Below are 72,089 nucleotides of genomic sequence, written 5' to 3' on the forward strand. Positions count from 1 at the left end.
AACTTCCGAAAGCTATATATTCAACTTCGGTCGTTGATAAAGCAACAAAATTTTGTTTTTTGCTAAACTAAGATACTATTGAGTTACCAATAAAGTGACAAGTGCCACTGGTGCTTTTTCTATCAAGTTTGCATCCGGCAAAGTCGGCATCCGAGTAACTAAGTAAATCAAATGCAACATCTCTAGGATAAAACAGTCACAAATTTTGAGTGCCAACAAGATATCTAAAAATTCTTTTAATAGCACTGAGATATGATTCCTTAGGATTTGATTGATATCTAGCACACATACAAACACTAAATATAATATCCAGTTTACTTGCAGTTAAATAAAGAAGTGAGCCGATCATACCTCGATATTTTGTTTGATCAATGGACCTACCTTTTTCATCCTTGTCTAGCTTAATGGATGTACTCATAGGTGTTCCAACTATTTTTGAGTCATACATACCAAACTTTTTTGAGTAGTTCTTTTGTGTACTTAGCTTGGTTGATAAAAATTCATTCTTTACATTGTTTGATTTGAAGCCCAAGGAAATATTTTAGCTCTCCCATCATGCTCATCTCAAACTAACCTTGCATACACTTAGCAAATTCCTTACACAAGGTTTCATTAGTAGCACCAAATATAATGTCATCCACATATATTTGCACGATAAGTAAATAATCATTTTTAGTTTTAACAAAAAGTGTTGTGTCAATCGTTCCTCTAGAAAAATTATTTTCAATCAAAAATTTACTTAATCGTTCATACCATGCACGAGGTGCTTGTTTCAAACTATACAAAGGTTTTGATAGTTTAAAAACATGATTTGGAAAAGCATGATCTTCAAAGCCTGGGGCTTGTTTAACATAAACTTCCTCATTTATAAAACCATTAAGAAAGGCACTTTTTACATCCATTTGATAAATTTTGAAATCTCTAAAACATGCAAATGCAAGTAACATGCCAATGGCTTCTAATCTAGCAACCGGAGCAAAGGTTTCATCGAAATCAATACCTTCTTCTTGATTGTATCCTTGTGCAACAAGTCCAGCCTTGTTTCTTATAATTGTGCCGGATTCATCAACCTTGTTTCGAAAGATCCATTTGGTACCGATAATGGTATGATCTTTAGGTTTTGGCATAAGTTCCCACACTTTGTTTCTCTCAAATTGGTTAAGCTTTTCATGCATAACTATCATCCAATGTTCATCGAATTCAGCTTCTTGAAAGTTTTTAGGCTCAATCTGTGAGAGAAAAGCCAAATTATTACAAATGTTTCTAAGTGAAGAGCGAGTTTCAATACCTTTTGTAGGGTCAACTAGGTTTAAATCCTTAGGGTGATTATGAACAAACTTCCATTCTCTTAGCAAATCATCATTGTTTCCTCCTTCTTCTTGAGGTGGGAGAATAGGTTATTCAATCTCTTTGTTCAACTTACATGGTTGGTTCTCTTCTTTGTAGATACGTGAATCTTCCACATTTGGTTCTAAATCTATATTATCACTAACAATTTACTTTTGAACAGAGATGTTAGTTTCATCAAATGCCACATGTATAGATTCTTCCACAACAAGAGTTTTTTTTATTAAAAACACGATAAGCTTTGCTAGTTAAGGAATAGCCAATAAAAATTGCTTCTTCAGATTTTGAATCAAATTTACCTAAGTTATCCTTACCATTATTATGCACAAAACATTTACAACCAAAAACATACAAATGACTAATGTTAGGCTTTCTATCATGCCAAAGTTCATAAGGAGTCTTTTTTAGAATAGGTCTAATTAATGCACGATTTAAAATATAACATGCGGTGTGAACGGCTTCGGCCCAAAAATATTTAGGAAGATTATTTTCGCAAAGCATTGTTCTACTCATCTCTTCTAAAGCTCTATTCTTCCTTTCTACTACACCATTTTGTTGAGGGGTTCTAGGTGCTGAAAAATTATGTCCAATACCATGCTCATTACAAAACAATTCAAATTTCTCATTTTCAAGTTCTCTACCATGGTTGGTTCGAATATTAGTAATAATAAAGCCTTTTTCATTTTGAATTCTACGACAGAGTTTTGTGAAAGAAGAAAATGTTTCATCTTTGTGTGCTAAAAACATAACCCATGTAAATCTTGAATAATCATCAACAATAGCAAGACAATAATGTTTACCACCTAGATTAGATGTCCTAGAGGGACCAAATAAATCCATATGCAATAGTTGTAAATGTCTAGTTGTGGAAATATGAGATTTTGATTTAAATGATGTTTTAGTTTGTTTTCCTTGTTGACAAGCACTACAAAGATGATCTTTTTCAAATTTAATTTTCGAAAGTCCAATGACCAAATCCTTTCTCAAAAGTTTAGCAATTAAATCCATATGAACATGACCAAGTCTTCTATGCCATAACCAACTATTTTCATTATTAACATATAAACATTTAACATCACTAGCATAGAGATCATTAAGATGAAAAACATAAACATTATCGTGGCGATTATCAACGAATAAAGCTTATGATTATTTGTGCTTTCAATTGTGCAATGTGATTTATCAAAAATAACTCGATTACCTTTATCACATAATTGACCAATACTAAGTAGGTTATGCTTAAGTCCATCGACAAGTAAAACATTTTCAATAGAAGGGTTAGGAGAAATACCGATGCTACCAATATTGTTGATTTTTTCTTTCTTATTGTCTCCAAAAGTAACAAATCCTCCATATTTGGATGATATTTAGTAAAGAAGGATTTATCTCTGGTCATGTGTCTAGAACATCCACTATTAAGGTACCATTTTCCTTCTTTAGCTTTGGACTTAAAGCAAACCTATAAGATGACAATCAAGTGTTTGTTTTTGGTACCCATAGTTTCTTGGGTCCTTCTTGGTTAATTTTGTTAGATCCCTTAATAATCCAAATTTTTTTAATTCCCATGTTCATATTCTTTTTGAATGGACAATAAGATATATAATGGCCTTTCTTTCTACAATAATGACAAGTAATATGAGGGTGTGTCATGAGAGGTGCCTTTTCAAAAATTATATTGAGATTCTTTTGTTTCTTAATAGGGTCATATCCAATACCCGCTTTATCAAAAAACATCTTTGATTTCCAAGAAGCATGTTGAGATTATCTCTATCTTTTATAAAATTTTCAAGTATTTTTGTTAAATCATCAATATTATTTTTTAAAGTAGTTTTCTCATTAGAGATAGTATCAAAATCATATTTCAAAATAATTTTTTCTTTCTTTAATTCTTCTACATTAATAGATAAAGATGCAACAGATTTCTTCAACACATTATTTTTGGCACAAACTTTTCTAAATTCATTTGATAGTTCATGGAATGCACTTTCAAGTTCTTCATAAAGAGTAGTTACCTCATCTTGAGTAGAGTCTTCATCTTCAAGAGTCATGAGACATAAATTGGCTACTTCATTTTCAATTTCATCACTTGAGCTTTCATCTTCACTTTCTCCCCAAGCTGCTACCATGGCCTTTTTGTTTCTTTTGTAGTCTTTTCCATGATTCTTCAATTTTGGACAATCTATCTTCATATGTCCAGGTTTTTTTTACTCATAGCAAATTATATGCTCTTTCTTGTTATCTTTGTTGTACTCTTTCTTAAAAGGTCTTCTTCCTCCATAATTGTTTTTCTTGAAGTGCTTTTTGAGATTTCTACTAAATATGGCATAGCTTTCATCCTCACTGGAGTTTTCATGTTCTTTTTCATTTGATGAAGCTTTGAATGCAATTCCACTTTCCTTTTTGTTTTCAACATCCTCATGTCCTTTCATGGTGATCTCATGAGTCATAAGGGAACCCATAAGCTCATCTAATCCAAGTGTGGAGAGATCTTTGGCTTTTATAATGGCGGTGACCTTTGTTTTCCAATTCTTTGGTAAACACCTAAGAATTTTTCTTACCAACTCACTGTTAGTATAAGTTTTGCCAAGAGATTTCAAAGAGTTTACAATTTCAGTAAATCTAGTAAACATACTTGAAATAGATTCATCAGAGTTCATTTTAAACAATTCAAGACTATGAAGCATATCAATACGAGATTCCTTTACTTGGTTCGTACCTTCATAAGTTACTTCAAGTTTGTCCTAAATTTCTTTTGTCGAATCACAACTTGAAATTCTATTATACTTCTTCGAGCCTAATCCACAAACAAGGGTGAGTTTGGCTTTAGCATTGGCTTGCAATAATTTGTGATCCCTCTCATCACATTCATCTTCAGTTTTAGGTACACTAATATTGTCTACTAATTTGGTAGGAATTTTTGGACCTTTGGTGACAATAATCCGCATGGCATAATCAGCGGCTTGTAGGTATAGGGTCATCTTATCCTTCCAATGACTATAGTTGTTTCCGTCAAACAATGGTGGCCTAATTGTGGCTTGTCCTTTAGCTAAGGTTGCCATGGATCGAAACTCCTAGATTGTTAAATCTAAAACAAGAGTCTGGACTTTGATACCAATTGTTACCCAAAAGACAACTTAAGAGGATGGTGAATTAGGTTTTTACAATTAAAATTAATAATACCCTAATAAAAATTATGACTAGCACAATAGATAAATATAATCAATGAAATGAAAATAATTAAAACAAATGTCTTAACAACTATGTCAGTTAATGATTTTAGCACAGTAAAAATATGAAATATAGCTATAGCAATTTAAAATAAAGAGATAAGGGAGAGAGAGGCAAACAAATTTATAGTGGTTCAGTATCAACTTGACCTACGTCCACTCCTCAAGCTTCACTTGAGAATTTCCACTATCTTCTAGCTTCACAGGGATGCTAGCAACCTCTTTACAAATGGAGCAATCCTCCACGGATTTTACACAAACTTCACAAGCCTAAACCCTTACAAATCTTAGGTGATTCACAATCACTCTCAAGATTTCAAGAACACAGTGTTTGCAACACTTTTACAAGATGAAATGAAAAAATGCTTTCGAAGAAAGCTTACAATAAATATCTCTCAAAGATAGACATATAAAATGAAGCTTTGATTTTTCTATAAATCTCACACAGGAAAGATGGGCTTAAGGCTATAAGGCTCAGTGTATAATTTCTGAGAATAGATGTGAGTGGTTATAGATCAAAGAATATTTTCAGGTTTTTTTGTAACTTGTTTACATTAGAGGCTTTGGTATATATAATGAAATTATAGTCGTTTATAGCCGTTGTATTCATTTGAATTTATAGTCGTTTATAGCAGTTGTAGTCATTTGAATTTATAGTCGTTGTACTTCCATCATTACCAATTTAAATATCTTCCACTCCATCATTACTAATTTGAATATCTTTCACTTGAACCTTTTGAACCTTTTGACCTTTTAAACCTTTATAGCCATTTATAGCCGTTATACTTCCATCATTACTAATTTGAATATCTTCTGCTTGAAACTTTTGGCCTGCTGCTGTGTTGGGCTATTTGAACCTTTGCTTTGGGCTGTTTGAACTCCTGATTTAATCAAATATTAAATACATTCTAACAACATTTAGGATAAAGGTTTAGGTGAGAAATGATGGGACAAAATAAATTTTGATTCTATTTTTCTCTTTCAAATAAATCATCAAAATAAATTTTGGATTCTATTTTTCTCTTTCAAATAAATTAAAACATAATTAAATAAATCATCAAAATAAATAAGTCTAACACATTTGATGGTGTAGAGAAATATGCTTTTGCAGTGGGATAACTATTGTGGTGACTTTGTTTTCTGGTACCTTGTTTCGTCCCCCTTTTTTTTTCTTTGTTGTTGATTGTTTTGGTATACAATGTTGTACTCCTTAAAAGAGTATCCTGAGAATTACAAGCAGATCACTCAAATGTGTGTAGATTGTTTTTTGACGTGGCAAACAAGACTTTGGGAAGATAGGCAGTTGTCAAATCCGGTGAAGTTTGTTCCTAGGTACGAGGAGCAGAGGGCAAAAATATCAAAGCTAAGGTGCCTGAACATGAGGGTTAACAGAGGTAACAAATCCTGTAGAAGTGTTAGGATAAAAGAGTTTGAGTGTTTTTTAAAAAATGGAAGAAGTAGTAAGCAACTAGTATCGGACTCCTCTTGTGTATTAGAGGTCAAGAACAACGGCAATCAGTGGATATATGCGTAGTTACCGTGGTCGTACACTTATTAGGACGGTGTATGTTCGCAGACGGTATGTGTAGAATATTTCTTGATACATTTAAAAAAATAAGAGATGAGTAAGGAAGTTACAATTGTATAATGAATAATTAAGGGACGTTACATTTGACAACAGATGTGTAGCGAGATTGCTGAATGGGATTGAATTGGGGAATAAAAGATGTGATCATCAATCAGACAAAATCGTGGTTGAGGGCATAAAATTAATTAGGAATGTTCAATTGGGACAAGACACAAAAGAGGAAGATGTGGTGCATCACGTTCTTTTGTTCATTATAAGTGATAATAGTCCATCAGATTCTATCCCCACACCTGACTAGATATTTATTGGTGTTGGTGAGGGTAATCCTAAGACCTAGATTGTTGATCCTGATCAGTCCGATAGGTTTCGTATGCTGAAGAAAATGAGATTCAAGCTTGTCGGTGGCAAGGACAAAGAGTATGTTCGACACGGCATAGAGGTTGTGGATCTGTTTTGTCCAGTGGATGTTCGGACGGACTACAAGGATATGTTGTTGGGAAATGTGGGGAGTATTTTAGTGGTTGCTACTGTTAGCAGAAAAGAATGCAAAATTACTTTAAGGAGTCAAATGTATTTTAAAATTGTTTAGAATTGTTTTTTTATAAGCAATTTTATTTGTAATGTTTAGGTGGTTGGAGGTTGACGATATAAAAATTAGTGTTGTTGAAGGTGTTTCAGCAAGTGATTTCAGTTGTATTGAACTTGCGTTGCCTAATTTATTTTCTCAGTTGAGGTTGAGATACAAACAAAAGAATATTAAAGTTAATAAAATATTAATAAAATATTTCTCCTTTTGCGTGCCCAATGCAAGTGGGTTAGTCAGAGTAAATGTGTATGATCAGAGGTTAGGTCGTAATGATAGTGTCGTATATTCACTGCTAGCAACTCACATTGCTTTATATGAGAGGCAGATTGAGCGTGAATATATTGCAATATTTGAGAGGGTCAAACATGCTCTTCTAAGGGATTTAGAGATGTTTTCAAACCGGTGTAATTGGATGGGTCTAGGGTACATGAGAAACTATTTTTATCTTCGAGTTGATGCCTCTATGCTAGCTCTTTTGAGTTTTTAGTGTAGAGCTCCCACATGCCGGTGTTCTCAATTGTCGCATGGTACATTAGCAAATATGAGTTTGTTCGATATTTGGGCAGATTGAGATAGAGATAGAGATATGGTACTGTCATGCCAATCCATGTGTGAATGAGAGATGTAGAAAATCAAGTCGGGTTTCGGACCTGGGTTTGGGTGCCCATAGTGGCATGACCCTTTAAGTGACCCTGTCAGTTTGAGAATAACCCACAATCTCATCTCCTGGGGAGATATAGTTATGGGTGGTTACATCTCGCTCTTTATAATCACTCATACGTATTACGTATTAGATTATGGGTTTTAACCGAATAATTTTCCACAAAAAAAAAATCTCTCTCTAGCTCTCTACCATGGGAGAATAACTACACATTTGTACTGTGAATAGTGTGTGTAGTTCTCTAATAGTTTTACCCCACTATTGGGAATTGTTTGAGTTCATCAATGGAGGCACTACAAAAAAATCAAGATTTAGTAGCAGCCAAAATTGTCGCTAAAAGCAGGAAAAAGCGTCGCTAAAAACTAGAACACCTTGGCCCGTGGTTGCAATAGCGGCAGCCAAACCGCCGCAATAGCCCCGTCAACAAATCCTTATACTGACGTTTTCCGTAAACGCTAGTATAGTTATCTTTATTGCGACGGTTGATGTAGTGACAGTTATAAATGTTGCTATATCTTGAATTTACCAATTACTTGCTAACTTTATAGCGACGGGTCTACTGCCACTATATCCTTCACTTTTGCGACATTTTGTGAACCACTGCTAGATTTTGACACTATTCCATCAGTTTTACAGTGTCGCTATAGCCATAGAATTCATTTTGAATTTTATTTACAGCGACGGTTATTAACCGCGGTTGTAGGCTATTTTTTTTTTTGGGGGGGGGGAGGGGGGAGGTGAATAAGTCATAAATAAAATGACAAAAAACTACAAGATACAAGGGGTATACCCTAGAAACTAACCAACTATACAAAAACACATAAACGAAAACACAAAAAAAGACAATGTAGACAGCGAAAACCATCATGTTCACACACCGCATAAGCAAAGAGCAAATAAGAGCAAGAACAAGGCAAACAAGACAAAAAAAAAAAAAAAAACCTAAGAGCAACATAACCTGGTTATACTGAAAAGATCCAAACAACAAGAGAAACTAGAAACAAAACTCAAAAGGCCATATTACAGAGACAATTTGATTAAAAAATGATCAAAACAGACACCATAACCCCTAAGACAGCAGACAATAGCAAACTGTGGGCAAACTGTTGACAGTAAACACCAGCCATAGCACCATGCACCAGTAGCAATGACACCAGGCATCAAAGCAAACAACAGCAACCAACAAAAAAGCCAACAACCTATTCACATTATATATCTATAACAACACTATTTTATTCTAATGACTCAATACTCAATAATTGTAAAAGGTAAAAGTGTCTACATTTTCATAATCCCAAAATATCCAAAACAACTTAATTAAAAGGTTCATTACATAAACCTGTAATACAAAAAAGATCCAATGTTTCTAGCAAACTAATAGCCCACACCATAATCCAAAAGATAAACTTGACACATAACAATAGTACTCAAAAGTATTACTCATGACGCCATTTTATAAAGACCTCCATGAAAAATGTTCAAATCGAGAAATGACGTCCATTGTTTGATACTTTCATATTGTCTTATTTCCTGCAATAAAAATAATTGAATGAGCATAAGTATCATTTTCAATTTTAAAATCTATAAAGAAAATTATACGATCCAAACGAACTGTAAATCCTACGAGTTGTAAAGTTCTATGGTTATGGTGTAACATTAAGAATTGGTGCAAAGACAAGAGTATTGAGGTTAAATAAGTATTTTAAAAAATAAAATCATTGACATTAGCAAAATTAGTTAGTTGACCTAAGGTTAAGTAAAAGAAAGGTATTCCACTACAAGAAGTTGGGTCTTGAATGACGAAATTCTTTTGTCTCCAAAGAGCTAATTTCGTCACTATAGATATTTGTGAGGAAATGTTTTCGTCACCGGTTTCGTCATTGAATGTTTGTCACTAAAAACCACTGTGACGAAAACTAATTTCGTCACCAATGAAATTACTTCAGTGACGAAATTTTTTGTCACCAATAAAACAACATTTTGTCGCCAAAAATTTTCATTTTCGTCACCAAATAGTTATTCAATAACATATTTATAACTTTAGTTGACGAATAAATTTGTCACACATGTTGATCGTTGATGAGGAAATAATTTCGTCACAGTAAGATGTAAAGGTGAGGAAATTCTTCGTCTCCAAAAGTCATACATGGGTGACGAAATATATTTCGTCACAAATATGTATATATATATATATATGTATACGTGACGAAATTTTTAGTCACCAAACAACAAAATCAATGAAAACTCTCATATATATGCTACAATAAATTGTCACAAAAAATATTTATTAGCGACGAATAATCACTTTGTCATAATAACAAGTACAAATGACCAAAAAATTCGTCACTAAACTTGTTCTATATTTTATATTTCAATTTAAATTATTATTTCACAAATATCCCTGCTCATATCCAAATAGCCTTTGAAATGTACTAAGAAATCAACTAGCTATTATACACCACTCTACAAAAAAAATTCACCAAACAATTTATATTATAAATCAAAATATATCCATCAAACAAATTTAATAATAATCCATTAAGTATAAGAAAAAAACCATCATAGCAAATCCCAAAATGAACTAAGACCATCTCCAATGGCATTTTCTATAATATCATTGCTATTGTTATAATTTGGCAATGAATAGTAATAAATCGCCAAATTATTACAATGGTGTTCCAATTGTCACATGCTATTTTCGCAATTCTAAACCAACTTTCCCTCCAAATCAACACTCGATGTTAATTTGCAACTAGAACTAAGTATCAGTTTTTTTGGGGGGGGGGGAATTTCAACACTTGATCTTCCTTTGCAAGTATGCTTCTAGATGTCACCAAAAACCAATCTGCAAAGAAAATAAATAAGAAAAACATTAACATATTATCAATTACATCTAAACTCATATATAAATAATTTTATTTTACAAACCAATTAAGTAGAAATGCATATAACAATCCCAAATTTCAAAGAGTTGAGGTGATCATTGATGATAAGCAACACGAATAATAGAAGATGCCAAAAGATTATAGGAATACCATTGTACCAATGATGTGTACTGATCCATCACTATAACCAAACTTTATAAACAAGGCTGTGGCAATCTATTATTCCAGTAAGAAAAACAAAGAACAAGTTTTCATATAGGCTGCAAAGCAAGACCAGCACGAAATTTCCTGACCATGTCCACTTGAGAATTGAAGTCCAAATTGACCTATAAAAGCCAAAAATGTGTCCAACATTTCCCATTCAGACACAACTTATAGATTTGTAAGAAAAAAAAATGCTAGTGACTTCAAAAGTCCTGATTTGAGATGACTGGAACACCAAAAATGTATAGTTTCTCACACCTGAACAGTGCATGTCTGAAACATCATGTCAAGTCCAAGAGTGCCAACTTTGGGCATGTAAGTCCTCATAATCTTATATCTTCCCTAAGCCAAAATACTATGTCAGTACACAGATAGTTGATCTTGTATTCATATATCGATGTAACACTATGTTGGTTTTTCTTCTTTTCTTTTTGTGTGTGTGTGTGGATAATTCTGTTGTTGATGTTTGGCGTTTCTACAAATTCACATATTTGATCCATGAAACTTATTAATAATATGAACATTGTTTTAATGTTTTCTCATAATCTAATCTTCTCCTTTTTTTTTTCTTTTTTCCCCCCTTAATGTGCAAATTAATTTAGGTTTGATTTTTCTTTTCAAGCTCAAACCCTACTCATATATGTAATTGAGTTGATTTGAGTTGAGCTCAAGTTTTTCAAGCACTACGCAAGCTGAGCTTGGGCTCAATTTTTTGAGCTCAACTCAAGCTTGAGCTCGACTAATTTCAATTAGCCAAACTCGAACACCCCAAAACTTGGCTCGACTTGTTTGCAACCCCAAAAGCAAGTAAGCTGAAGGAGTCATACAAAACTAGAACAGGAACCTTGATGGGTTAGGCTTAAATCCGGGCTGTGCATGCTGACAGGTATCTAAATTCCTTTTTAGTCCTAACTGATTCAAAATCTATGACAAAGTAATCAATTGTACCAGTGAGTTAAGTCTTTGCAGCCATATGTCCTACAGGTCATAAGCCATGCTCAACTGGTGGTAGTGGGGTAGGAAACTAATCTGCAGCACAAACAACTAGCTCTAATTTGGAGGATACCATAAAGCTGGTCCAAGTAACCAAGCTCGAAAAATTCATCACATCTTGCTTATATATAATAAGTACATCTTCCTAAAATTCCCCCCACAACCTATGATTTAATACATGTCATCAAGCATGTGTTCTTCCTTCAATTTCCTTCAACTCACATGTGATCCTCAAATATGATAAGCTTGGCCTTCCATAACATCATGTGTGATTCATGATACCATCTAGCATAGCTAATAGTTCTTGGTCATCATAACATAGACTTGAGATCAAATCCCACCTTCGTCAGAACCACATAAAAACTAAAAGCCATGATATATCACATACATTCATTTTCTCATAAATCATAATTGAAGAATTACTAACATATTGTATATCAGCCACATGTGTTCATCTATATGCTAAAGTTATGATTTCAGACAAACATGATAAAGATGTGAATTAACCTCAGCACAAGTTTGATGTAGAGTTTCAAGAGGTGCACCACTAAGCTCAAATTAGCCTCCTGGTTTCAATGATATGCTTTTCTTTGCTTGCATGATAGTACTATGAAGTCTGTAAAGTTGCTCTCCAGAAATACACCAAAAACAAAAGGTAAAACTTGATGCATGTTACTTTTATGAAAAAAATTCAGAAAGAACAAGAATGAAATTTTTTTATTGCTTTTGAACCAAAAAAATAGAGCATCATTGTCCATACAGAAGTAATACATGAACCAGAAAACGGTTAAAAACTTTCCAAGTATTTAGATAAATTTTTTTATTTTTTATTGGAAAAACAAGATAGAAGAGTGTCTACCTGTTTGAGTCCAATAATGTTGTCACCCTCCATTAGTTTATCCTTGTCAAATGTCTCAGAAATACCATTGAGCAACTCTGCTATCTGTTTGTACGTCATAGGCCTTAAAGTTTCACTCTCAAAGCCGAATTTTTCATGTTCTGTACCTATTCTGCAGAATCCACACCATGAAGTTCACAATTCTGAACAAGATAGAGAAAAATATTCAATAACCAGTAATTGGATTCCGAAATTATTTTGTGACACCAGAAAATGGAATTGGAATCTGTAAACAAGTCCAGAATAAACATTAATTGATGTGGACAATGGAATTCAATATATAGTCAATTGCAATATTGGAGCTTCATGTCCAGGCAACCAAAATACCTCCTAGGTTCATTTCATTTTTATTAAAGTTATTAGCCAACTATGTGATCTGGTAAGTTAGAAGTTAATCAAAAATAAATAAAAATAAAAAATAAAAAATCAAAGTATCTTCAAGTGCAATATATAACAAGAGACGCGAACAAAAGAAATTACTAACAATTAACAATAGACTACTTAAATTAGTACTGAAAAAAATCACTGTAAACAAATTAATCCCTCACAACAAGTGCTGTGTAGTTGAGTCATTAACACATGATATTTTGTTATATAATTTTTTTAAAAAAAAGAACAGAGAAGGAGGGGGGGTGTGGGGGGGAATGCTATCAACTGAAAGGTGTAAGCAAAGATCAATGCCTATATTTTTATGATGCCTCCTACGATACCCTACCTAATTATTATTTGGGATTTTAGGTTGACTGCTGTGGACTACAACAGCTCTCCTTCTTTATATTAGATGCACAATTTTTAGCTGAAATACAAGCAAATCAGCTATGTAGTGTTATTGTGACATGTAGACAATATGTGTGTAAACAATATCACATCTACAATAGTAAATATCAAGGTCCAACTGTAACCAAGCAACCTGCTAGAGTTATAAAAACAAAAGTAGCTGCACAGTATTGTAATCACAACAAGAAGCAATGGCGATTATTTTTTAAACCAAATTTATTAAACTAATGGAAGTGATCAAAATGACAAAAGCATCAATAAAGGTAAGGTGAAGGAAGAAAACAAGCTAGGAGCATATGGGTGCTTGAATTTCCTCCCAAACAAAATTCCTTCATTCTGTGTTCATATCTAAGGATAAGAAATACTGCTTTGACTTCTACACCATTAATTAATCATCAAAATTTTGAACACAACATAAAAGCAAGAGACATGGAATGCAAGCAAATAAACTACTCTCTGTTATGCAGTAAGTTGCCCCATGAAGCATAATTAAAAAATTAAATTAGGAAGGCATTTAATTTTTCATTGTGACCTGATCCCCTATAAGTTTATCAGTAGCCATTGAATTTTCCATTGTGACCTGACCCCTTAGGGTGACAACTTTGCCAAAAAGTTCAAAAAAGCCATTGTCAAATGCAAGACCAAGATTGACTCAACCATTGCAAAAGTTAAAACTTTCATGTTTTCAATTTTCGTCTAGTTTTGCTCTTCGATGTGAAGCTGAATTTTGGTACATTGAAGAATTTATTGAGTTCTCTAGTGGAGCAGTTGCAGAAGCTTTTTGGCTACGTAAAGGAGTTCATGAAATTGATGAGTGAAGCTGTGAAGCTAATTGGATATGGGTTTAAGTACAATTCATGTGATGATGACAAAACATTTTTGGAAGAGTTAATTAGTCTTATATCTGGGATTTTGGGTATAGAGAAGAAAAGCCATCCACATGAATTCTATTTCAATCTTGAGAAATTGGTGAAAGAAAAAATTAACAGTTTATTAAAGAAAAATTTCAAAAGTTTGGCTAAGGATCCACAAAGAAGAGGCTTCTTTGTTGATTTATGTCTTATTGCTTTGTTAGTTCTCTTGAATTAAGTGTATCCTGGCCTTCAAAAAAAGAAAGAAAAAAAAAAAAGGTCTACTATAATGCTTTGAATCTAATTTGTGCTTTTTATATCTCTACCTAGAGCAGCCCTAGCAAGAACATGGGCCGGCTTTACACCCAGTCTCATGAACTTAGTAATTTAATTTAATTTTTTTTTTTTTGGGTAGAAAAGGTTCTTCATAGAAGAAAAGTTAACATTTAACAGAGTATTTTGTATTTTAATACCCCTAGCACCATCAAACAATTGATAAGAGAAATACAATTCAGCATAATGAAGAATATTATGAGCTCAATGTCTCTGTTAAATTCTTCTTTGGTTAAATAGGTGAATAGCACTTTAACATCTTCAAGAAAACCAAATAAATTATAATCAATCTATTTTTTCATGATGAGATAATTGCAAGAATAATTGAATTTTGGTGCCATTTACTTAAATTACCATTGAAATATTAGTGTAAAGATAATTATTGTAGAGAATTCTAATATACTTGGCAATAGAATCTTAAACTTCACCCTCAGTGATTTGTATTTATGGACAAAAAGAATGACTATCAACAAAAATTACAGAACCTACAAACCAGTTAAATCTTGAATTAAAACATGACTATCAACAAAAATTACAGTACATGGAATTCATTGACCACTGCTCAATGAATAGCAAAAACAGTCATATTGACCACTGCTGAAGGTATGAACCTTCGAATTAAAACATGGAATTCATTATTCATAGCAATCACTGTAAATCTTGTAGGATTTTGGATAAATGACTATCGACAAAAATTACAGAACCTACAAACCAATTAAATCTTGAACGCACAGTTCAATTGAATTCATAGGTTAGGGTTCCAATGAGGTTCTTCCATTGTTGTTTCAAATATTACCCATAATGAAGTGTGTATTTACTTCTTTTTTAAGATGTTCAAAGTTTGTAATTCTTATGAAAATTAATGAGTGCAGATGTTCAATAAGCCAGGGAAATTAGCAACAAAGATAGAAAAAGAGAGAAAATGAGTGTAAGATAGAGAGATGACCCATACCTAAAACTAGAAAAATAGAGAAATAATTGAATACTACTCGAAGCGACGCGGACAGCGCTGTCGATTGCTCGGAGAAGAACGAGGGAAACATCGGTAGCGGCACTGAAGGAGGAGAACGAGGTGAATGAGGAAAAGGGGCGTTGTGTTTTGCGAGAGAGGGATGGGAGGAAAACTGATGAACAAAAAAAACAAAAAAACGAAAGAAAAAAATGGGTTTGAGAGGGGGGGGTGTTGGGGGGGGGGGTTGCGCGAAATTAGCAGTCTACTTTTTTTTTTTTTATTACCATTTCAATTTGTCAAAATTTTTCCTCTAAAATCAGTGACAAAATAATTTTCTCACTAAAAGGTCTCAAAATATTAAAAATTATTAGTGATGAAAATATATTTCTCACCAAATGATCTTAAAATATTTAAAATTAAGTTTCTCAAAAAAAAATATATATAAAATTATTTGTGACAAAAATATATTCCTCACTAATAAATATATAATTGGTGACAAAAAATTTTATCACCAAAAGTCTCAAAATTTTGGCGCTACTAAAAAAAATTAGCAGGAAAACCTTCGGTGACGAAATTTAATTTTTCCTCACCTAGAAAGAAGTATTTATTGACGAAAATAAATTGTCACCTATTATTTTTATTTTTTTATTATATGTGACAAAATTTTGTAATTCCTCACGGATTATTCTTATTTAGTGACGAAATTTATTTTCTTCCCTACTTTTCGTCACAATAGATTACTTTTGTTGTAGTGTTCGTGGGGCAGGTAGAACATATGTTTCTTTGCATGTTCCTTACAAGTTTATTTTATTCACTTTGGTTGATTCTGTACCTCAATCTAGGTTGTGCAAGGCAAAAGGAAAGTCCTTAAAATTTGAAGTTCCACACTTAATGGAAGAAATGTTTTTGGTGGATGGAAGACTTGGAACCCCCAGAATTTGTATTGCTAGATGAGCCTATAGGAGTGCCAATCAACCGAGCCATTGGATTTAAGAATGAGGCATGATGTAATAATTAAAAGTATATTGGACAGTGGACGTACAGAGGATTCAAGGACAGAGTATTCCATGTTGTAGAATTTATCTATTTAGTTTTAGTTGAGTAAACAAAGGATCCTGGTCCATAATAATTGATGGTTGATCTGATATATATAACAGCAAGCAATTGCTCTTACTTTAATTTTCCAAAACTAAGAAGTAAAACATAAATATATTACCAAACTAGAGAATTCAGCAGTAAGCTTTCAGCAGGAAAATACTATTCTTCTTAGTCTGTCATTTGTGCCTTCTTTCTACTAAAATGGAGAGGGAGTAGAGTTCAAGACATGAACATGCTTTTGAAGGTGGTGAGTGTGGAACTTGTTGCCAATTCTGTTTTTCTATATGTGTGTGTGTAAAGGTATTTGTTTTCTCTTTTTGTCCAAAAAAAAAAATTGAATTGGTTCAACTCATGTTCTCGGAGTATGTTGCCTCTGTGATTGTTTTTAGGCAAATAATTTAGGCAAGTTCAATTCGGTATTTAGAAACTTATTTTTAACTCTAAAAACTCAATCTCTAAAAATAGTGTGCAATGTACTAGCAAGGGAATTAGTTTCAGCAAAATGGTTCTTAAAAAAGCAAAAATAAAAATAAAAATTTCAGCATAGTTACCAGTTTTTCGTGGAAATTTCTGAATGAAGACATTCTGTTTGCATTCATTTTTAGTAAAATGCAGCAAGTAGCAACATAAAATATGTTATTGATACACAAGAATTAAAATAAAATAGTTGGCTCTTAGAGGTTTGTGGTTTTAGACGTCAAATGGTTCCAAAGTATGATATAGATCTTATTCTTGTTTGTGTTTCAAATCATCCACCTACCTGAAATTTAAAAACATCTGAGTATAAATTCTTTAACAACATAAATGCTGGTTTATTGTTAATAATCACTCTTGTCAGTTATACAAGACTGACTTTCTGTTAGTTTGAGGTGAATGTGAAGTCAACTTGCCAATATTAGCAAAATTTTGTTCGATTGCCCAATTCTTTATTCACTGGTTTGTTTGGTATTTTTACGGATGCCAATAAGGGAAGCAAAGTAGAGAAGTCAACCTATCAAATCCCAATTTTGTCTAAACTAACTAACAATTTATTGGTAAAGAAGTCATTAATAGTGCTTCTAAATTTGGGTCAATGTATGTGTATTATAATGATGACTTACCCCGATTAGAAGGTTGCATTTCATGACTCCCAAAAGAGGATCTTTGATATGTTTGTAGAGAAGCTTGGTCCGGAATGCCACTAGATCCATCTGTCACCTAATTTATACAATACAATTTACACAAGTATGCATAAATTTAGAAAAGGATAACATATGATAAATACATCATATAAAAGAATATGTTATATGTAGTTATACCTGCAAACCACTAGAACTATGTCTCTGACTCATCAAAAATGGTACTTGCTCTTTTAAAGAGTTTATTACAGCATCTTGAGCTTGCAATTGAATACCTTGAGTTTGCAACTGATCACCTTGAGTTTTTAGTTGTTCCTTCAACTCAATTATAGTGTCTTTGTCTCTTATTCTCTCTTCATCAGAAACCATTCTTAAGTGGTCAAAACTATTACACATGAAGCCATGCTTGGAAGGAGTAGGCCCAAATCCTAAACCTCGAACACGACCATGATGCTCTTTACCCATCACTTGAGAATAAATATCATTTGGTGACCAAGATATACGGCCACTAACATTTCCTTCAGAGCTACTTGGTTGTGAGCTCATCAAAGCTTCTAGTTTTTCCTATAGATAAATTGGGGGGGGGGGGAATAAGAAGACAAAGTGATTGTTTGCCACAAACACATTAGAATTTTGAAAATGTAACTTATTAAATGGGCATACAATTTTTGCAGCTGCTGCTTCATTGACTGGTGTCCCATCCTTCCTTTTGTGAAGCGGTATATATAATTTTGCTCGATCTAGTGCAATCTTATCTTTTTGCTCCTATGTAACAATCATATCGTTTCAAAATGAATTTATAATACAATGTGCTAACCAAATTCAAAATATAAAACAAGGAATGAAGTTCGAAATACCATATCATATGCATGTTGTGGATAAGTTTTAGATCCTGCTGTATGTGCATGTGTTTGCTCTCACCGGCTTTCCTTATTGGTTGTACTAAGTTCCTTCAGTCATAAATGCATAACAATATGTTTTAAAAAAATGATATAATGACATTGTATTATTTGATATAAAACATACATCTATGCATACCTGTCCTTTCTTTGAAAACCAATATGCGACAAGGTCAGCATAGTGGTCACGGTTAACTGTTAAAGGCGCAGTAGCTACTATCTGTGATGCTGTCTTTGTCTCATCATAGTACTTTGCTTTTAAACTACATTTCCAATTTCTCCATTTCTCTCCCATTGACTTCAATGTTCGATGCCGAATCATATCCCTTCTCTCATCTTGAGGAATGGCAAGCTTGGACTACAATTGTATGCTTTTTCATGTTATGAACATTCTTAAAATTATCAATACAATGATATAAACTAAATTTGCGCATTTCTTTGCCTAATTCTCATATTTTTATTTTTACTTCAACTATATTAGCATGGAAGATTGTCTTTTTCACATGCATATGATCTCTCTTATAGTAGAATTATCACAAAATACTTGTAGTTAGAAAATTACCTCAATAATATTCTAACAATCTTCTTTATACTAATCTGACACTTCATGCCAATTCTTGTACTTAATTGGGCATAAGTGTGGCTTCCTAGCAATGGTGCCTATGAAGCGACTGAACATACCACCCTCTGTAGAAATAGCCTGCAAATCCTTGTTAAAGGTGAGCATAATGCGTTCTTCTGGAGTCAAATTCCACACTTCAACCATACGTGTAATTCCCCGCGTGTTTCGCTTGGTCAATGCATCTATTGCAACACAACAACGAAATATATCATGGAAGTGAAGGTTGACTTGTAATTTGTACCTCAACTAAAAATCTAATAATACCTGTACGTTGCATTTCTTCTTCCCTTAACCACTCCTCATCTAAATCATCTTCAAACTGAGGGTTAAGCTCTGATTCTTGAGGTTGAGGGTGTGGAACATGTGATGGAGCATGTGAGGAGGGATGTGACCAACTAGGTTGTGAAGGGCCATTTGATCAACTAGGCTGTGAAGAGGCATTTGAACGACTAGGTTGTGAAGTTCTATTTGGCCTGTCCAGCTGTGGAGAGCCAATTGAGTGACTAGGTTGTGAAGTTCCACTTGGTGTATTCAGCTGTGAAAGGTTATTTGGCTGGCTAGGCTGTGAAGAGTTATTTGACTGGCTAGGTTGTGAAGAGCCATTTGATCGCTTGTTCTGGGACTCATTCTCAAGATTGCAAGTTCTAAATCATTTCTTTGCCATATCTGCTAGATAAACAATAGACGTAATTAATCAAACATAAAGATATTAATCAAATTAAATGAGCATTTATCATACAGTTTAGTAGTTAAATGTTAAAACCAAGTTTCATTGCTGAAATAAAAATTGTGTCAGCAGTGCACTGTGGTCTAAACAGTTTTCAAAACCAAAAGCGCTTCTCACTTAATGTTTTCTTTGGCACGGTTCTGTGTATTTTGCAAATTAGGTGGGTACTGTTCTTCTCGGTTGTGCCTTCTTCTATGACATATTTTGGGTGTTCGTTTCTAAGAAGTTGTTCCATGAAAGTGTGATGATTATGGTAAGTAATCCTCTCAATATTGCCTACACTATGCTACAGCATGATTAACTGGTTCAGAATAATATCACTTTTGAGTCTTTAACAGAAATTTGGAACTTTATAGGTAGCTCGTGCTGATAAAAGCGGAGAGGATGGTATTCCAATGCTACTAATTGTCAGCACATCCACCAATTCATTAGAAAGAATAAATAATACATTGGCAGATCAACAGAAAATGACACATGCCAATGACATATTGCAAACTTTTGATAAAAGGAAAGTGGTTGATAGTGTGTCATCAAAGCCCTATGCAAAATAAATAAATAATATATATATATATATAATAATTGAATCGTGAAACATCCATTATATAGAGTGGAAATCTATCCAGAATATTTTGCCATTACCAGAATTAAATAAACACTGTGAACCTAAATCTGAAAGAATGACATAGTACTAAATGTACTTGAGGCCTTTCCAAGTAATTATTTTATATTACCACAAAACTGTTCACAAATAATGATTGAATTGTGATATATTACCACTCTTAACAAAATAAAAGCTTAATAATTTGATTCAATTGTACATCCTAAAGCTCCACAGATCACTGCCCCAACAAACAACAACAACAAAATCAGCCACCAATCACACAAGCATTGACAAAAGCAAGCATAAAAAAAAGAGCAACCTCCATAACAGATCACGCACAGCCATCAGCAGACAAATTACACACCATAAATCACAAAACACATCAGATCACCCACAGCCAATTGGCTACATTCCAATGAAATTAGCAAAACAGGGCTAGACTTAGCTCCCCTTCCTAATACAATAGCATAACATGACACAATAATACTACTACATTCAGATAGGTGCGGACATACATGACTATACTCACCTCTGTTAGACGGGTGCGGACTTCTTTCTTCTCAAGATATGATATACCTACATTCACAAACTAAAAGTTAAAACCAGAGAGAGCATAAAAACAATATTGTCAAGATGCTGATTTTCCAGTCCAAGTTTTTAATAGCTATATTTAACAACAAACATTAAAATAATATAAAAAAACCATCAGTTATCTATTAGAAGAAATATAGATGTCCTCATTAATAATCCATAGAATATACTTCAATGGCAACTAGACAAGTGTCCTGACAAACCCACACAAATTTGAGATCGGATACAAAGTAGCAAATTGATGCAAACACAATCATAAAGAAGAAAACAGATAATTTACCTGGTTTGGCTTACGCTTACATCCACAAGGGGTATGTGATTTAAAAAAAAAAAAAAATGCAAGACATGGGTTGCCATACATATATGAAACTAAAAAATTTGAAATTTATATTCAAAACCAAATAATGTTTCAAAGATTAACATGAGAATAAAAAAATTAAAATCAAACTAGTTGAACTCAACAACTAGACATCCTCATCTAAATCATCTTCATTGATCAGTTGGTTATCAAGTGGAAGTGGTATATTGATTGTCGTTACATCTGTATCATTTCTAGCCCAATTGAGGTTTTCATTCGCATCTACATGAGTGTCTTCAACTATCATATTGTACGGCTCGTTATCATAGTAAGTGTCAACATCACCATCACACAATTCACTAGTACCAACATCAAACACATCCCTCGCTTTTGTTTTAACAATAACCAACCAATTTTCATTCCTTACATCTCCCACATAATAAACATGTGAAGCTTCATATGACAAGACAAATGGTTCATCATTTAACTGTTCTCTAGTATGTATCAAATGCGAAAAATTTACAAGGTTAAACCCATATTCATCTATCTTGTAGCCTTTGCCTGTGTTCACATCAGCCCAATTGCATTTGAATAATACATATTTCAACTTGTCAAAATAATTGAGCTCAATGATATCAAATAAAAGACCATAATACATGGTGCCTCCTTTGGTGGCCACACAAACCCCACTATTCTGAGTTTTCTTCGCTACCTCATAATTTTTAATTTGGAACTTAAAACCATTAACAACATATCGTTTGAATCGTCTAGCTAGAGTGTTTAGGCCTTGAGCAAGCCACTTGATTTCATCAGTAAGTTGTTGCTTTCTTGTGTCATCCATAGCTACAACCTGATATATTATAGGACCCATTAAAATGATTACATTAATCTCTACGCTAAAAATTGTATATGGTAATAGTATTATTTAATAGCTACATACTTACATATGATTTAAACCACTCACAAAACTTTTCCATATGCATCTTATTAAGAACTTCATCAGTTAGACGACACGGACGACTTTGTCTCTTTATATGCTCCTTGTGTTCTCTGTATATACAAACCTAACTTGTGTTACTATTGCAAGTATTAAAATGGGAAACTCAAAATTATTTATACATCATAACTCATAAATATTTCTTATATCTGATATGGTTGAATTTGATCATTGTTAAATAGCACATAACGATGTGCTTGTATCCATGACTTTTGATCAAGTTCGATATTCATTATTGCCCCTGTAGAATCTTCAACATTTCTTAAGGGTTGATTGAATATGGTTTCAACAGATTCCAAATATCACGAACAAAATATGAAGCACTCTTCAGCTATGTATCCTTCTGCAATAGAGCCCTCTGGATGAGCTTTGTTACGAACATAAGATTTTAGTCGTTGGAGATACCTACATGAAAAATAATATAATTATAGATCGACTAGATTGAGATGTCAATGTGATGTAGGTTAAAAACACAAATAGATACAAGTTGTCACGCCTAACCTCTCAATGGGATACATCCATCTATAGTGAACTGGGCCAGCAATTTTAGCCTCAATGGCCAAATGGACGACTAAATGCACCATAACAGTAAAAAATGATGGAGGGAAGATTCTCTCCAAATTGCATAAAGTCAATACAATTCGAGATGCAAGTCGGTCAAGCTCTTCCACTTGCAAGACTTTGGAACATATTTCCCTAAAGAAACAAGATAACTCAATTAGAGGTGAAGCGACTTGTTTTGGTAATGCTCCTCGTAATGCGATAGGAAAAAGTTGCTGCATCAAAATATGACCATCATGACTCTTCAAACCTATAATCTTACGTTGTCGAAGTTGGATACAACGTGAAATATTTGAAGCATAACCATCTGGGACTTTTACCCCTTTCAAAACTTTCAAGAAGTCATCTTTCTCTTTTAAAATCATTGAGAAGCAAGCTGGAGGCAAATATGTCTTATTGGAACTGATCTTTTGTGGGTGAAGTTCACGTCTTATACCCATCTCTTGTAAGTCAAGACGTGCCTTCAAGTTATCCTTTGTCTTCCCATCTAAATTCAACAATGTTCCATATACATTATCAATCACATTTTTCTCTATATGCATCACATCAAGATTGTGACGCAATTTTTGATTTGCCCAATACGACAATGTAAAAAATATACTTCTTTTCTTCCATGGTTGTATCTCATCACCATCCGCTTGTTTCTTTCTTTTTTTGTTTTTTTCATTTGCCTTTGTCTTCCCAAATTTGTAATCAAGGTCTTCTATTTGCATCATGATCTCAAAGCCAGATAGCGTATCGAGAGCTGGTTCTATTTCTTGTTTACCATCAAATGATGCTCTATCTTTACGAAATCTATCATCTTTATCCAAGAAATGCCTATGACCCATAAAACAATATTTTCCTCCATGTTTTAACCATCGAGAATGAGTCTCATAATTACAAGAAGGACATGCAAGAGCACCCTTGGTATTCCAACCAGACAAATCACCATATGCGGGAAAGTCATTTATAGTCCACATTAGAGCTGCATGTATTTGGAAGTTCTCTTTGGAAGATATATCATAAGTTTGTACTCCAACATCCCATAATTCCTTCAATTCTTCAACTAAAGGCTGCATGTACACATCTATGTCATTCGAAGGGGAGCTCGGACCAGGAATAAGCAATGATAGGATGAAAGAAGACCTTTTCATGCACATCCATGGAGGCAAATTATATGGGACCAATATGATTGGCCATATACTATAACTAGTACTCATATTCCCATAAGGGTTAAATCCAACTGCTGCCAACCGCAACCTGACATTGCGAGAGTCAAAGGAAAAATCTACATATCGAGAGTCGAATGTTTTCCAAGCCATAGAATCGGCAGGATGCCTTATTATGCCATCATTTGTACGGCCTTCAGCATTCCATTTCATAGAAGCAGCTGTTTTTTAAGACATGAACAACCTCTGTAATCGAGGTTTCAAGGGAAACCACCGTAAAACCTTTGCAGCCTTTTTCTTTCTCTTTTTAGATGAAGTACTCATATTTTGCTGCAAATCATTCTCATTTGTTACCCACCTTGAAGCACCACAATGACACACTTCATCATTTGCATATTCCTTCCAAGATAACATACAATCATTAGGACAAGCATGAATCTTTTCATAACCAAGACCCAAATCCTTAATAATCTTCTTGGCATCATAAGAGGCTTTCGGCAAATTTGCATCTGAAGGAAGCATATCTTTCAAAATTTGAAGCAACATTGTGAATGAGTGGTTGCTCCATCCATTAAGACATTTCAAGTGATACAGATGCACAATTACTGACAACTTGTTAAAATTCTTGCACCCTTCATGCAAAGGCTTTTCAGCATCTTTCAGTAAGTCATAAAATTTTTGTGCATCTTCATTAGGATCTTTTTGAGGTCATTGCACGCTTGGACCTTGATCAGATGGTTCTGGTAAATTACTTTCTTCTGTATATTCATCCATATTTTGGGTGTGCATGGGAAACACGTCCCGCAACATGTCACGTATATCACCATACTCGGGTCCTATTTCTTCAACATGGCTTTGACTAGTTCTACTTGAAGTCGTTGCAGACATAATTTCCCCGTGATGATACCAACAATTATAACCCGGACTAATTCCATAGGATACCAAGTGATCATGTACAACTTCTAGGGTCAACATGTATGAATTCACACATCTCATACATGGACATGGAATTGTTCCATCATTAGATACATTGTGAGAAGCAAACTCCAAAAATTCTTTAATCCTTTGCATATAATCTCTTGACAATCTACTCTTCTTCATCCAACTCTTATCCATTGATAATTAACTAAATTGAAATACCATGAAACAAAATAAAAAGTTAAATATATTATATAAAGAGTTATCCATACTAACATAAAAAAGCATTACACAATTTAGTGTAGGTACACATAATTGAATTATTTGTATATGACTTTTCCTGTATATACTTTCCTAAAATTGAACTATTTTATATTGATACGTTTCAGATTCATTTGAAATCAATATCTGCAAATTTATAGGATTAGTTGATCTAAGTTTTTTTTTTTTTATGTTTTTTGTTTTTGTTTTTGTTTTCACAGTTCTCATCTAATGAGTAAACAAAACTTTTTTTCTATGAGTTCAGGGTTTTTGATTTACTGTGTTTTTGTACTTTTTGTTCATAAAATTCAATGACATGCTTTCCAACTAGAGTAAACAGTTTTATATTTTAGCACATTATCTTATTTGAGTCACAATCATCTTACTTGGGTCACATCACTTCTTATTTGAGTCACATCACCTCTCTACCACATCACTTCAAACCCAACCCATATTTCATATTTTTTCATGAAAAGTCAAAAATTATACTAATCTAGCATTTCCCAAACAACCCCTAAGTCTTGTCTCCCATGGAAGTGGTTCTAAACCCTCTGCACAATTCACAACATTGCAACATATATACACAACACTTTGTTAGGGTTCATCCTGTTCACTTGCCTTTTCTCATACTAACCTCTCCCAATTACGAAACTCATAACATAAGTTAAGGTAGGTATAAAGCAAATGGACTTTACTTGTACACTACATTAGTGCTCATCCTTATTCGTTAATTATATTCTGGTGTGTAATTGGCTGTTAGTTTTGATAATAAGATTTGTAGCTTCGTTGTGTAATTAATAAGGCAAACTAGTTATGTTGTCTTAGGAATGCTTGGCAACAGCTTGGGGACATGAACCGAGAGGTGGCTGCGGAGCAATATATAACCCTTTTGTCAAGGAGCATTCCTGGGTGGATGGGGGATGACACAAAAGTAGTATTTTCCTTCAGCGTCTATTGTTTCTCTACTTTTGAATAATTTTTACATTGAAAATTGGTAATTGTATTTCTTGAATAACTCTTGCCACAGGATGGAAAACAGATTTTCTCAAATGGAAGATCATATTTTTGATCGGCAAAACAAAAGTTTTATTGATGACTAAAGGCACAATACATGCGATAATTACATCAACAAAGCTGGGGGAATGCAAAAGCATCATAACTAACCTCTACGATCCCAACTAGGTTGGCACCACAAAGGGAGCACAATCATATGCAACCATAAACCAAAGATTGGTGAGAAACCAATCAAAAGAAAAAGCAGCAAAAGGCAAATTAATAGCAGAAGAGTAATAGCAGCAACAAAGTAATAGCAGCAGAGTAATGTATGGAAGCGCAAGCATATCTGTATATCTGTATGGCAGTCCAAGCATATCAGTATGGTAGGCCAATCAACAAACTAGAACCTGAACCAACAACCCCACAGAGCCAGCAACCTATTAGTTAACAACAGAGCAAACCTAATGTACAAGAGCCTAATAAAATAGAACCTAATGTACAGTAGCCAGGATAGATCTTGAACTTGGAGAAAAATAAAGCTGAAGGCCTTGTATTACAAATCAAAGCAAATCAACATAACATTCCACTGATGAGCAGTCCAAGCATATCTGTATGACTTGTTGTACCCAAGATGAGTAATGAAGGAATAGGAGCAAGATATTAGGGGAATTGTTTTGACTTATTTTAGTAGGTGGACATATTTATCGAGAGAAGTACCCATTTGTAACAAGTCCTGTTCCATAAAAACTAAACTCCAACTAAGTTAGAAGCAGAGAGAATTAGAATGTTTAAACTGCTTAGCCTGTCAATGTCATTCTCTTGGGTTTTGAGATTTTGAGAAGTATGATTTTCAAGATGTATGCAATCAATTTACATGATTATCTTAGTCCATGTCATGTTGCTGTTGATCATATAGTCAGTGATTTCATTCATATTTATTCTAAATTGTTCAAACTGAACCTGGAAAGACCCTTGTGACACCAAGGGTCAATTGTTACCGTTAAGAGTGGGACTCTAACTGACTTGCAACTTGTCTTTTGTTACCGTTAAGAGTGGAAAGACCCTTGTGACAACCATATTTATTCTAAATTGTTGTTCTATCTCAGTGTTCTGGACTCAATTATATTGTGTTGGCTAATGTAAATGCTGATATTAGCAGTAGCTCTGCAATTATTTTCTTGCTAAGAGGGGGGAGTACATCCTCAGTGAGATTCATCTAGATGTTTGTCTTTATTGCAAGTTAAGCTGTGGTATCATTGTTTGTGTCCCTGTTGTGTTTTATTCTTCTTTTGTTTTCCTCCAATCTGTATTTTGCTATTCTTTTATTCTAGTTCATGTTTTCATTTCTTGTAAAATATAAAAATAACTTTGTGAGACAATAGCATCTAGAGAATTCTTGCCTAAGATAGCTTTATGAAAGTAACCATTTCCACTAAATTCTTACCTATTTAGCAAATTAAATAGAATCTAGAGTGATCTTTTATAGAGACAATAGATGCATCCTGCTGAAGCCATCCCTATCATTGAACTGAACCAAACTTCCCGGTGACTTGTGGTCTGGGAAGAATGTCTCAGTTTCTGTATTGCCATGATAACATAATAGTTTTACTAGACCATGGGCATGAAATATAAATTCTGAAAAAGATCGTTTCATATGCTCCTTTAGCTCTAATAGGACTCTCATCAAGAAACTCTTTTCTGGACTAGATTCTGCAATTTTATTATTTCTTTGTACATGTAACAATTACATTACACAGAGTTGAAAAGGACTGCCTCTCTTTCATGTTTTCAGAATCAAAACAATGATAAGTTTGAAAATTCTCATTGTTGATAATTCATTCTCAAAACAATGAGCAGTCTAAGCATCATGCCTCACAGAGATCACAAAATAAACTGAGCCACTCTAAACTATACTGAGTTATGACCATAGTATCTACAGGGGCACCCTCATAGTATCTGCACACACTAATAAAACCCCAACACCTAGTCATATCAGTCCACCACTGAGTCTGACAGTCCAACAGGACAGAATCTAAACCTGAACCTACAAGACCAGCAACAAGCCCAAGCTGACGAACAGATACACACGTAGCAGAACCCACCGTAGGCTAGGCTCAAGCATCAACAGAACAAGCTGAGACCAAAGCAGCACAGCAAACCAGGGCCAAGACTCAACTCCTATGTCTAATACAATATTAGACCTGCTGCAAGTTAAAGACTATATCATTAACAGAGAAGTCCACTTTGGCTGGGGAAGATTTGACCCACAAAGCTATTCTTACTTTGACCAGCTCACATAGATCTTCAAAATTTGGCTGCGACCTATTAAACACACAGTCGTTTCTATGCTTCCATATGGACCAAAGGACAACCAAAGGTACAACCTTCCATAGTTGTTTCTAAATCTTTTTCATCTTACAGATAGAAGATCATATACTAATCTACCTTCCAATTTACATAAGCAAACTGGTACAAAAAATGAAAGGTAAAAATAAATTTCGCTTTTTAGATACTAGTTTGACAAGTGGTAATGGCCTAATGGGTTTAAGATTGGTTTTTGTCTGTTGTTTTAGTTTAATTTATCTGTTACTTTTTTCTCTTACCTTTCATGCAGTTTGTCGGAAGAACTGAAGCCTTGTTGTGATGAAGAATGCAGGATGATTAGTGTTGAGCTTTCAAACATCACAAACAAAGTATGTACATGGATTCATTTGTTATTGTAATTTTGCTGGATAGTATTAGATATGTTCACAAATCATGATTGGTGTTAAGCCTTATGTTCTTTGACATATGCATGTTGATGATGAACATATTTTGTATGGTATTAGTCAAAAGATTATTTGCATTGCAAATTGTCCATGTACTATCGATCTCTTCTTGAAATGCTTATTACAATTCCTCCAGGGAAACAGCATAAGATAAATTAGACCATTCATGCTATAGGTTTGGACTGGTAGTTCTCTTCATGTAATTTCATTTACATTTTTTTGTTATCGTAATTCGTAGTTCACTGCCAATGAATTGCCTTCAATAGGTATTCGAATCTTCTTGCATGGAATGCTACATTACATAACATCCTTACCAATATGGATATGCATTTGGATGTCTACTTTTAGTGAGACACAAAAAAAATTTGTCATCATTATTGCCTTTTGGCTTTTTGTTGATCAGTTTGAAATGGCAAGAATGCAGTAGCTCAAAACAGTATCTCTGTTTTCTTTATTTCTAGAAACCTTTTACTGGGTTAAGGTATCTGTATTTCTTCTCACGTTTTATATTTTCATGTTTCATTATCAGTGTTCTGTTGCTCAATTGCAGTAGTTCATTTCTAGGGCTGTAAACTAATGGCTATTTAGTTTGTTAAAAATTCAATTGAGATTTCATCGTTATGTAAGCAATATATTCAGAAATTTGTTAATTTTTTAGGCTTCATTCGATAAGTTTGTGTCAGAAAATTATTCAAAAAATTAAACTATTCGAACTTGGGGTGATTAAAACTTGTTTGAGATTGATTTGAAAAATAAACGAAAGAAGCTTAAGTACATTTTTGTACTCGTTAAATTTTGAAACTAATATTAAACAATATTTTATACAACCTGGGCAATTATAACCTTAAGCATTTCAGGCAATAACTAGTATATGGAAAAGTGATTGGTTACTCATTGATCTTTTTTTTATCAAGAGATAAGAGATTATTTATAAATTACAAATACGAACAGAATTATATCAAAATTCATAATCAAGGCAACAAAAATTACAAACTGTGCATTAAATTCATAGGCAACAATTTTCTCAACACACACACACACACACACACACACACACACACACACAAAAGGAGAGAGAGAGACACAAAAACAGAACAAATCAATAAACAAAAATATAGGCACTATTACTCCATTGTGGCATTTTATCAAACACCTACCATACATAATGAATCCTCAAGCATGAGATTTTATTGTGTAGCATCAACAACAATCCATTCACTTCACTAATTATATTGGTTAAAATATTAATATCATAGATGATAAAAAATTAGAATACCGAACATGTTAATCAATCTATTTTCTAAATTATTTTCCCATATCAAAATCAGTCAACATGTTCATGATATCCTTCAAAGTAGAGAAGTTTTGGAGATATTAGAAGCAATGAATGGAAGGGCAAGTCTCAGCTTAAGAATGAATTTCATTGACCCAAACTTGACCAAAGACAGTAAGGGAAAAAGAGAAACAGAGACAGTAGAAGAAAGAGAGAAGGGTAGAGAGATAAACCGAGAGACAAGAAGAAAGAGATGGCTAGAGAAGAGAAACACAGAGAGCAAACTGACCTTGAAATCACAGTGATGCTATAGCTTGATGTCGTCAATACGCTGCCAGGGAGATGAACTCTAATACTTCGCCAAAGCAGTGTTGTAGACTAGGGCACAAATTGTGAGTTGAACGGTTTTTTTTTTTTTGGATTGAATTTCTGATATGTTATTCACCCAAACACACACACAAAAAAAAAAAAGAATCCGCGCGAAATCAGAGTTGAATTTGGCGGGCCTTTATTTTGCTGGGCTTTTAGTAACGGTTGAGTACAAACTGTCACTATAAAAAAATATATGGCAGCGTTTTATGAAAAAAATGCTACTAAAAATTTAATTTTTAGTTGTGGTCAATAACCACTACAATAGCCCATCTATAGCAGCATTTTTAAGGCCGCTGCAATAAAAACCGTTGTTAAAACTTGATTTTTTTGTAGTGAGACACGTGATTCACCCACATAATCATTGAATTCGGTTTGAGTGTAAAAGGTATGCCCCAATCCATTTATTTATTTCCGTGATGTATTTCTTATTTTTCCTACAATATTACTAAATGATTATATTTCATTTTAAAGAATTAATCGAATATTCTTTTCGATGTTGTTAATATATACTTCTTGCTTATTGTAGATAATGATCGTGGTTGTGGTTTTATTTACAAGACAATCAATAACTTTGTGGATTACATGCATGATGGTCGTCTTTTGAGTTTATAAACAGTTGCGTTGAAAATGGAACAATTTTAAATTTTTGGTGGTTGTTTTGAAAAATGACACATGGATTTGTAAATTGTTAGTGGATTATTTATTGTAGTTAATTTTGAATTTTTTGTGGTTGTTTTGAAAAATGACACATGGATTTGTAAATTGTTAGTGGATTATTTTTTGTAGTTAATTTTGAATTTGTTGTAGTTGTTTAGAAAAATGACGCATAGATTTGTAAATTGTTGGTGGATTTAATCTTGAATTTGTTGTGGTTGTTTTGAAAAATTACTGACGTATTGCATGGATTATTGTTGTTGGTTAATTTTGATATTTGTTTTCAATAGTTGGTGCAATGTTTGAAATAAATTTCAATTAAAGAATTATTATGTGTGTATAGATATTGTTTGAAGTATGTATCCAACACAAAATCAAAAAGCAAAAAAAATATATTCTCAAACTTTTAAAAATCAATTTTAATTGCCTCAAAAAACAAAAAATCTTGTCACCTCATAATTTGATAATTCCGCCCTTTAAAGTTTATTATTTGGTTTCTAGTAGGGTGATTTTATAATTTTGATAACAGACTTTTAGAGACAAATTTTAATTACCTCAAAAATTAATACTTTTTGTCAGTACATAATTTTATCTTTAAAAATCTATTTATAATGACGGATTTAAAAATTTATCACTAAAAATCAATTTTAGACTTTCCCATACGGCCTATTCTGAACAAAGCGCACGATGAGTGAAATTGGTTTATTAAGAGATTGTTTGGGATGACCTAAATAAATATATTTTTTATCTTTTTATGAAAAGATGTATAGAAAAATATAGAGATGATGTGATGAAAAAAAATAAAAAAATAAATTATTTTTAAATTATCAAATTTGACCTAAAATTTTTACTCACAAATATACTTTTAAGAACGAAATAAATTTATTCTTAAAAAACTTATTTGTTGTAAAGAGAGAGAATGATGGAGAAAGAAAGTGGCACAATGATGAAAAGGGTGTTGGTGGCTACAAAGGGAGTGAGGCAAAAGGAAATCGGTCAACGGTTGCAGGTGAGGGTAGCTGTGGTTGATGGTAGTGTAATCAGGATCGGCTTGGGATTTGGAAAATGTTTTGAAAAATGTTTGGAATTTTTTTGGGATGACCTTCACAATTTTAAAATGATTTTGGCCTTTTATATATATATGTAGAATTTGTTTATATAGGTGTGAAGTGCACATTATAAATGATTCAGATTTATGAAGATTTTATAAGAGCGAGGGTCTCAATCATTACTCCTGAGATTTATAGAGTTTTAGACATGTTTTAAAAGTGGAGTCTTTTTATATATATTTTTTTATAAAAAAATTATAGATAAAATAATAAGTTATCAATAATTTTTATTATTATTTAGTAACTACAAAAAGTTTCTTTATACATATAATTATTAAAATCTATTTTCATATATTAAGATACGAAAAAATCATTATAAAGACTCAAAAAAGATAAAATAGCGTCTTGTTGTTTTATAATTCAGCAACAATCAAGACAAACAACATAATTCACTGATATCTAATAACGAAATGATTATATTATTATAATATGATATTTGATAATACAATCATAATTCACACAAATCATAATCCACTAATTATTTAATAACAAAACACAAATTATTAGAAAAAAAAATGGGAGAAAAAACTAAGGCAAAATTATTTAATTAAATAGGGCAAACAAAATTAAGATTATTTAATTAAATAGGGCAAACAAAATTAAGAAAAAGAAATTAGGATAAAATTATTCAATTATAATATAATAAAGAGAGATGGCAAAAAAATTAAGATAAAGTTATTTATTCTATTAAAATCTTGACATTAAACTTTATTTGTACTCATTATATCATACATATTTATTTGGACTAAGTTTTTAATTGGATCTAACAATGATTATATATATATATATATATTTTTTTAATTTGCCCAATAGATTTTTTTAAGTAACTTTTTAGACTGGCCTCAAACAATAAAAGAAATATTAGATTTTAAACTTTTAATATAATATAAAATTAATAAATTTGAAACCTTATTTTGAATTAAAATTTAAAAGTTCTAAACGCAGACATAGAGGCACTTTGAAAAGAGGTTAAAAAAGTCAATTTTTTTACTTTTTAACTTTTTTTAGTTAAAAAAATCAACTTTTTTACTTAAAAGAATCCAATCTTTTGCTAAAAAAGTCATCAAAAAAATCAAAAAATTAAAAAATTAACTTTTTACTAACTAAAACACCATACGGTAGCCTTAGCTCAGACTCCGCCTTTGGAGTGTAATATGAGAGAAGTGGGAAAGGCGTCAAGTTGTAAGGGGTGGCTAGACGGAAATTGAGAGCGGTGAGAAAGGAATGGATGGGTGTAGTGAGAATTTTTATGATTTTATTGTATTCAAAGACAAAATCATAACAGTTCTGAAAAAGAAGATAAAATCATAACAAACTAAGATTTGCTGAGCATGGAAAAAGAAATTTATATTTTATTTTGTGTGCATTTAAAAGTTTCAAAAAGCAATAGCATATAAGTTCCTACAATTTTCTAGCAGATAGATACAATCTTGAGTGGCCAATTCAATTAGACTAGTAAACCAATAGTTAAAAAAATTCAAATAATTGTAGCATTTTATATAAGATATGTATCTTAAATGATATATAATTGTTCTGAAATTTGAAATTAATACCTTAACGATACTTATTACGATGATTACAATATTAACTTAAACACCGACTCAAATTTAAATTTGAGCAAAAATCACTCAAAACATTTTCAAATTTTCAAAATTTTTTACATAAATTTTTAGTCAAATGGAAGTTTATGGTTGAATAGTTTCATATGGAAGGAAGTTTTTGCTAAAATTTTTAATTTAAATATAAACAAAAATTAAAGTAAAAAATAAAAAACAACCATCAATGTTACCCCAAATGTTGAATATTTGTAATAAAAAAGAAATTTTTTAATTTAGTAGATATGTTGAAAAATAGGGATTTAACATCCCTCTCCAACTTTTAGTAATAAAAGAGGTCCATAATATGTTTTTTTTGTAACATAATGTCCCTTGCCCACGCCTATGTATCACACTCACCCTTTCTCTCTCTCTACTCTGCGTCTTCCCCGTTGCTTACTCCGACGACCTCCAAATCCTTCTAAACATCAAAGCCTCCCTCCAAAACTCCAACACCAATATATTTAATTCATGGGAAACTAACAATCCTATATGCAATTTCACTGCAATTTCATGTAATCCAAATGGCTCTGTCTATTGGAGATAATTTCGGCACATAATTAATTTAAGCAAATAATTAATAATAAAAAATTTAACAGAATTAAACTTATAGTACTTCTACAAATTGTATATGAACAAGTTTGTAATTGAGGCCAGTGTTTGAACACTATATCTTTAAGACATAATTTCATCATCTCCAATGGTGCTTGAGAATAATGGACGTTCTGTCTACATGATACAACAATTACCACAAACGAAGAGAGCACACTCTTTGATTGTACAACGAACCAAATTATGTTTTGCACTCACAAAGTTAAGACTCACACACCACCCAAAAAAAAAAAAAAAAGCACCTGAACTTAAGGAATTTGGAAATTAGAAAATTGGAATGGGGGATGCCTTTATATAGACTTTGTTGGCACCTATTCAGTTTGAATAGAAAATGCATGAAGAAGAGGCATGACCCTTCTTTTAAAGTACACACTATGAAAGGGTGCCCTTTCATTCAAATGGAGGGTTACACCATTTCATTCAAATGGAGTTTATAGTGAATAGCATCGTGTATTTGGTTGCTCAAAACCATTTCCGAATGAATGAGAATTTAACGCGCATTTTTGGGTTCATGGATATGGCTTTAGGTGGGTTTCCTACACATTTGTGAAATGTGCTTGTCCCACATTGGAAGGGCTTAAGGATTTATATGAGTAAAGTGTGCTAGACCCATTGGACCCAAACCAAAAACACACACGTGCGCCGCCGCTATCCGTCTGTCCGGTCAATCGGGCGGGCCAGGCTTGGGCGTGAGCGCGTGGTGTGAGATGTGAGGTTGGGTTAGGCTTGTCTGACCCAATACTTATCTTTTTGGGCCAAAAACATTTAGAGATACATCATATGGATGTAAAGACTGCATTCTTGAATGGTGATTTGAATGAATAAATCTACATGGAACAACCAGAAGGTTTTGTTGTTCTAGGCAAAGAGAAAAAGGTGTACAAATTAGTAAAATCATTGTATGGTTTTAAAGGAGCAACAAAACAATGGCATGAAAATTTGACAACGTCATGATGATAAATGGATTTAAAATCAATGAGTGTAACAAATGTATTTATGTTAAAAACACTGAGAAATGTTATGTCATTATTTGCCTATATGTAGATGCTATGCTAATTAGTGGTAGCAATAGTGGAATGATCAATTCAACTAAGACAATGTTGAAAACTAAGTTTGACATGAAAGATATGAGAGTAGCAGATGTGATTTTAAGAATGAAAATTACTAAAACATCTGAATGATATGTTTTGCCTCAAACTCATTATGTTGACAAAATTCTTGAGAAATTCAATAAGTATGACGATCGTCATGTAAAGACACATGTGGATGCTAACCTTCATTTAATGAAAAATAAAGGTGAAAGCATATCACAATTAGAATACTCCCGTATAATTGGAAGTCTAATGTATCGCATGAGTTGCATGCGTCTTGATATAGCGCATGCAATAAGCAAATTGAGTAGATACATTAGCAACCCAGGAAAAGACCATTGGACAGCAATAGTTAGGGTTCTTAGATACCTAAGACCATTGGACAGCAATAGTTAGGGTTCTTAGATACCTAAGATACACCCGTCACTATGGGTTGCACTATACTAGATATCCAGCAGTTCTAGAAGGGTATTGCGACGCTAATTGGATATTTGACACTAAGGATTCAAAATTCACTAGCGGATATGTCTTTACCTTAGGAGGTGGAGCGGTCTCTTGAAAATCTTCTAAGTAGACTTGCATAGCTAGATCCACAATGGAATTTAAATTTATTAATTTAGACAAAGCAGGAGAAGAAGCAGAATAACTTCGTAATTTCTTAGAAAATATTCCAATATGGTCGAAACTTGTGCCAGCGATTTGTATTCATTGCGATAGTCAAGCCACAATGGCTAGGACACAGAATCATATGTATAACGGTAAGTCTTATCACATTTGTCGTAGACATAACATTGTCAGGCAATTGCTCTCCAATGGAATAATTTCCATTAAGTTTATAAGGTCAAAAGAAAGCATAGCGGATCCGTTGACAAGGGCTTTGACCAAAGAGCAAGTATTGCGATCATCGAGGGGAATGAAACTAAATCCTATCACTTAAGAGTTATCTTATTGGGAACCCAACCTAATTGATTGGAGATCTCAAGATCTAGGTTCAAAGGGACAACCGAATTAAGAATAACTCATTAGTATCACTAGGGAGTAAAACTCCTACCCATTTCTATAATAAGATAGTGATTATTTGCAGTGATAAATAGGTTAAGCTTTGCTTTTAATGAGACTCATAGCTTGGAAATTCAAGTAGGGTATAGCAAGATACTTTTAATGGGAATCACCTATATGAGTGTGAACTAGGCTGGTTCTATGAGAATTGAAAGGCTAAATTCTCTTAAGCACTCATGAATCCAGGAATTGTCCAGGGCCAAAATGGACACAACTGACAGAATCAAGTTGTGTATGGAAATAAAATTGTGTGACAGGCTATTGTCTTAGTTTACACGAACGACAGAAACATCATGTTCATTGATCAGCTAGTAAATCTGATAGTCTTTTACAAGGGAAGGTTCAAGGCCAAAAGCTACCTATCTTATGTAGGATATTTCCAGCTTTGTACTCACATAGTCTGCATGTTGTTGCATTTCTCGTTTCGTCAATTTCATTCATGTGGGAGATTGTTAGAAAATTAATAGAGGGCAATGGTGAATTAAAATAGACTCCATTTGAATGAAATGGTGTAACCCTCTATTTGAATGAAAGGGAACCCTTTCATAGTGTCTCTTTATTTTAAAAGAAGGGTCATGCCCCTTCTTCATACCTTTTCTATTTAAACTGAATAGGTGCCAACAAAACCTATATAAAGGCAACCCCATTCCAATTTTATGATTTCCAAATTCCTCAAGTTTAAGTTTTTTTTTAAGTAATACAATTATTTGCACATACACTATAACACGAATCCGGATCTTCGGTCGCCTTTGCCTGCGGCCCTTTCCTGTAGCGCCCCAAAACGACGTCGTTTTGGGGCAACTTTTCAAGAAAAAAAAAGAAGAAAGAAAATGGAAAAAAGAAGCACAGAGGGAAGAACCCATTAATCTCGTCGAACACAGGAGGAAAATTTTTGATTGAAAATTTAAGGGCGATGAACACAGGAGGAAAATGGATTTGATTGGGTTTGAAATTTTTGATTGAAATTTTGGGTAGGTATATATTATCTTACATACAGATCCAAGAAAAAAATCCAAAAAATTAGATCATACTCTGTGTTCACTTTTAAACCCAAGAAGAAGATGATGGAAAGGAACAAGAAAAAGATGGAAAAAAACCCAGAACATGAATACAGAGAGAGAGAGAGAGAGAGAGAGAGAGAGAGAGAGATTGATTGTGGTACATTTCTAGATGTATACATACATCTCAGATTTTTGAACAACAATACAAACACTTGAACATTAGATCAATAAAAAAAAAATTAGATCAATACAGAATAACACTTGAACATGAGGTTCAAAAAAAAAAAAATCTGAGGTTCAAAAATTATACAAACACTTGAACGTTAGATCAAAAAATAATAATAATAATAATAAAATAGATCAATACAGAATATGTATTGAACATGAAATGTACAGAATATGTATTGAATATGTAATAAAAAAATTAGATCAATAACACTTGAACACGAGGTTCAAAAAAAAAAAACAAAAAAGCTGAGGTTCAAATATCGGAGATGTATATGTATATATTATCTTACATACAGATCCAAGAAAAAAACCCAAAAAACTACTTCGAATTAAGGAGATGGTTGCTGGGTTGGTAATTTTTTTTTTCCTTTTTTTCTGGGTCGTTTTGGGGCAACTTTTCATGGAAAAAAAAAAAAAAACTCAGAAACAGAGAGAAAGAGGGAAGAAGATGGCAATCACAGGAGGGATTTTTTTTTTTTCCTTTTTTTCTGGGTCGTTTTGGGGCAACTTTTCATGGAAAAAAAAAAAAAAACTCAGAAACAGAGAGAAAGAGGGAAGAAGATGGCAGGCAAACCAAGAAGAAGAAGAAGAAGAAGAATAAGAAAGAAGAAGAGGAAAAAGAAAACCAGCAAACCCGCCCTCATGTCCTTCTTCATCCGCTTCATCCGTGCTCCTCTCCGCTGCTTTCTTTCTTCACAGTGAATCCCATTAATGGGTTCTTCCCTTTGTTCTTCTTTTTTCCTTCTTTTTTTTTTTTTTTTTTTATCTTGAAAAGTTGCCCCAAAACGACGTCGTTTTGGGGCGTTACAGGAAAAGGCCACAGGCAAAGGCGACCGAGGATCCGGATTCCTATAACACTGTCAAAGTTATCGAACTGTCAAATCAACATCTCTCTGGAACTGTTCCATTTTATTTGATTTGCCAATTGAAATCATTCCAAAAGCTCTCTCTGGGCCCAAACTCACTCCACGGACTAATCACAAACGACTTAGAAAAATGCGTAAATTTACAATATTGGGATCTGGGTAATAATCTTTTCTTCGATGAAGTTCCAGACATATCACCCCTGAATCAATTAATATCTTTGTTTCAGTCATTTAGGTAATTTGACGAGGAAGACACCAATATATATACATCATTGTTTGTATGTGCTGTGTATAAATATATTCAATTTTTTTTTGGTTTGGTCAAAACATAAAGAAAATTATGAGCAAATCAGAGAAAATTGGTCAAAATACAGAAAAATTTGTGAGTGAATCAGAGAAATTCAACCTAAAGAAAATTTCAAAACATAGAGAAAATCAGTAAAATTGTGCAAACTAGCGAAATTTCAAACCAGAAAATTTTTAAAACACATAGAAATTTGTTTGGTTTTTGAAATTTTTCTAGATCAAATTTCTCTGAAAAAATGTTGAGGAACCTCAACCACTATGAAAAAATTGCATGTCCTTTATCCTATAAAATCTTAATATCAGGGATCTTAAAAAAAATTTCTTAAAAAATAATTATAAATTAGTGATAAATTTTATAAATATTAATAATTAAAATTTTAAAAATTTGCATCAACCTATAATAATTTTGTTAAAGTAATTTTTCCTAATAAAAAAAAGGATAAATTACAAATACATCCCTTAAGGTTTGGTTAAAATATGGATTATCCTCTGTAATTTGAAAAATTACAAATACTTTATTGTCAGATTTTTTTATTTATTTAACATAATTAACTAAAAAAATAAAATTCTTAATTGCTTTTTTATACAGTGATAAAATTACCTAAATTATTAATTGAAATAAATTTCTAATATAATTAAAAACTATTAATTGATTTGATAATTTATTAATAAAATTAGTCATTTATTATGAAATTAGAAACTTCAAGAAGTGGGCTGTAATTTTTCATACCACAAGGAGCAAATCGTGTTTTAAACAAATTTTAAGGGTGTATTTATAATTTATCCTAAGCTTTCGTTTGGGATGTGGGTTAGTTTTTTGACTTTTTTAGCCTTGGTCTAAAAAGTCTCGTTTGAGATAGGCTTTTTGACTTTTTTAACTTTTGTGAGAGAAAAAATAAAATGATTATGGTTTGAATATGCTGTTTTGTCTTATTGGGTTAAAAAACCTATCTTATCTTTTTGTAACTATTTTAGCGCAAACTCTATATGCCAGACAAAACCTAAGAAAAATAAGAGAAAATTACTTATCAATGGGTCTGCCATAAAATTATTACAAAATCATGAAAAATTAATATTTTTTTAATTGTTAATATGTATAAAATTTACCATTTTTTTAAAATTTAATTTAATTTAATTTAATTTTATTGCCATAAAATTATTACAAAATCATGAAAAATTAATATTTTTTTAATTATTAATATGTATAAAATTTACCATTTTTTAAATATTTTATTTTATTTTATTTTCATAAACATTGCGCTCACTTGAAATTTCTAAAAAAAAAAAAAACAGATAAATTACATTAACATCTCCTGAGATTTATGACAATTACAGAAACTTCCCTTAAGATTTTGAAATGACACTAACCTCTATAGGCTATATTTAGTTGAGAGATTTGAAAAGAAAAAAAAAAGATGTGTTAAACTAAGTGAAATGAAAATATATTTTATTTATATTTTATTTATTTTTTTCTTTTATCTTTTCAAATCCATTCATAAATCCCATAACCAAACAAAGTGCTAAAGTTTCATTGTTAAATTGAAAGACTGAAATTGTTGATATAAGCAAGCCTTTATTTGGGACGTAGATTAGTTTTTTAACTATTAACTTGGGGCTAAAAAGTCTCGTTTAAGATAAAATTTTTAATTTTTTTTTATTTTTATGAGAGAAAAAATAAAATAATTATGATTTATATGTAATATTTTATATTATTAATTTTTTAACATATTTTATTTTTGTATGACTATTTTACTTCAAATAACCTATGCCAAACATAACCTTAATACATTTCGAGCTTGCCCTTCTATCTTTTAATTGAATTGACAAAATAAAAATACAAGGAAAATTTAAAAATCATCGTCAGGAAACACGCGTCTACAGCCGGTAAACCACAAATATCTTTAACCCCACAAAGCCTTAATATTCCAAGGATATTTGTGAAGGGATTGATGTGAATGCGAGTTTTATTAATTTCCTTTCAAAATTTATATGAAAGAAAAAGTAAAAGCAAGGAGCAACCAGACATTTTTTGTGTGGTTTAAATGCACAACCTCAGCTACAACAAACTGAGCCCAATTTCAGTGCCTCTTCCCTGGGTCTCTCTCCCTCAACCCCCCTCCTCTGCTTTTCACATTCTTAGGAGTAATTTAAAAATTTGGTAAAAAGTCGATTTTTTAATTTTTTACTAAGTTCTTTAAAAAAAGTTACTAAAAATGTTAATTTTTTTGTCGAAAAAGTCAGCTTTTTTGCCAAAAAAAACTACCAAAAAAGTCAAAAGACTAAAAAATTAATTTTTTACCAACTTTCTAAAACACCTTTTATTCTTCTTTCTCACTCTAGCAAATATACCCAATTTGCATGGCAGCCGCATCTCTGTGCAGAACTGCCACCACCATTTCCTCCCAGGGACGAATCCAGGATTATGACTTTGGGGGGGCCAAAGTACATTTAACCTCTAACAAATAAAATTTGAAGTTTAATACCAATTTCTACTGATATGAAAAAAATCAATAATGTTACGATAAAATATTGAACTATATATTCCTTATCAACATAGTTGAGTATCAAAAGATGACTATACAATTGAGAATATTTTTTTGCCCATATTCACTTACAAAAAGTAGTAACTATTTCTACATGTGTTTATTTACTAAAATTAGGCATTTTCAATTGAATTCGATACTCTTTCATAATATCAAAAGTATGGATGATAGAATCTACATCAAACCCTCGAGCAATGTCTTTTTCAATGTACGTAAACAAGTAACTAGCCAGAAAATCATATTCTATCCTATTGCGCAATTTAGACTTAATGAGTTTCATAGCTGAAAATGCACGTTCTGATGTAGCAGTTGAAACAGGTAAAGTTAACACAAGGCGGATCAATCTATCAATAAGAGGATAACTTGTCGACTTTTTTGTTTTTGCCAACATTTGATACAACTCATAAATGGTTGACAGCTTCTGAAACTCGAGAAGTATGGAAATATCAAGCTTATAGTTTTCCAACTGATATTTCAAATGCAATTTTTCTTGCTCGGAGAAATCCATGGGATAAAATTTATTTGTAAGTTTGCAAATATTCTCAATTTTGAATGATCTATAACCATCCCGAGGATCCAAAGCTGAGCTAAGAACAAGCAATTCCATTACATCTTCCTTAAACTTATTGTTTAATTCTTGTTACTGAGAATCAACTGTAACCATAAAAATATCAACTCGAAAATGATGTTCCATGGTGAGTTGATTTTTTTCAGAATGAGACCGACCTCGGCCTCCTTTATAAGGACAACTCATATTAGGAATCTGTATACCATGATCATTAGAAAATAATTTAATTTTCTCCAACAATGGAACCCATCCATATTCTCTAAATTTTTGAATAAGTATCTTCGTTGTAGACACCAAATGCATTGCATTTAATATATCTTGAGATTTACTTTGCAAAACTTGGCAAAGATCATCAGTAATCTCCATGATGTCCCTCATAAGATGTAAGATGAAAACAAGCTCAAAAGATGTAATGGAATCATAAACTCCATCTGCTTCAGCTCGTTGATTCGATTTGCTTCTATCATTAATTATGTTTCTTAGGACTGCACAAGTAGCATTGAACATGTTTATCAAACTACAAATTGGGGAGGCTACTCTATATAATTTTGAAATTATCTAAAAAAATTTTGGGGGTGCGAACTCCTATAATTTTAAATTATTTTAAAATTTCTAGTATAATATATGATATTTTTCAAATTTTTGGGGGTGCGGCCCCCCTCCCCTAAATCCATCCTTGTTCCCTCCCCCTCTCTACTCAACAATTTTATTAACACACTCATATAGTTTGATAAGATCAACTATTATTAGGTATGAGACCCACGTAACTTATGAGTGTATTAGTAAAATTATTAGTAAATGTGTTAGTATTTCTAACATTTTTCGTATATCAAAGTGATGTAAAAATTTAGAGAAAAATTGAAAGATAAATGGGTTTCTTTTAACAAAATGCAATATCTCAAAGTCAATATTTAGTGGTATTTTAGAAAGTTTGTAAAAAATTAATTTTTTTGCCTGGTTTTTTGGCTTTTTTTGTATTAAAAAGTTGGTTTTTGTGGCCTTTTTTATAACTTTTTTTTGTGTAAAAAAGTTAAAAAGTCAAAAAAATTAAGGATATGTTTGATTTGGCTTTGTAGAGTGATTTTGAATTTTTTTTTTAAAAAAACTTGTTTGGTTTGTAATTTTTTCAAAATTACTTTCTCTTTCTTACACATCAATCAATCATTTTTTCTCTCTCCTCTCTCCTGCTCAATCATTTTTTTTCTCACACACATCTACTCAATTATAACAAAATATCAAATCATTCTAAACTCCCAAACTCCCAAACTATTTTCAAAATATACAACCAATCAAACCAAAAAAATTTCTAAACTCTCTTTCCAAAATAATTTTTAAAAATTACTCTCTCAGAACCAAACCAAACATACGTTAACTTGTTTACCAGGTTCTCAAAACATCCCTTAATCAAAACTTACCAAAGTAGCAAACGAAATTTTATAAAAGCAAAATAAAATATAAATCAAGTTAACGGTGGTAGGCCAATAACACTGCCAAGGTCAGTGTTATTTTATAAATCTCATGAAAAGTTTTTATAATTATCGGAGTGTTTGGCAAAGGTTTTTCTAGTTTTATAGGTTAAAATTTATAAAATGACAAAATAAGTTAAAATAATTAATAAGACAAAATGTCATATCAAATCTATAGTCATTTTATTTTTATTTTTTTTCACAAACATAACAACCAACTACAAAAAGATATAACTATATTCTCAAAAAAAATATAATCTACTAAAATAATCAAAAATTAAAATAACCTATTTTAAATAATAACTTTCCAAACACTCATATTATAAATCTCATGGGAGGTTAGTGTAATTTTACCTTAAATAAAATAACATAAAATAAAATAAATAAATAAACAAAAAAGGTAGAGAGGCATTGAAATGGGTGGGAATTTGGAAAGAAGATAGTAATTAGAATTGTGGTTACGTTACGGATTCTAAGCTCCGTTTGACAAGAATTTTTTTTTTTTTTTTTTTTTTGATTATTTTAGTCACAAAAGATAAAATAAGTTATTTTAATCACAGTAAACAACATATTACATCTAATTCATAATTATTATATTATTTTTTCATAAAAAAAGTCAAAAAACTATTTCCAAACCAAGCTTTTTAACCCAGGTTAAAATAGCTAAAAAAAATCAAAAAGTCAAAAAACCAACTCATTTACCAAACGGAGGCTAAATGAATTATTAAATATTTTACTAAACCTCTGTAGGACCCACACAAATATAAAGGGCTTGCTTAGTTTGTTTTTGGGAGAGTTGTTTTTGAAAAAAATTTGAGAGAGTTGTTTTAGAAATTTTTTTGATTTGTTTGATTGTATATTTTGAAAGTGGTTTTGGAGTTTGAGATGATTTGATATTTTGTTGTAATTGAGTAGATGTGTGTGAGAGAAAAATTGATTGAGAATGAGAGAGAATAGAGAAAAAGTGATTGATTAATGTGTAAAAGAGAGAGAGTGATTTTGAATTTTTTTTTTAAAACTCATTTTTAAAACTCAAACCAAACGTACGTAAAAAGTTTGATAAAATATTTAGTAATTCATTTAAGGTTATAGCATTTTTCATTAGAAGTTAGACTATTTGAATGCCACAATGCTACGTAGCTCAAATTTTGTGATTCAAAAGTGGTTCAAATGGCCAAAATGACGTCGTTTTGAGTACAGAACAACATAAAAATGGCCAAAACGACGTCGTTTTGGCCATCTGAGCCACTTTTAAGCCACAAAATTTGAGCTACGAGACATTTTTTTTCTATTTGAATGCTGTCCAGCTGGCCTCTGCCACGTGTCAGACCTGGTATTCTCTGTCCCTCGATTATCGTGACCGTTTGCCTGTTTGTTCGCTGTAAGTTTTCACTACTATTATCACAAAACTGACTTTTGCTAGATCAAGGTATAACTGTTTATAGCATGAGCTGTTAGTATCCTCACCTAGCAAAAGCCACTTTGGCCTGTCAATAGAATTGTATTGCTGCATATTATTGTCATGTGATTTCACATTCAGCACGGACTGTATAGAGAGATTGTGAAAGCCTGACTGTCACGGACAATGGCATTCTTGTTTGGTTTTAAGTTTTCAATTTGTATTATTTTATTTTTTATTAATTATTTTTTATTTTTTAAAATTCACTTATATTTAAAAAGTAAAATATTTATAAAAATTAATAAAAAAACTAAAAAATTACAAAAATACAGAAAGGTTTGTATTTTTTTTTATATAATAAATTTTTAAAAGGTTTTTTTTACAAAATTTATATTTTTTAAATATATCTAAATTAATTAGATCTAAAAAAAAAATTATTAGTATATTTTAATTGAACACGAAGAATAAAAGACTGAATTGAAAACTTAAAAAATTATTTTTGAAAATTTAAAACCAAATAGAGTCTTGGGGATGGCCATTTCATGTTCTAAAAAAATTGTGACTTGTGAACGAAGTCGAACTTACGATTTTATGTCAAAATATAAGAAATAATAGAGAGCATATTGTTTTGTGATTGGTGAGTAAAATAGTCATGTAGAGCCCTTTAATTTTCCATTAAACTTGGATAATTATTCAAGGAGCAACATGTTGTGGTGCTCTAGTGGGAGCTTTTTTTGAATTTTTTTTAATAATTCAGACCATTCATATTATAAGATTCGGTGAGTATATCATTAATGTAAAAAATTAAATTTATTGGATATCTATAGTTTTGTAACAAGAGCATATTTATTTTTAGAAAATAAACGGTTAACATAATTTGAATAATATTTTTGAAATAGTAATAACATGATCATAAGGTTTTATATTTAAGATTAACTTGATTTTTTTTTACATGAATAATATACTTAATAAATCTTACAATATAAACGGTTTAGATTACTCAAGAAAAGCCTTCATTGAGGCACCACACCACCTTTTTGTGACCAACGTCACAATAGGATCCTTTGCTCAATAGTTTTGGATATTACATGATGTGTGTATATTTAGCTTTCATTTGGGATATGAGTTGATTTTTTTGACTATTTTAGGAATAGTTGGTAATGTTTTAAATAAATGCACTTTTTACTTTATATATATATATATATATATATATATATAAATGTATAGAAAAGTAGAGAAAGTGGGTAGAAAAGTAAAGAGAAGATGTTGATAAATGTGACCCAAATAAGTGTATGTACGAAAAAATGTACTTTTTTAATGTATGCCAAACACCTACTTAACCTGGGGCTAAAAAGCCTCATTTGTAATGGACTTTTTGATTTTTTTGACTTTTGTAAAAGAAAAAATAAAATGATTATGATTTGGATGTGCCATTTTATGTTATTGTATTTTTAGTCTATTTTGTCTTTTTAGGGCTATTTTTGCCTTTTAATCCCAAAATTCTTCATGCCAAACGAGGGCTTAGGCTATATTTGGGAACTAAATATTTTAGTCAAAAAGTCAAAAAATCATTATAAGTTATCACATCACTCTATCTATTTTTTTGTACATCTTTTTATAAAAAGTCAAAAAATTACTAAAATAGCTTGTTTCTAAACTAGACATTTGTGTAGATTTAATTTTTTTTGGTACCACTTGTAAATTAATTTATTTAACTTATTTGATAAACAAATTTGACCAATAATGTTTTGTTAAAATTTTAAGTGATAACTTATTTAATTTTTTCCATTTATTTAGTCAAAAAAAAAAAATTCTTAACTACAATTTGTTTAATACATTTTATTTAATAACTAAACCTGTCAAAAAAAAAAAAAAAAAACTAAAATACTACAATCTCTTAACTACCTTTTTTTAGTTGAATTTAATGACTAAAATATTATTTTTCGTCAATTTTAGTTAACCAAAATAAATAGATGGTGTAGATAGAAAATAAATCAAAAAATTAGAATTTAAATTAATAAAATTTAAATTTCAAGATTTATTTTGTTACAGAGATCAAAGTTTAGGATTTTACTTGTAATTTTCCCTAAAAAAGAGCTAGGTAACAATTTATTTAGGAAAACTATGGTTGGTTTGCATTTGGGAGATGAGTTTTAGAAAAAAAAATTTAAAAAAATTGTTTGGTTTGAGTTTTTCTCAAAAAATTTTCACAATCACTTTCTCTCTCTTACACATCAATCAATCACCTTTTCTCTCTCCTCTCTCATTCTCAATCACTTTTTCTCTCATACACATCTATTCAAATTCTCCTAAAATATCAAATCATCCCAAACTCCCAAAAAAATAACTCTCCCAAAATATACAACCAAACAAACCAAAAAAATTTCTAAGCTCTCTCTCCAAATTTTTTTTCAAAAACAACTCTCTCAAAAATAAACCAAACAAGCTCGATATGTCTATTTTTATGAGTATATATAACGTCAAGTCTAGTGATTGATTAATTTTAATTTTAAGAATATAATTAATAAAATAAAAAATGATGCAGACCACTAATTAGTGGTTGCACTATGTGTTTTGTGTCTTAATTTTTATTTTTTTTTTAATTTTTTACTTGCCACATCATTAGTGATGGTGTTAGTGGTAGAAATTTAGTGGTCTGTAACATTGTTGTAATAAAATATATTAGTAAGAAGTACCAATTATTGTTGTACATGACATTTTCCCCTCCCTTCTTATTTTTATCAGCATGCTTTAATTTGATACTATTAATGTTAGTTCTAATGAGTTGATAGTACCAAGAAAAAAAAATAATAAAAGTTAAATTATCACACATAATATCACCTTATTAGTAATTAATTAGTGATTTTTAATTAATAGTATGAAGTATTTTTCTATTTTCATATATCCTTGTCTAGTTATAGTGTTGCACTTCAATTAAAAAAATAATGTCTACTTATTCTCTCTCTGCTTTCTATCTTTACACTGACACACTATGGTTGCCCACAGTCACTGTAACGTTCAAAATTTTATAATTCAAAAACATTGCCAATTTCTTCATCATAGTTCGTTTTCATAGAATACTCGTCGAAGCAAAATAATAAATGGATAAATAATAATATTCTCTCTCATATATAATGATGAAATATTCATATGCAATAATTACAATAACTGTCCCAAGTTTGCATTGAAGAATTTACAATAATACAAAACAAAAGATAAGGAAATTAACCCTCCTTGCACACTTGAATTTTTGCCTATAATTATAAGAATCTTCATAATTAACTATAAAGTAAATTTCTTAATTCTTTGACAAATCTTTCAACTTTACGCTTGAAAAATGGTTTAACAACGAGAATGAACAAATATGTTCAGTAGAAATCTATAATAAATCTAAACAATAACATACTATAGATATATGTATTCGTGATGCTCAAGTCATAAGTAAATAGGTAGTGTGGCTTTTGATATATCAAAATAGAAATACATAGATATACATTTTTCAAAAGAATAATTAGTATTAAAAAAGTAAAAAAAAAAAAGTAAATAAATTAAAAAAAACTAATTATTAAAAAAGTAAGAGAGATGTGCTTTTAGTGTTTTTTTTTTATTATCAATTTTTTTTTTTTTTTTACTTATAAGAGCATTTGCAACCCTTCATCGTTTATTTTATCAAATTTAAATTTGATGAAAAAGTGTTCAAAATTCATCTCCAATACTTTCATCAAATGACCAATGGAGTCATGTTTTTATCAAATTGAGAACTCATTAAATTTTTCATCAAATTTAAATTTGTTGGAAATTAAAAAGATGAAACATTAGAAATGATTTTTTTTTTTTTTTGATATCAAATTTGATGAAAAGTGAAATTTAGAATAGGAGAGAAATTTTTTCAAAAGATTTTGATGAAAATTTGATTAAAAGATTGAAGTAATTCATATTAAATCAAGTTTTTTTTTTGTTTATCAAATTTAAAATTGAATTAGATGAAAAAATTAGTAAATAAATGGAGATGGTCCAAAAAAAAAAAATAGTAATTACTTATATAGTGTTCCAACTCAAGTAGAAAGCAAAATTTTTTATAAGTGAAGTACGTAAACTCATTTTTGTTAGATAAAGACAATATATAATTTATGTATTATAATTTTTTATTAATAAAAATATCACATAAATAATATTACATATTGATAGAAAGTTTTTTTAATAAGAAAAATATTAAACATATCTTAAAGACCTTTTTTGTGTTGAAATATATTACAATTATAAATATTTTCATATTTACTGCTTATTGAAATTAGCTGCACCCATTCAACTCAAACAAAAGAAAAACAATTTTGGGTTCAACGGCGGTCAGGTCTCAGATAGCCCCCAGTTCAATCTCATCCGTTAGATCTCTGTCAAAAGTTTGATCTGTACAGAACCTCACTCTCTGGCCCACCTGTTCTTTTCACAAAAAAACACTTTAAAAAAAACAAATCCAATAAATCTCTCTCTCTCTCTCTCTCTCTCTCTCTCTCCCAGTTCTTCCTCAAAAGTGCCCCCTCTTCTCTCACTAGATTTCCCCCCCTCTCTCTCTCTAGATTCGTTTCTTCGTTTCTTTGAGATTTCACATCAGTGGGTTTGTATGGTTTTGGAAGATTGAAGGTTTGGAGCTAATAAAAAAGTCTAAAAATCAATGGGTCTATTGCTGCTGCTTCTTCTTTTATCAGTCTTTACTGCTTCTTCTGGTGAAGGTGAGCTCTTTTCTGTTTCTCCTATTTGCTTCTATTATTTCTTTTTTCTTCAGGGTTTGATCCTATTCCATCTGGGTATCTCTCTCTGTACTCTCTTCTCATTGATAGATTGGTACACACACACACACACACACACACACACACAAATGTTTGGTTCTCTGTTGATTATCTCTGCTTTTTTCCCTTTCCCTTGCATGATTTTTTTTTTTTAAAAAAAAATTGGGTTTTTTTTGTGTCTTTGTTAAAGACCTGTGCTTGAGGATTTGAATGTGGATGTCAATGAGATTCGATTGAAAAATTTGTAAGAAATTTGGGTCTGATTACATTTGAGTTACTGATTTCATTTAATAGTAAATCTCCCTTTTACATGATTCCTGGTTTCCAAGTATGCTTTGCCATTCTTTCTACTTTGGACCTTTATTGAGTGCTTCTGGGACTGTAGAGTAAAGTTTAGAAGAAAGCAAGCTGGGCCATTTTCAAAGTGCATAAACAAAATTTGTATACTGTTTGAAGTTATTGTCCTCGCCATAAACCCTGTTTACACTGATAGTGGGGGGGGGGGGGGGGGGAGAGTCTTATTTAATTTTGGGTGAATTACAGTTTGACCCTCTGACTTTCCTTAAATTCACTTGGGTCACTTCAGTTTCAATTACAAAATTTCTTGGGCTTCAACCCGAGTATCAATGTAGCCCTTCTGTCACACCGCCACTAATTAAAATTTGAGCGAAATTTGAAAGTGGTTTTTTTTCTTTTTCTTTTATTGTCTTTAAAATGTGCTGATGGGCCCCATAAGGTGAGAACTCTTTGTTCATTTTTTTAAGAGCTAGGGTTTGGAAGTTTTTTTTTTGGGTCCTAGTCCTAGCAGTTTTGTTTTTTTAACTGATTGTGACCGAAGGACTATATTGAAACAAGAGTTTGAATATGGGCCACCAAAGTAAAATTATAAAAGTTGGAGGTCAGAAGTGTAATTTAATTCTTTCTTTTGTTTTTTAATTTTTTTTTCCCTTTTAAATCTTCCACCTTCTTGCCAAAGCATGGGACATTATGGTAAATTCACTTCCATTTGTTGAAATTCTCGAATCTGTCAGGCTCTTCCTAATCAAATCAACCATATTGCATCCCAGCTCATGTAACTTCCCCTTTTCCTATGAACACACTGACTATAAAATGTATCATAGGAGGACCATAATAGTAACCCATCTGGGTCCAACCAATTTGAAGGGCATTTTTGTCATTTTACTAGTTAAAAAAAGAGAATATATTATTAACATGTGTTGCCTTGTTTACACCACTATATTATATGTTTTAGTCCATCACTTCTGACAATTGTTCTATGAATCTCCACCTTTGCCTGTCTAGATCTAACTGTCAGGGTGTTTTCAATTATAAATTGAAAGATCTAGAAGTCATGATAATAATAACAATGATGTCAAACTCCATTGTCCTCTTATGGTGGTTATGCTAGTGAAATATTAGAAAACTAAGAACTTAGCTAATGAATAGAAAAACCCCAATATAAGCTACAATGGCATGATGGACGTATTGGTTTCGGAAAAGGAGTGTCACAAGCACATCACACCCTTCTATTTTGTGAGTCCCCCATGTGATACCTACAAAAATTGTAGGCTGTGATGCGTTTGTGGCAAGGGAAACTTACGTGTAAGTGTTAATAAGTAGATTTATTATATTATTCAATAGGTCCTATGACAATCAATGACATTTTTCATTAAACATTATTAAAAAACGTCATTAATTGCTAATTTTCAGTGGCAGTATGAAAATTTTGTCACAAAGTATGTTATTAATTATAAATTTTAGCGACAGTTTAAAAAATCGTCACAAAAAATGTCACTAATTCACAACTTTTAGCAACAATTTAAAAAATTTGTCATAGAAAAACGTCACTAATTGTAAGTTTTAGCGACAATTTATAAAATTCATGATACAAAAAAAGTCACTAATTGTTAATTTTTAGTGACATGTAAAAAATTGTCACAAAAAAAATATTTTTAGTGATGATTTTACCAAGATTTATTTTTAATAGGACTTAATGGGAATTAAGTTCAATTATTAATTATTAAGACCTATTGATAGTTTACCCTTATGGCAATGCAACACAAAACTGCTAGGAATAATTTACATTGGAAAAGGCATTCAAATATGACTTGGAATTTTTTGTCAGTTTTCTTTATTTGTATCCTTTAATGGTTCATAAGGGCATTGTGGAGTTGGAGCCACTGCTGTGTGGCATGTGGGAATTATTTCAGATTTATTTTGATGATTCGAACCGTTTAATTTTTAAATAACATAAAATAGAACATACCTGTAAAAAATCAAGTTGATTGGATATCGATAGACCCTTCATCAACTCATATTTGTATTCAGTTTAATATTTATATATATATATATATTTTTTATATATACAAATTTGAGTTGATGAAGGGTCTATTGATATCCGATCAACTTGATTTTTTTCCAAGTATGTTCTACTCGATGTTCTTTAAAAATTAAATGGTTCGGATAATGAGAATAAAGTCCGAAATAATTTCTACAGTGACCCTGAGCCCGGGCAAGATGTGGGCCATTACAGAAGGGAGAATGTTAGATCTGCAAGAGTAGGAATGTCCCCAACCTACCATTCATCTATATTTGTATAGGCTTGCTGCTTTCACTATTTAATGAAACCGTTTCTTTAAAATGGAATGCAGCCATCTGAAAATGAAGATGATGTCTGTTGTAAATGAAGAAGCTGTAGGTGTTGTCATGTAGCAAGTCTAGACCTCCTGGCTATAGATGGAGCCAAATTATGGAATGAAGTCAGTCAAAAGCTAGGATCAAATGGTTTAAAATATTTAACCATTGTTTAGTTATGAAATTTTTATATTTTTTTGGCTGACCACCTAATATGATCTTCATTTATGACCTAAAAATAAAGCAAATTCTGACCTTTAATGCTTAAGGACTGTTTTCATAATTGTACTTTAGATATTTCCCATTTCTTTTTCATTTGAATTCATTGTCATAGAAAAGCAACTACATGAAGGCATTTCTTTTTTATCTACTTCTTCTTTTTCTATTTTCTATTTTTATTTTATTTTTATATTGACAAAGAAAGAATTTGAAATTAATTTCAAATCAATGGTGTTCTAATGAGACGTGTCCTAGTGCAATTTAGAACTGTGCCCCCGAGAATATTTGCATTTAGTTTCCCAAATTTTCAAATCAATGAAGACAGATAACAATTTCTGAATTTTATAACACCCTTCTGTCCTCTTTTAGGTAAAATCTAAATCTATTAAATTTGATTCCCTTAGCTTGGGCAACATCTATTCTGTAGATCATGATACTTAACATCCAACAGAAGGCCACATGGGCACGTAATCTGGTGACACATCTCTATTCCTATATCATTTAATTAATCTGCCTGTGTAAGTGGAGAAAATAAATAATATAAATATTAAAACGTAAATTTACAAACAAAATAAAATCTCCGAGCCAACTTTAGAGCTAGCACTTTCCGCATCACTATTGTATAGTTCAACTAAAGTTTGGTTTGTTTGATTTGAGTTGTGTTTCTCCCCAGGGTTCCCATTATGAGACCACTAGATCATGAGATTGTTGTGGTTGGGATGAATTTACCCAAGCATAATTGAAACTATCATTTGCTTTTTGGATTGATTGAAACCATTTGTTCTATTAGAACTAAGAACATCTAATGCACTCTTTGATGGGTCATTTGGCGTATTTGAACGTTTAGGTTTATCTATTATAGTGTGTAGATTTGGCAACCCAATATATATTGTTTAGGTTTATCTATTATAGTGTGTAGATTGGCAACCCAATATATATTGATGGTGTTATATTGTCAACCAACAACTCATTACTCATCTAAATGCTTAGCTGTTAGAGAGGCGTAACTTAATTATTTAATCCTCAACATATCCCCTCATGTTTGGCTAGAATTTGTCCATAAGTAGGCCAAAATACGTGTGGTGTGAGTATTTTAACTGTCATGTAGGTGTTGAAGTTTGAACACAAGGTCTATTACCTTAATTTGTCGATAACTAACTTTTTTAAAAGCTTATCTGTCAAAGAGGTGGGTAAAGTATTTATCATATCCTCAACAAATGGACTTTGCCTATTTTCCTATTTGTTCTCATGTTTGACAGGGCATACAAAGTGTCTTGGTTTTTGGCTCACTCCAATATTCACATGCCAAAATTTTCCTCCTAGGCTGACCATCAGTCCACATGGATCCAGTGTGTTATGGAGATCTACCCGATTACTAATTTGGAACATTGATTTTCTATTTTCACTGGCAATTGTATTTTCAAAGTCTGAACCCCCATATCTTTTCTGCAGATGCTTTTATTGGTGTGAACATAGGCACAGACCTCTCTGACATGCCAAGCCCAACTCAGGTTGTGGCCCTCCTCAAGGCTCAGAATATTCATCACATCAGGCTCTTTGATGCTGACCGAGCCATGCTACTGGCACTCGCAAACAGTGGAATCCGTGTAACAGTTTCTGTTCCCAATGACCAGTTACTAGGCATTGGCCAATCCAATGCAACCGCTGCCAACTGGGTTACTCGAAACGTTCTGGCCCACGTCCCTGCCACCAATATCACAGGCATTGCTGTTGGATCCGAAGTCCTTACGACCCTCTCAAATGCCGCTCCCATCCTAGTCTCTGCCATGAAATTCATCCAATCCGCCCTCGTTGCCGCCAATATCGATTCCCAAATCAAAGTCTCTACCCCACACGCTTCTTCCATTATCCTCGATTCATTCCCGCCTTCCCAAGCCTTTTTTAATCGCACTTGGGATCCGGTCATGGTTCCTTTGCTCAAATTCTTGCAGTCCACGGGGTCATACCTTATGCTAAATGTGTACCCCTATTACGATTATGTGCAATCAAACAATGTGATTCCATTGGACTATGCGCTTTTCCGTCCTCTCCCTCCGAACAAGGAAGCTGTGGATTCTAACACGCTCCTTCACTACACTAACGTCTTTGATGCGATAGTTGATGCAGCTTATTTTGCAATGTCCTATTTGAACTTCACTAATATCCCCATCGTAGTGACCGAGACAGGTTGGCCTTCCAAGGGTGACTCGTCAGAGCCAGACGCTACTGTTGACAATGCCAACACTTACAATAGCAACCTAATAAAGCACGTGCTTAACAACACGGGGACTCCCAAACACCCTGGGATTGCGGTTAGTACTTACATATATGAGCTTTACAATGAAGATTTGAGACCTGGGTCTGTTTCAGAGAAGAATTGGGGGCTTTTTGATGCGAGCGGGGTGCCAATTTATATCCTACACTTGACGGGTTCAGGGACAGTGTTGGCAAATGACACGACGAACCAGACCTATTGTGTGGCAAGAGATGCTGCTGATCCAAAGATGCTACAAGCAGCCTTGGATTGGGCTTGTGGACCAGGAAAAGTGGATTGCTCTCCCTTGTTGCAGGGACAACCGTGTTATGAACCAGATAATGTGATTGCGCACGCAACATATGCTTTTGATACGTATTATCACAAGATGGCCATGGCTGATGGGACCTGTAACTTCAATGGAGTTGCTGCCATCACTACCACAGACCCAAGTATGGATTTATGATGCTTTTTTTTCTTCTGGCTTTTCATGCTTTCTTTATGGCTTGTATCCTCGAAGTTACCAATGTCTGTTCCATTTGTGCAGGTCATGGTTCGTGTCGGTTTCCGGGAAGGTATGAATCATTCTACTCATATAAATTTCTGTTATGTGCATGCTTACATATCGTTCAGTTGTTTGCCTTACATGTCTTAGTTTCCTTCAATGATGTTGTGCTTTTTACTGCTACGAGACACGTTAGCAAATCACATAATTTGGCATCTCGAGTTTTAAATTGAAGTAAATGATATTAAAATACCATTTTTTTTTTCACGACGTAGTTTTGGATATTATTCGTCACTCAGATTCCTGAATTTTGTAAATGTTGCTTGTTTGTTGATGTAGTCGTGGTGGAAGAAATGGCACCTCTATAAATGGTACGTCGCTCGCTCCGTCTTCAAATTCAACCACATCTGGCTCCCCTTCACAATATGTCAACTATGGTGATAATGCTTTTGTGAGATCTATGGTCATTGGTGTTTTATTGTTGAGTGCAGTGTTCTTGTAAACTGATACATGGAATCATTGTGCAAAATTTTTAACTGCATCAGTGTCCTTTGAAACATTCTGTTTCACTCTCTTTTTGGATAACTTCCATCATACACAATTTTGTTAGTGGTCGTAAGGTTTTCAAAGCAAGTCTATTTGATTGTGTACAAACTTCGCGGATGTGATTATTGGTGTGTAGCTATGTTTTTAGGTTAGTCCGTTTGTGCAAAGTTGATATTCTTTGAAACTGGATTTGTATGAGTTGGTAGTGGAATCTTCTTCATTTGTTTTCACATGTTGACAAATTATATGATTGTAGTAACTGTTAGAAATAAAAATAGATGCACAACAATACTCAACACAAATTTGGAAGAGAATTGAAGAGTATAGTTTTGTATTTCACTTCTACTATTCTTTTTATATTCTCATATTCTTATTCATCTATTAGATATATAGATTGCATAGCTATATATAAGATCATAACATGTAATTCACACTCATATTAAACCCACTAACTCTATTATTCTTTGTATCCACTAACGCATTAACATACTACTAATGACTCTTAACACATGATTATGTACCATTACATGCATATCATTATTCTTCCATAACTAGCATAACTAAAAGTCACGAGCATTTTCAATGTACATCTCATGACAAACTGCGCATATGAATCCTGAAGACCCTAGAAGACTGTATTTCTGATCAGGCTCATCAGCATGTTGGTTACAGTACGGCTGGTTACAAAAACAACATTTTGGAAGCTGAAGCCAACAGTCTAAACACAGGGTATGTAAGCAAACCGCCTCCACCGGTTCTTCATATTCAACACATTGACCACACTGGACACACCTCATAATGCAACAGTAGCAACCCCTACACTCGCTCTGACCCTCCTTCCTCTTCTGCGCGCAATTTTTTCGAGGGCAATCGAAAACCATGTTTGCTTGATCACACTTGGGGCATATGTCTATGTCAATCGGACAGTCAGTTTCTTGGTGTCGTGTGAAATGCTTGTGTTCATGTTGTATCTGTGGCTCGTGCCGCTTTAGGTTTGTATTGAGAATGGAATGAAGTATTTCCACATGGTGTTTGTTTATGCAGTAGATGCCGGCTATCTTCAGGCTGATCAAATTAGGGCTATGATCGGTTAGCGTCTTCACTGCTCTTACGACACCATCAGGGGTTAAGCCAGTGCATGCTGGTACATGGAGCTGCCAATTATGAACAACATTTGTGGGTTAAAAATCATGCAACATCTTTTCCCTATACAAAAATTAATACGAGATTAAATTGTTTTCAAATTTGTTTTCAGGTAGGAAACACTTTTGAGTAGTTTTCTTGATTTTTGGAGACTTGTTAGTGCAAAAATAAGTCATGTGAAGATGGATGGCTACTTTTGGGTGTTCTTGTTTCAGAAAACATGTGTGGTCTCTAATTTACAGTGCACATCAAGATTTCAACTGGTCAGACCAGAACAAATTTGTAGCCTCTACCAATCATATCTCATCCATTCCCATCTCTTAAACCGGAATGTTATGTTTGGACGATAGATTTAGATAAAAATTTAAAGGAAAAAAAATGGAATAAATGAGAGAAATGTAAATGAAATATAAATTAAATTTTATTTGTTAACATGTGTTTGGATCATGAATTTGAAAACAAAAAAGAAAATAAAGAAATTTATTTAATTTAAATTTTATTCACATTTTTTTCATCTTTTTTTCTTTCTTCCCGAATTTCTATCTAACCCCAATACAACCGTAAAGTAGTGGTCCTAAGACTCAGGTGTACAAACTAATCGAACACATGAAGTGTTTGGTAGAGTTTTTTAACATAGGTATTGTTCCAACCACTTAAATACAAACTATTATTATATTTCATTCATATTATTCTCACATTTTATTTCTTTAAATTTCTATCTAAATTTAATCACTAATCAAAAAGACTGGCTTATGGAGGTATATATAAATCAATTCTGAGCTAGAGCACAACGAATATGAACTACTATAGACTTGATCGATATTGTTTTTGTTTCTGTTTTTATTTTCTACAACATTCAAAACTTTTGGTGAATTGTTTAGAAAAAAAAAAAAAAAAAATCTTAGAACGTCTTCAATACTTACTAATTTTTTTTTTTATCAAATTTAAATTTGATAAAAAAAAGGTCTAGTTTCGGTGTTCTAATCGTAACATTAAACCAATATCAAATTGAGAATATCTTAAACTTTTCATCAAATTGAAAATGTCTAGAATGTTTCATCAAATTTGTAAGTGAACCTTGGGTGGACATCCTCCCGGCCAATCTCTCCCTTGCAAAATTGTCATATAGGTTGTGGTCATTTTACACCAAATCAGTCAACTGGCCGGACAATCATCTGGTCGTCCTCTCGATCGACCGGTATTATGATTAAAATTTAATTTTTTTTGTTAGAACAAATAAAGTTTTTACTCAAAATTTTACTCAAATTTATTAAAAAAAAATTAAATGTTGAAGATGCTCTTAGAACAATCAACTTTTTAAGAGACAATAACACCAAATAGTTTTTTTTTTTTTTTTTTTTTGTAGTACTTTTGCACACAATATATATATATATATATATATAAAGATAAATTACAAATATATCACTCCTGAGTTTTGCTTAATTACTCCTATAGTTTTAAAAACTACATTTTAGCCTTGAGTTTTTAATTTTATTACAAATAACATTTTTTTATTAATAAATCATAAAATTAATTAATAATTTTTCAATAATGTTAGCAATTTATTTAAATTAATAATTCATGTAAATTTAATATTATATGGGAAAATAATTAAAATTTTTATTTTTTTATTAATTCTGTTAAATAATTTTTTATTGCCAATAAGATAAACCAATAGGATATTTATAATTTTTTAAATCACAAGAGTATCTGTATTATAAGTAAATTTCAGAGATATATATATGTAATTATCCGAACTATTACTAGTGTTTTTTAATTTAAAAAAAAAATTAAAATTATTCCAAAGACACCTAAATCGATTTCAGACATAACCCATAAAAAAAACAGAAAAATAATCCAAACCTTGGTAATATGGGGATTGTTCTCTATGACTTGTTGAAGCCCATCATCGGTGATCATGACACAGTTGATGAGAGCCAGAGTTCTGAGGCGACCATTTGCTTTGGAAGCAATTCTCATCAAAATATGATCGGAAAGCCGAGAGTTGAGAGGCTGTTTTACAGTGATGTTTAGCCATGGAAGTATATCATTGTTGACAGCATCTCTGAGTGACTTGCAGACACCACTCATCGCAAGAAGCTCGAAGAGAGGAAGGTAAGATAATGCAAGAAACAGAGCTTCATGCGGTGGTGGCTTAATTGGCATAGAATTATGGACTTCATGTTCTTTTTTGTTGTCTGAGATCTCCATGTTCAAGGGTTCAGCAAATGTTGATTGGGTTCTCAAAGAAGTTAGCTCAGAGAGAGAGAGAGAGAGAGAGAGTTGCGGTTTGGTGGTGAGAAATCAAAACTTGGGGAGAAAGCGTGGAGAATAGTGGAAAGAGAAAGAGATAAAGTTTATTACGTGGTCGATAGAGAGAGTGATTATTGCAAGTTTCGACTTCGTGTCGACTTGTGAGTCGGCAAAACAAAAGGGCTCGTTTGGAAATAAAATATTTTAATAATTTTTTATAAAAAAATATGAATAAAAATATAGAGGGAATGATGTAATAATTTATAATGATTTTTTAATTAAAATAAAAAATTGTCAAACAAGGTCTAAAATGAAACCACTATACACGAGTCCAGATTCTCCTCTGTAGCTCCCTCTAGTGATTTTTGTAATGTCCCAAAATAACAGCGTTTTAAGGCAAAACTTACTCCCAAAAAGAAAAAATAAAATAAAAATAAAGAATGAATTATACTAATAGTTTCTATAGTTTGAGATTTATGTCATTTTAATTCTGACTTTTCAATTGTGACATATTTGATCTTGAATTTTGAATCTTGTTTCAAATAAGAACAATTAAAGATATTATTGCTTAATTTTAAGGGTAAAATTGTTAATTTGATAAAAATAAATGTCAAAAAAAGTATATTTTCAAATTTTGAAAAATTATTTTATCCACTAAAGATAAAAATTATGTAAAATTAATAAATCTTTTAAACGTTTATTTATTTATGTTTTTTACCAAATTAATTTTTATTATGTGTTTGAATGATAATAATGTAATAAGTGGTTATTTTTATTTTTATTGAATTAGTTTCTATTTTTCCAACAGTCAAATATTGTGATAACTTTGATATCATTATTAAACCGATCTATTAAATCAAAAAATTCAAAACTAAAACCATTTCATATATTAAATATATTGATTACGCATTTAAATGTAAACAACCACCCATTGCATGATCATTATCCAAACACATAATAAAAATTAATTTGATAATAAATAAATAAATTTCTAAAAAATTTATCAATTTTACATAATTTTATTTTTGATGGGTAGAAATAATTTTTAAAAATTTAAAAATATTTTTTTAAAATTTATTTTTGTTAAATTAGTTTATATCAAATTGACGATTTTACCCTTAAAATTAATCAATGGTATCTTCAATTATCCTAATTTGAAACAAGTCTCAAAATGCAGAGTCAAATATGTCACAATTGAAAAGTCAAGAACTAAAATGACACGAGCCTAAAACTATAGAATTGTTAGTGCAATTCACAAAAAAAAGAAAAAGAAAAAAAAGAAGAAGCAACAACAACGATAACAACAGAGAGAGAAGAAACTAAAAGAGAAGAAGGCACCATTCTTTGTGAACCACAATCCACCCCACTTCAACCCCTATTCTCCGGATGACTTTTCAACCCCCACAACATAGTTTGAGAATGTGTAAAGGAAAAAAGCAAATCAACTGGGTCTGTCTAGGCAACAATAACAAGAAGCCATATATGCAAACAATACAAGAAAATATGTACGTTCCATTGTTGCAACTTCCATCAATGGTACTAAGATGAACAACAATGGTGAAAAAGTCCCAACCAAGATATGGGATTTTGGTCCTTGGTGCTAAATTAGAACACGACATTGAAATTTGAACTTTTTATTGAGATAGAGAAATAGAGATTAGAACTTGTTTTTCTATTATTATTATTATTATTTTGCAACTGAGGAGTGAAGAACCAGTTGATAGAGGAAGAGTAGTGAGAGAGAGAATGAGGGACTAGAAAAGAAGAGATCTGGTCGTCAACGTTCTGGTTATCCCTTCCGACGACCACTATCTTTCTTTTTCTTTTTTTTTTTTCTTCTTCTTCTTCTGATCCAGGAGGTTAGTTGCTGCAGTGGAGGCGGTGATAGCGACAGTCGCTGGGGAAGAGGAGAGCGCAAACCCCAGATCTATGTTTTTCGGATCGTGCTAAGGCTTCTAGCGGCGAAGAGGAATATAGCGATTCCGGTTTTGATCCGACTCTTGTTGTATCCCGGACTCGGGTTTCATGGTTTCATATTATTTTTCACATCTTGCTTTCCTTGTATCTACTTAAATTTGGCTATGGGATTGTTGTGGTTGCATTTGGGACATGTTGGTTGCTTAGTTTTCAAACTTTTGTTGCTCAGAATTTTGCTCCTTCACTCGTGCGGCACTTCTTGCGCTCGAGCGGGCTTTGTAAACTCTCAGTACTTTTGTAAGTCTGCAAAACTACTGGGAGGGTGTATTCTACGCTCGAGCGGTTCTTTTTGCGCTTGATCAGGCTGAAGAAGAGGCAGAAAGTAGCTTTTTTTTTTTTTTCTTTTTTCCCCCATTTTTTGGGTAAGTTGTTTTGGGGACAGGCGACACTACAGAGGATCCAGACTCCACTATATACGTGACTTACAGCCTAAGCAAGGTTTGCAGATAGTAGAATCACTACAATGTGTAAGAGTTTTAGAGATTAATTTTTTTTTTATTTTATAAAAGTAAAAATTTTGTTACAAAAGACATTTAGGAGTAATTTCTATCGTCGTGAGGATAGTCACTAAAAGGTCGTCATAAAAAGTCAAAAAACAAGACATTTGGCACAAAATTTTGAAAATGTCACTAATAAATACACTTTCAGGGACAAAATAATTTAGTCTAAAAAAGGTTTATTTTTTAAGACAAAAAATTTGGTTCCAAAAAGATAAAATTCATCACTAATGTTCAATTTTCGTTACTAAGAATATAATAACGACACTTTTCGCAACATAAATATTTGGTCCTTAAAAAATAATTGTCCCTAAATTTTAGTCTCTAATACTTTAATTTTTTTGGGTATTAAATGTAGGGTAAGTTACACTTTGTATCCCTACACTTTGTATCAAAGTCTATTTTGATATTTATACATGAAATCGTGACAGTCAACTTTCTGCATTTTTGGTCAAACTTTATTTTGATCTCTGTATATGAAATCGTGAAAGTTAACCTCCAACTATGACGCCCCAAAATCTATACTAAGGGTTGTTGTAGTCAAGAGAAAGTCACTAATGAGTCCTATGGCCAATGACCAAGTAAGATCCTAGATCGCCGGAGGAGTCAAATTGGCCTCCCTTCTAAGTCCAGCTTTCTTAGGTAGCGCACTACCTTTTTGACAGATCTTAAAAGGCATTGACGCAAGATCTCATAAGCAACGTAGGGAACTATATTGGTTTTTAAAAAGACAAGCATATAATAATAAGAGAATAGATACGGAATTTACTAGTTACAAAAATTAGTTCCATCAATATTACATTCAAAAATAAAATTCCAGATGGGCTATATAAAACACAAAAAGAAATTTCTAACTTCTTTAGGATAGCAAAAAGTCTTCAAAGGTTTCAGGCTCGTCGTTTACTATTGCAAACTCCTCTTCGGCACCTGGCATGATACGCCGTGAGCATTGAATGCCAGTAAATGCACATACACCTCGTCCCTTTTTTTCAATCTAATACACAGTAAAAATTTCAATAATAGGGGAAATGAACATGAGATTCAAGTAAATAACACAGGTTACAAGGTTAATTGTTAGTAGTCTAGAAATCCCCTAAAGAGATTTCATCGTCCTAACCTTAAGAATCGGATGCGGATTATGCAGTATGCGCCCCTCTTTTGCTGCTTTGCATGCAACGCCCCCAAATTAATTAAATTAATACACTTCTCATAACTTGATAAATCCAAAATCTCTCCAAGCCAAACAAAAATGTTAATCTCAAAAGTCCTCTTTACCATTGAACTACATATCAAATATTACAATTTTCATATTCTTGTCTTAGTAATTGTAACATTTACATAGTTGAAGAAACTAAAGAATAAAATAATAATGCTTTAATGGTGTACAAACATCAAGGCAAGGCCTTGTTATAACAAAATGGACACTCGGTCCCAAAATACATATGCTCGAAGCTTCCACATAATGCATCCATGAGCCTTCATGCTCCAACAAAATAAAGAAGTCCACTTCCTTCTCATAGGGGTGATTGCATATCATCAATTCCTGAAATTGTTAGATAAGAATGAGTTAGATGTCCAATAGAAATACTTTTAAAAAAGTATCTATTGATTTGAAAATCCATATGGTATTATCATAACCAAAACATTTTCTTGTTCAACTCATGTTAGGAGTTTAAGCAACAAAACTTAGATATTATAATTTTCATGAAGATCACATTTCAACACCGGAGGGTAAATACACCATGAAGTCCCTACAGAGACTCCCAAATCACATACACAAGTCACTTTCATTTAAAACCACCTCCATATTTACCGACTATTATACGGTAGGATGTGGGCACCCAAAATCATCCGTTTTTTCACTTTTACAAACCACAACATGGCAGGACTAGTGGACACCCAAAAACATTTTCCCACATTCGTCTGGCGACAAGCTTAGACAAGACAATTGCGTACCTTGACTCCTTATGCGGGTACCAACAACACATAACTCTTTTCAAAAATTGACTCCCCACCCGGACTCCCATGCTATTTACCACCCCCTAAAACAACATTTCCAAGATTTCCACAAATTCCAAGAATTTATACAATCATAAGAACAAAGGTAAAAATCACCATTCAAATAATTGAACTATTATAAAGACATAATCTTCAAATTTTCAATAAAAAATCTCAAAGGCTTTCAATTTCATGAATTTCAAATCAAAATACATCGCATTCTCATATTTCACTCATAAATTTAAAGAATTGAAGGTTAATTCCATTTGAGCATATTGTGGTTTAATTTAAAAAATTAGAGTTTTCATTAAATTTGGGGCTTTTTCCCTTCCAATATGTAAAATGCTATTTTTCAACTAAAGTCTTCGTAATCCACAAACCTTAATATAAATTTTCAGAAAATATAGGAGAAATTTCATTTTTGAGATCAAAACCCATTTTTTGTAACCTAAAACATGAATCATAAAAAAAATGTCACAATAATACCAATAAACATCCTCAAAGTAAAAAGATACAAAGTTAAAAGTAATCCTACCTCCAAGATGAGAGTAGAAATGATAGATCAAAGAGGATTCTTTCACAAATCCAAAATCCAATTGGTTAAAAATATTGATCTTCACTTGTTATTCATCTTTATTGCAAGATCCATGGTGGATTGTTGGTGAAAATGGATGAAATCAAGGTTTTGAGGGCTAGGGTTTAGGGCATGGAGGAGAGAGAGAGAGAGAGAAGAGATGAAGAAAGAATAAAGATTTTGGGCCAAAAACTCATTTTAAAGTGCCTGATTTTGACCAGACCACTTGAGCGGTCAAAGCTTGGCTCGAGCAGTGAAAAGAAGCTCCTAGAATCTTTGAAATTCGCGCAGATCGCTCGAGCGATGAAAAGTTCGCTCGAGCGAACTTGCTTCCAGCACAAATATTCAAATTTCAAATGAGCATAACTCTCTCGTCTGGACACCATTTTAGGTCGTTGTTATGTCCAAATTGAAGCCTTGGAAACAAGATTTCTAATGGTTCTAGCCTCACATCCAAATTCAGAGTGTGGAAAGAGAAAAGGGAAAAAGAGTAAAGACTACTTAGGGGACAATTATCCGAATCAATTTTTTTGGTTTAATCTTACTTTACCATTGTGATACCACCTCAATCAATATTCCAAAATGAACCAAAGAGGCTCCAAGTACAATAATGAGAGTGTCAAAAGCAATTCCATGAGTTCAAGAAGTACAAAGTGTTACAATCTCCCACCTTATGAGAGTGTCAAGATTTCCAATGGTTCCATTCGCTAATCATGGCCTTCGACAAACACAACCCAATAAAACCAAAGTACCAAGAACTACATTCTTACAACACAGTTAGTATTCCATGCCCACACATTTATTCAATTGCGTTTTTGAAGTACTTAAGAACCAAAACACTTGAAAATAATATTTCCCGACTTTTGAAATTAAAAGAGATTATTCTTGGTAGAAAACTTTATATATAAAAAGTATATATATATATATATATATATATATATATGTTTTAGACGCGTATAGGTGATTTGTAAAAGTGAAAAGTTTGAAAACAAAATTTATTTATTCATCTATTTATTTTGAAGTAGTTAAGGGTTATACACATCATAAAACTCTATACGCTGCTTTTATGACTATTTCTCCTTTACTCACAGGTTCATCCATCACGATAAATTCTCAATTTCAGCAAAAACAAGGTCATGCTCAATGAGAGACCTCCGTTCTCAACTCTTTTCTCAAATATATTTCAACTGGTGACTCTCAAATGTCACCTGACCAATAATCCCATCACTATAGTGATGCCACAATCCATTTACAATTATTCAAGCAATAACCACACATGACAACCACTATAATAAGGTTAAATAAAACAAACGAATAGACTAAACATCACAAGTTTGGGAAGTCACAACCAATTCATGATCACTACTACAATCTATCAATTACCAATTATTTATCTTATGTTTGCATCACAATTTTCATAATCAATCCAATTTTGGGGATCACACATAATCAACTAGTAACTGTTACCAAGCAATTTGCACGACCTGTCACTCCCTTGAGTGACACACACACACACACTTACCAAACAACCAATTCCCATTCACACACCTCATTTTTAGAATTCAGATAAGTTTTGAGGTGATTCCCTGTTGACCTCTCCCATTGCTACAACAATAATTAACACATTACCTAAGGAAACCTCTTACGCTTGCATCATCTACCTATACTCACACAACATACTAACATTCCTTGGAATCAAAACCATGATACTAACTCTGAAGCTGTAACACAACTCCACACCACACAAATTTTATGATGTACCACAAAATCAATCTGAATTCAATACCTTCTACAATTTACGCAATGACAATTATTTACATCGTTAATAAATAAATTAATCTTATATGACGAGAATCTCTCCAAATGAAATTCAATATATACATCTTTTACCAAAATAATATTATGCCTTTATTACTAAATTCTAAGAAAATCTTATTTATAGTACTTCAATCTAATCACTACTAAAGTTGCTCCACCCTTGAAAAATAGTTTAACTCGGCGAGTCATTCACCACAGCTTTCCAAATGAAAATAAAATATAAGTCTCACAACTGCTTAGGGCACAAAACAAAAACACCAACTACCATATCAAACCCACCACACAAGCCTACACAACTCAAGACACAAGGTTATACCCACAAATGCTCATAGTGGTAGTTATTTTGAAAGCTTCTTCGAAGTCTCTAATTAGTTCATTTATACTCAAATTCTAAAGATACTACCATAAGCTATAATGTCACTTATTCACTCGAAGAGATTTTCTCTATCAACAACGATCATTTCAAAACAATCTCCAACCACGTAACAAAAGTACTTTGTACCAATTCATTTTCTAACAAGGAGTCTGCCGAATAACTTCTTATAAGATGATACCATCACAAAACACCATGGAATAAAATTAAAAGAAGGAATCACCCTCTATTAGGCAAAACTAAATACCTTTTAGTTAGGAAAACCACTTACCACTCAAGGTCAAATGCACCCAAATTAAACCCATTATAATATTAGATCAACATACCAACAACACAAATTCTCACCACTCTTATAGCAAAATGAAGGATCAATATAAGGGTTCACAAATTTCACACCAAGGATACAAAATAATTTTATAGCTAAAGGACAAGGGATATAAAATAATCTCCATTTTATTTCTCTGAACCACACCATCACAACACACATCAAACTTAACCCAACATAATCATGTGTACTCTCGGTTTACATAAATTTTTGACATATAGCTAAGGGTAACTATAAAAATTAACATTAATCTCTCATGGTGGATCAAGTATAAATTCCTATAAAAATACTCAAATCACAGTCATATCAACCATCTCAAGGCACCCAATCATAATCTCCGTAAAATCACAACATTTTCACTAGATCATGTCAAAAATATCTCTAAAGACATTTGTTTGCTAATACAATTCTCGAGACACCAATCACATTATATTCCCAAACATTCGTATATTGCACTTGAGTACATCAACGACCAACTCTGAGAGAATTGACTCCACCAAACTTGAAAACATTTAAAACTTGGCTACACATCCCAAAATGTCTACTCACAAGCCACCATTTTCACTACTAGAAATTCCACCAAATCGCGCAATCCCGTTCAAATTTAATCTCTTCCCAATCTATTCCGAAATTCTTTACCTAATTCGTTCACGTATGATTTAGAACAAAATTTTGAATAAAACAAACTCTCTAAGAAACATGTCCCGTACTACACTGTGCAATTTCTAATATGCCAAGACTATGTTCATTTCACAAAAAACGTACCAAAATAATTGGCGTAAGGCCTAGCATTAACTTTACAAGTTATCAATCAAGCAAGTAAATCAACCTAACTATAAGGCTATTTCAAGAAAATTTGCACTTCAAAATATTTCCTTTTACGACACTTTGATCATCATCTAAGTCTCAACCAACCCATTCTACTATAACAAGTTTAATTTCTAACTTACTCTACCTCAAAGGTTCTTCATCTAGCCCACTTCCATAGTTTAACATAAGACTTTAGAAATAGTCACTCCTCATACCGACAAACCATTTACTATGCATCATAGTTTTTACCATTTGAAGATTACACTTACACCCATAATTCTACAAGATTATTTAGCTAATGATTTAACACCAATTCTAAAACCTCTTGACCTATCTATCTATCCCTATTAGTCTATCCTAACATTTTTCCTAGAGAGAGACATTTCAAGGTAGAGACAAAATTAACTCACAGTTTAATACTCCATACGAGTTCCTACACGTCGCATGCGAGTTAAACATACACCTATACATATATCTACACCACATAAGGCAAACCAAGTAAGCACATAGTTACATAGAACACAAACGAGTTACTCTCCTAAGATACCAACTAGTCCCATGACGCTTAAGGACCTCCAAGTGGAAAAAAACATTGATCAGGTGCCTTTCCAAAAGGATTTCGATGAATGCAATGAACGCTAGTCATATCCTAAAAACTTAAACCCATGCCTACATAGCCACATAAACACACAAAGCATACAAAGCACGTAAGTGACCCATCCTAGCCTAGTAAACCTATTGTGACCAATGTCACTTCCCACGAGCCCAAGGTATTCAAACTTGGTTAGCTCTGATACCTAGCTCTGATACCAATCTGTAATGCCCCCAAATTATTTAAATTAATACACTTCTGATAACCTTATAAATCCAAAATCTCTCCAAGCCAAACAAAAACGTTAATCTCAAAAGTCCTGTTTTCCATTGAACTACATATCACATATTATAATTTTCATATTCTTGTCTTAGTAATAATAACATTTACATAGTTCAAGAAACTAGAGAATAAAAATAATAATGCCTTAATGGCGTACAAACATCAAGGCAAGGCCTTGTGACAACAAATGGACACATGGTCCCAAAACACATGCCTGAAGCTTTCACATAATGCATCCATGAGCCTTCGTGCTCCAACAAAACAAAGAAGTCCACCTCCTTCTCATAGGGGTGATTGCATATCATCAATTTCTGAAATTGTTAGATAGGAATGAGCTAGATGCCACGTAGAAATACTTGTAAGAAAGTATCTAATTATTTGAAAATCCATATGGCATTATCACAACCAAAACATTTTCTTGTTCAACTCATGTTAGGAGTTTAAGCAACAAAATTTAGATATTATAATTTCCATGAAGATCACATTTCAACATTGAGGGATAAATACACCATGAAATCCCTAAAGAGAGTCCCAAATCACATACACAAGTCACTTTCATTTAAAACCACCTCCACATTTACTGACTATTATACGGCAGGACGTGGGCACCCAAAATTATCCATTTTTCCACTTTTACCAACTACAATACGGTAGGACCAGTGGACACGCAAAAACATTGTCTCACATTCGTTTGGCGATAAGCTCAGATAGGGCAATTGGGCACCTTGACTCCCTGTGCGGGTACCAATAACACATAACTCTTTTCAAAAACCAACTCCCTACCCGGACTCTTATGATATTTACCACCCTTTAAAACAACCTTTCCAAGATTTCCACAAATTCCAAGAATTTATACAATCGTGAGAACAAAGGTAAACATCACCATTCAAATAATTGAACTATTATAATGACATGATCTTCAAATTTCCATAAAACAATCTCAAAAGCTTTCAATTTCATGAATCTTAAGTCAAAATACATCTCATTCTCATATTTCACTCATAAATTTAAAGAATTGAAGGTTAATTCCATTTGAGCATATCGTGATTCAATTAAAAAAATTAGGGATTTCATTAAATTTGGGGCGTTTGCCCTTCCAATATGTAAAATGCTATTTTTCAACTAAAGTCTTCGTAATCCACAAACATTAATATAAATTTTGAGAAAATATAGGAGAAATTCCATTTTTGAGATCAAAACTCAATTTTTGTAACCTCAGACATCAATCATAAAAGAAAGGTCACAATAATACCAATAAAAATCCTGGAAGTAAAAAGATACAATGTTAAAAGCAATCCTACCTTCAAGATGAGAGTAGAAATACTAGATCAAAAGGATTCTTTCGAAAATCCAAAATCCAATCAGTTAAAAATGTTGATCTTCACTTGTTCTTCATCTTTATTGCAAGATCCATGGTAGATTGTTGGTGAAAAATGGATGAAATCAATGTTTTGAAGGCTAGGGTTTCGGGTATGGAGGAGAGAGAGAGAGAGAGAAGAGATGAAGACAGAATAAAGATTTTGGGCCAAAAACTCATTTTAATGTGCCTGATATCAACCAGTCCGCCTGAGTGAGTGGTTAGAAAAAGCTCCCAGAATCTTTGAAATTTGCACAGACTGCTTGAGCGATAAAAAGTTTGCTAGAGTGAACTTGTTTCTAGCACAGATATTCAAATTTCAAACTGGCATAACTCTCTCATCCAGACTCCGTTTTAGGGCATTCTTGTGTCCAAATTAAAGCCTTGTAAACAAGATTTCCAATGGTTTTAGCCTCACATCCAAATTCAAAGTGAGAAAAGGGAAAAGAGTAAAGACTACTCAGGGGACAATTATCCGAATCAATGTTTTTAGTTCAATCTTACTTTACCATTGTGATACCATCTCAATCAATATCCCAAAATGAACCAAAAAGGCTCCAAGTACAATAATGAGAGTGTCAAAAGCAATCCCATGAGTTCAAAAAGTACAAAGTGTTACATTGCAGACCTTACCCCGGATTCCTGCCAACGGTTACATACTGCGTAGTGCCAACCAAGGACCTCAAAAGAGACGGTAAAATAAGGCTTTGCCCATTCCCTTCTCACACCAAACCAGCTAGGGTCCAAATACAACCGTTTCATTTACGGGTTTCGAACAACCACTTGCGTAAGACTTTAACTTTCAAAAGGGAACACGTCCCGCTCACCAATGCAATTTGAACATAACTTCATCTCATAACAATACTCATGTGATCGAAACCCCATTAGTTACCCCACTAAGTTTTCCGTTTAGACTAACGTTTTAAGTTAGTTAGTACAAGTAAGTAACAAAAGAATAAATTTGCATAAATGTGAGCATCATCGAAGGACTAAAATAAAAGGTATATAACCATGAAACATGTAATATCATACCAAGACATGATCATATATTAATAAGACTATTCATGAACATGAGCACAAAATATGAATTCAAAACGAAATTTCCAGATTCAGTACCACTTAAAGTTTAAAATCAAAAGGGCTATTTCAGATTTTTTTCGAACTTGGCCTTCCTATGGTTCATAGAGAATTTTATCTAGTTTTCAGAACATGTTTTATAAATGGGATAGCTTTTCTAGATTTTTAGTTATTTAAGAAACACTCCAGCGCTGTCCGGATTCGTTGACTGTTATGAAAATTGAATTTTCTTACAAACCGCTGACTCTTTTTCAATGAAACCAATTTTCCTTGAACGCTAAATCTTTAAGGAATTTTTTTTACATAAAACCAAGGTCCACATGATATTTCTACATTTTTCTAGAATTTTCAAAAATTGACTGTAAACCAGATTTCTCATGCACAATACTCAAAATAAGAAGATTGGTAAGAAAAGAGGCAAACTAAGGGAAATTTCTCACTTATTTTGTGATGAAAACATACTAAATAACGTATCAACAACTCTTATTTTTAGAGTGATGGTATGCCTTTGGAAATAATGTGAGATATGGAAAGAAAAAGGTAGTTTTGCATCTATTAAGAGGAAATATGAATAGAAAAAGGATTAAAACCCAATTCATCAAATTTGAATACATGAACACCATTACAACACTTCTGAAAATGTGGGTTTAAATCTCTAATAGCATGCATTTAAAAAAGGAAATAGAAGGAGAGATGGTGATGTGGCGTACTTGAGAGTTGGTTGGTTAACTAACAAGACATTCCCTTTCTCTCATTTCCTCCACCAAGCTTACTCACTTGCCCTCTCTTTTGCTTAGCTGAACGAGGTGTTTGTATAAGAGTTCTTGTGTGAAAAATGCTAAGGGAGAGGTGGTTTTTATAATAAAATTGGTGCAAAAAATTTAAAGTACCAATTGGTTGGAAATGGATTGAATATTATTACTTGGAACCTAATGGAATAGTAAATGATTAGGGGCCTTAATTATACAATTAATCATGATCTAGTTAGCGTTTGGTTAGGATTCGACTTAGGGTGAAG

The 72,089-nt window shown here is 32.3% G+C and overlaps 4 protein-coding genes and 1 long non-coding RNA gene across 7 annotated transcripts; 1 reads left to right on the forward strand and 4 right to left on the reverse strand.

Moving 5' to 3' along the window:
* Positions 1-9,890: 9,890 nt before the first annotated feature.
* Positions 9,891-15,510, reverse strand: LOC145801964 (uncharacterized). 3 transcript variants are annotated; one of them, XR_014343932.1, is made up of 4 exons: positions 15,303-15,510; positions 12,351-12,501; positions 11,999-12,120; positions 9,891-10,254 (listed from the first exon to the last, which is right to left on the reverse strand). It is a non-coding gene; the product is annotated as an uncharacterized LOC145801964 (long non-coding RNA). The 3 variants fall into 3 exon arrangements; XR_014343933.1 differs by having other exon boundaries at positions 11,999-12,107; positions 12,351-12,532; XR_014343931.1 differs by having other exon boundaries at positions 12,351-12,532.
* A 5,912-nt stretch (positions 15,511-21,422) lies between these two features.
* LOC114308096 (uncharacterized) lies at positions 21,423-24,178 on the reverse strand. The gene is made up of 4 exons (XM_028253590.2): positions 22,755-24,178; positions 22,578-22,658; positions 22,201-22,306; positions 21,423-22,106 (listed from the first exon to the last, which is right to left on the reverse strand). Exons 1-4 carry the CDS (start codon positions 24,176-24,178, stop codon positions 21,423-21,425), a joined length of 2,295 nt encoding a protein of 764 aa, XP_028109391.2.
* A 15-nt stretch (positions 24,179-24,193) lies between these two features.
* On the reverse strand, positions 24,194-25,081 carry LOC145802354 (uncharacterized). Its single transcript, XM_082895056.1, has 2 exons — positions 24,691-25,081; positions 24,194-24,597 (listed from the first exon to the last, which is right to left on the reverse strand). Exons 1-2 carry the CDS (start codon positions 25,079-25,081, stop codon positions 24,194-24,196), a joined length of 795 nt encoding a protein of 264 aa, XP_082751182.1.
* A 24,445-nt stretch (positions 25,082-49,526) lies between these two features.
* Positions 49,527-56,225, forward strand: LOC114308091 (glucan endo-1,3-beta-glucosidase 3). The gene is made up of 4 exons (XM_028253583.2): positions 49,527-49,780; positions 54,143-55,396; positions 55,492-55,519; positions 55,789-56,225. The coding sequence occupies exons 1-4, from the start codon at positions 49,723-49,725 to the stop codon at positions 55,949-55,951; spliced, it is 1,503 nt and encodes a 500-aa protein (XP_028109384.2). The 5' UTR covers positions 49,527-49,722; the 3' UTR covers positions 55,952-56,225.
* Positions 56,226-56,432: 207 nt separating this feature from the next.
* On the reverse strand, positions 56,433-59,565 carry MEE11 (RNI-like superfamily protein). Its single transcript, XM_028253584.2, has 2 exons — positions 59,002-59,565; positions 56,433-57,149 (listed from the first exon to the last, which is right to left on the reverse strand). The coding sequence occupies exons 1-2, from the start codon at positions 59,347-59,349 to the stop codon at positions 56,556-56,558; spliced, it is 942 nt and encodes a 313-aa protein (XP_028109385.2). The 5' UTR covers positions 59,350-59,565; the 3' UTR covers positions 56,433-56,555.
* Positions 59,566-72,089: the final 12,524 nt, after the last annotated feature.

The sequence above is a fragment of the Camellia sinensis genome, chromosome 11 (assembly GCF_055761805.1).
Source record: "Camellia sinensis isolate YWXY chromosome 11, ASM5576180v1, whole genome shotgun sequence".
Taxonomy (NCBI): Eukaryota; Viridiplantae; Streptophyta; class Magnoliopsida; order Ericales; family Theaceae; genus Camellia; species Camellia sinensis.

Bases quoted from the DNA above. Each gene is read 5' to 3' on its own strand.
- MEE11 (XM_028253584.2), bottom strand. From the start codon at position 59,349: ATGGAGATCTCAGACAACAAAAAAGAACATGAAGTCCATAATTCTATG. The intron at 57,150-59,001 runs GTTTGGATTATT...CATAATTGGCAG, and splicing joins ACAATCCCCATATTACCAAG to CTCCATGTACCAGCATGCAC.
- LOC114308096 (XM_028253590.2), bottom strand. From the start codon at position 24,178: ATGAAATGGAATGCTGAAGGCCGTACAAATGATGGCATAATAAGGCAT. The intron at 22,307-22,577 runs GTGCTTCATATT...TTGTATATACAG, and splicing joins GAAGGATACATAGCTGAAGA to AGAACACAAGGAGCATATAA. The intron at 22,107-22,200 runs GTAAGTATGTAG...ATAATATATCAG, and splicing joins GTGAGTGGTTTAAATCATAT to GTTGTAGCTATGGATGACAC.
- LOC145802354 (XM_082895056.1), bottom strand. From the start codon at position 25,081: ATGGATAAGAGTTGGATGAAGAAGAGTAGATTGTCAAGAGATTATATG. The intron at 24,598-24,690 runs GTCCAAGCGTGC...CTTTGCATGAAG, and splicing joins ACCAGAACCATCTGATCAAG to GGTGCAAGAATTTTAACAAG.
- LOC114308091 (XM_028253583.2), top strand. From the start codon at position 49,723: ATGGGTCTATTGCTGCTGCTTCTTCTTTTATCAGTCTTTACTGCTTCT. The intron at 49,781-54,142 runs GTGAGCTCTTTT...TCTTTTCTGCAG, and splicing joins TACTGCTTCTTCTGGTGAAG to ATGCTTTTATTGGTGTGAAC. The intron at 55,397-55,491 runs GTATGGATTTAT...CCATTTGTGCAG, and splicing joins CATCACTACCACAGACCCAA to GTCATGGTTCGTGTCGGTTT.